Here is a 72,089-nt window from a genome sequence, read left to right as displayed (position 1 = left end):
TACCCAACTAAGCCACAAGTTGGTCTTTTCCATTACAAATTAAACTAAACCCTAACATTAAATATTTGTATAAGCCACAAGTTAGCTGCAACAAAAATCAAATGCATATACATAAATTAAATGCCAAAAGTCAGCTCATTGACAACTCGGGCACTACAGGAACCAAGATCAAACTAAGTGTTGGAGAAACCATGCCGACTGTCAACATTCCACCAAACATAACTGAGTTCCTTCATTGATCAAGCATCAGCATGGGTCGAGTCCTCTAGAAGCAACCAAGCCCCTTCATTGATCGAGTTGCTTGGGAAATACTACTATCAAGCTCCTAGTGCAAATCGAGCTCCCAGTATCTGCCAAGTGACCCAAGCATCACCAAACATATTTGTTAATCGAGACACTTAGTTAACACAACAACCAAACCAACTTAGTATTGACCAAGTCACACTTCATTCTTTGACCGAGTCCTCTAACTCCAAGGTCAAGTCACACCAATGTGAAGGATTTCTAGCCAACCTAGGATGCTCCTGCATCAGAAACCCTAGGTTCAAAAATATGTTCTTAATAGCTGGAAGAACATATTCTTAGATTCAACATATAAATTCTAATTGGTTCTTCACATACATATCCTCCAAGTCCTCAACTTGTACACTCTTTCCCTTGATCTTCTTATGCTTCTTCACATCCATCCTTAGTGTGCTACAGGTATGCTTTCCATGTTGATCTCTAACCTTCTCAAAATCCTTCAACTCAACTCAACTGTTGATGCTTAGGTTCCTTCTATCAAGCTCTTTATTCTACAAAGGAATCAAGGAATGCTTCTTGACACCTTTCCCAATTCAAAACACATTCTTGACACAATCATGCAAAGCCCTGCAATCATACTACTAAGGTCTACCAAGAAACACATGACAAATGTTTATGTTCACAATATCACACAACACTTGATCCTTATAATGCCCAATCTAGAAATAAAAAAGGCATTTCTCCCTCACTTCCAAAGCATGTTCACCTTGCAACCAACCAATCTTATAGGATAAGGATGTCTCATTCTCTTCAAAGCAAGTTTCTGAACCATCTCCTTAGCAACAAGCTTGTCAATACTGCCACCATCTACAATCACATTGCAGACTTTACTGCCATACTTACAATGAGTCCTAAAAAAAACTAGTCCTATAACAAGGTTCCATTGTCCTCTGACCAATCAGTACTCACCAAGCCTATAAATTCTCTCCTTTCTCAGGTTGACTATCTTGGACTTCAACCTCATTCATAACAATATCTCTTCTGTCACCAACCTTGGGATATTCATAAATTCTATGTCCTACTTCTACACATTTGTAGCAAGTACCCATAAACTCACCTCTACATGTCCTTCTCTTCTAATCAACATGTTTTGGTTCATCTTCATCACTCGATTTAGCTTTTGTCGAGCTATCTTGCTTCTCCTTCCCTCTAGAATTACCTTGACTTTTCCTCCTCAACTTATATTTTGCCTTTAGGGCATACTGATAAGCATCCTCAACCGAATCAATCTTCAACATACCAACCTCATATTGGATGTTGAATCTCAAACCATCAATGTACAAAGCTACCTTCTCCTTTGACAATTCTCTATGCCTAGACTGAATAGTCAACTTTTAGAACTCCTCGGTATAATCTTTCATAGTCATATCTTTCTATTTAAAATTCTACAATCTTTTGAACAACTCAGGTTCATAATTAGCAGGAATGAACTTAGCCTTCAACTTAGTTACCATCAACCTCCCTCTAGCGATCTTCATTTCACCTCCTCCTCTCTATCGCTTTGTAGTTCTTTCCACCAAAGAGTAGCATGTCCTTTCAACTTCGTTTGTGCCAACCTTACTCTAAATGGATCCTCCGTATCCTTAAGCTCAAAGTAGTCTTCCAATTCACCAATCAAATCAATCAAGTCTTTAGGAGTCAAAGTACATGAGAAAATTAGAAACCTCCATCTTATGCTTCAATTTCAATTGAGATCTAGGTCTAGCAAACTGACCAACCCTATTTCCCATAGGTCTCTTCACAAGATCAATTCTATCCTCACCACTCAATCTAGCAAATTCAAAGTCTTCAACAACTTCCTTATAACCATCTTCAGTACCCACATGTCGAGGCACACCATCTATGGCACTTATAATTTCAATAATCATGTCACTTTTTATCAATGCCATCTCAGATCTCATTTCTAGTTTAATCTTCACTGAGATCCTTTCCACAACATCAATAAGATCATTAATTTCTCTAGGGTCCAATGTTATTGAAGCCATCTTCTAAGATCCTTTGCAAACCCAAGGTAATAAATCAACAAAATCTAGAAGATTAATAAGCTCCACAAGATCAACCTTCTCTTCCAACCTTCACCCAAGTCCCAGTGCAAACTACCTCAACTTCGGTGCTCAATCTACACACTCAGGAATAACTAAGCTCTGATACCACCTAATGTAGTGACAATCCAAAGGTACCCCTACTAGAAGTAATTTGGATCCCTACAAATAACCACACAGTGGAAACACAACAACAAGATACACAATCTAATACCAAATGCAACTCTTTATTCATAAAAAATAGTTTACATGTAATGTGCCAAGCTGTAAGGCCTTCTAGGTTAGGGCCACATACAAAAAATAATTACAAAATAGTTTTGCAAGATCCCTCAAGATCCAACTCCACACTAATCCCAACTAGTCTAGATCCACACTCTAGTAGGAAACCCCAAGGAAATCTCAACTTGTGCTTGCAAGCCCACCAAGAAATCTCCTGGTTTACCAAGCCTGGGCTTCTAGCCCTTTAAAGTTTTCTCCTACACTTCATCCTCTTCTCCAAGTTGGATGATCTACCTTCTCACTCAAGACTCTATAAAACACCCCTACTAATACCCAACTAAGCCATAAGTCAGCCTAGCCCATTACAAATTAAAATAAACCCTTACATTAAATATTTGCATAACTCACAAGTTGGTTGCAACACAAATTAAATACCTATACGTTAATTAAATGCCAAAAGTTGGCTCACTAACAACTTGGGCACCATAGGAACAAAGACCAAGCTGAGTGTTAGAGAAAATCATGTTGAGTGTTATCATTCCACCAGACATAATTGAGTTCCTTCATTTACCGAGCACTAGCATGTGCCAAGTTCTCTAGAAGCAACCAAGCCCCTTCATTGATCGAGTTGCTCGGGAAACACTATTGTCGAGCTCGCAGTGCAAAATGAGCTCCTAGTATCTACTAAGTGCCCCAAGAATCACTTAACATCTTCATTAATTGAGTCACTCGGTTAACACAACAACCAAACCAACTCAGTATCAACTAAGTCACACTTCATTCTTTGACCAAGTCCTCTAATTGCAAGGTCAAGTCACACCAACATCTAGGATTGCTAGCTAACCTAGGATGCTTCTACATTAGATTTCAAGAGCATATTGTCGAGTTTTGTAAGGAAAAAATCTTCTTTTTGAAAAAACTTGGCTTCCATCTCAAAAATCAAACGCAACTAGGTTGTTTAATGTGATCATATTACACAATTCAAGACTTGAAAGGTTGAAGGGGTCCATTGGAAAGTTAGAGGAAACTTGTAAAGAAGACTTAATAGTTATTTTTATGATTCTATCAATTTTGATGCCTTTAAAAGTGTTCATGAGACAAGTGACTTTTGGTATTCCATTCTTGTCTTATTCATTCAATTTGGGTGCTTAAAAAGGAAGGAAAAAATATAGACTTTAAGAAAAATAATTAATGACTCTTCCATTACCAAAGTCGCACAACTTGGTTTATTATTTTTTTCACTTTCTAAAGGCATCTACAACATAAAGGCATTTGATATGAAGCAATATAACACACATTTTGGAAGAAAACTATATTTTTATTTTATTATTTTTGAAGGAATTTCAAAGGTCATATTATGGGAAATGAAAGAGTAGATTGTTGTCTCTCTTTGTCTCACAAACATTTTAACCTTTGTTAAATGTAGTCTTTCATGGTGTTAAGAAGCAATAACCAATGGCAACAAGGTTGGAGAGAGAAATTGTAGATTTATCTAGTGAGTTTCATAAGGAATAGTGTAGGAAATTAGCTTGTGATGAGAATAGAAATAGAAGAAGAAAAAGTGGTTTGTAATTATGTTGCAAATGTTCAAGACAACCATGAGAGCTGTAGGATAAAGAAAAAAAAATCAAACTTGAAAAGATGATTGAAGTTAGGAAGGTTTGAGGACATTAGGGTTTGAAGACATCCATGCATGAGATGTCTAGAAACCTTTGTATAAATCCTATAGTTTGTTTCTTATGGAAATCCTTAATGTGTGCAATTGTTCTTCAGGTACTGTGTTGTATAAATGTACAAATGAAAGTTTTAATCAAGATACACTTTAGTTTTGTTTTCATATATTGGGTTAAATTATATGTTAAGGCTGCAAGATTTGGTAGTTTGATAAGATACCCCAATCTTGTTTGTGTCATTTAGCATTTGCTCTTATTTGTAGCTCACAATATAATTTTTTAGATTAGAAGCTTCTATATTCACCACATTGAAAGTTTTGGTTCTTAATATTTTTAATCCACTGTATATAGAAGCTCCAAATAGAGAAATGCATAAGATCTGCCTGAGCAAATATATATCTTTTGGTTTGGCAAACACTGTCGGAGTATATTAGGACGTAGGAGCTTGGTTGAATTGCAATTTGTGCTAAGCTAGCAAAGGTTTTAACCTAGGAGTCTCCACACCATAGTCCAAATGATAGTTAAAAGATAATATCAATGCAATTCAATTTATACACTTTTCACTCTAGAAAAGTTGAATTTGGATGATCAAACCATCATAAGATTAAGAAGTTCATATCTGATTAAAAGAGTATCAAGAAATAAAAAATCTCTCTCCAAATATAATCTACAAAAACTTGTGCTATTAATTCATTGTGAAATGATGAAAATTAAAGACCTTGAAAATATGTTGCTAGAAGGCTTTCACATATATTGCCCTTTTTATGATTCTCAACTTTCACAACTTGATGTAGAAACTTGGCACAAAACTTAGACACAACTTTACCTACACAATAACTCATGTTTGAAAAAAGTCCTTCCAAGCAATCTAAATGAAGTCCAATGAGGAAACAATATTAAAAAAGAAGAAAATTTACAAACAATTTTGATATATAGAAGCAACATAATTCTGAAAAAAGAATCAAAATTCTTGTTAATGATTCAAGAACATTTTTCCTGGAACAATAGATTGCTTGATTTTAAAAACATTGTGGAAATTATTAACTACAATAAGAAATACCTAAAATCCTCTCAATGTTGAGGTAACACACCGAGGAAACTAATCCAAGGATTGATTAAGCAACAAAAGAACACACATATGCACAAGATTCTCAAAATAGTTGTTAATATTGGAAATTTTTGAACTTCCATTTGTTGCAATCAATTTTTTTTTGAAAAATATATAGTGTTCCTCAATATGATAATTTTCTATGTAATATAAATGAGCTACTATGCTATTAAGCTTGTATTTTGTCACATGATTTAATTTATATAAATGATGGTAAGTAGTGGTATCGATTACTAATTACTTCGTGTAGGTTCACTCATAAATTTACAATATTTCTATGTAGACATGACTTGTGTAAAATGCTACACACTGAATCTAATGATGTAGTTATGTAGGTGGTTTGTGGGAGAAGCTACTACATTTGATATAAACAAGGTTAATTCTTCCTAGTTAAGAAAACATATTCATTTTAACATAATCTTATGTCTCTATTACATATTATAGTGAGAGAAATTTTCCTCTCATGGAGACTTGAAAGGGTGAGTGCAATACAATTATAGTGTATAGGGGAGCACCTATTTATTCATTTTGTGTATTTGTAGCCATTCTACTTCAGTGACAATACACAAAGGAAAAAGGATTTGTATTGAAGAGGACCCATAACATTTTGGATGTAGTGTCAAATTGAGATTAATCTTATGAAAAGTGGACTATGGGATATTTCCAAAGAGCATGTACTCATCAATGCTAAAGAAATTAATTAAACTTAGTCAACTTCAAATAACACTTTCCTTGGCATCCTAACTTGCATCAAGGATAACTTTGCAGCTAGAGTTTAAATCAAGGTACATTATTTCTTTTTGTGGGTTTGATAGCAGATACAATAAATTTTATGTGTTCTAATGAACAAGCTCTAAAATCTTAAGTTTAAGCATATGTATGGTTTGTAATAATAGCCTAACAATTAACTAAACTTGCTAATGCAAAATTGTAGATGTGAATGAAATCACACCATTGATTTGATAAACTTGTGAGTGCCACTCTGAATTAGGAATGCACATGCATCTACATTCTATATGCATGGACAATAGGTGGAGCTGAAAAAACCCACCATGTTTACTTTTATTTAATAGGTCTATCAAGTTTTTAAAATTATAGACCATTGTGAACATTGGAACTCTAGCTACTATGGACGAGAGAATGTCCTCAACAAGCCAACACGTAGGAAGTCTTGATTTGCTTTCATGATGAGGATATTACCCTTGTCTATAAGAGTCAAAATTACAATGTTTGCGATGGTCTACAACTTAAAATATGTAATTAAAGACCTCTAACAAAAATGCAAACTTGTTGAATTTTTTTAGCTCCACCTGATGTCATATGCATATGAATTAAGATTGCATATTGAACTATGGCCTCCTTCTGCATTACTTAAAACCAAGAGGTTCACACAGTTAGTTGTCATGCAATCACAGGTTAATGTTGAACTTTACTTGGTTTCGAGAATAGTTTAATATTCTCTACTAATCAGGGCCAACCAAGGTGGAAGCTCATTTGCAACCCCCCTCCCCACTGCCACACGCCCCCCCCCCCCCCCCAAAAAAAAAAAAAAAAAAAAAAAAAATCTAAATTCCTTGTTAACATCTAAAATTCATTCATTCTATTAATAATATGTAACATTTATGAATTATCACATGATAACATTCATTAACACATAAGTTCCATTAGAACATTCACATTAACATTAAAACAAAAGATTCACATGAACATTCAATAAAACATCTAGACATAAACATTAGTCATTATCAAATAAGTTACGTAAGTTCACATGAATCATTTTTTTTTCTTTTTTTCCTATATTGTTACAAAGGCATATCCATGTCATCATCGATATTTCTTCTCTCTCGTGGATGTGATCTCAATGTCCTGTGCAAAGGTGGGCCCTCTGCAATAACAAATAAAAGGGTTAAATTTAAAAAAATTGAGACTTTAAAGATTTTAAAGAACATTGTAGCATTATTTAACTTGTCCAACCACATCATCTTGCCCTTCGACTTGGACCTCAACACGCTTATTAGGAACAACCTCTACATCTCCTATAACTACAATACAAGATGTTTTCTTAATCACAACACATATTATAGTTAACTTTGTATTACTACACCAAATTCAATTTAAAATGTTTAATTGTATTAATAATTTAGAAATAAAAAATCAAATAGAAAATATATACCTTCAGTACTACGATCCACATTCGAATCAACGCCTCCATGGTGGTTGACTACTATATCAAGATTGGTAGATTGCAATCCAATGTAAATAATTAGTGCATTTATCAACAATATATACATATAAATACAAGACAAATACTAAGAAATGTTAATCATTCATTTTAATACATATAAATATATTCACTTTAAAGTTTTAAACAAATATATAATCATTGTTTCCTTACTTAAAATAAATATAACGACTTCTATTTTTGGAACTTAATATCAAATACAATAATTGCTAGAGTATTCAATTTAAAATAAAAATCAATTGACTTATTTACTTCATCGATAGATCCAACAGAAGAACCTTGCACACTCATGCTAGGAATCATTCAGGCACAACTGTATAGCCTCGTCTAAAGGCTAATTTCTTGTCCTCTTTAGAAGTTTTTTTTTCTAAACTCCATGGCCTACATTTTTGCTTGGTATCATAATTTTTTTGTTGTAATCAATTCCATCAAAACCAAATTGTTTACAATTTATAAATATTTTCATATAATTTTTCATTTACTTATGCTTACAATTCATGCAACAAGTTTTGAATATCCACCCAAGTTGAGCTTGTGTTGCCCATGCTTCTCTTTTGTTGCTTTGGTTGCCTTTGATGTGTTAGGCAACCTATGTGAAGTTTGAAATATGTTAGATCACATAAGTATCAAGAGTAATTATTACATAATTTCATTCTTAATATTATGACATCATCTCTTGTTTTTTTCTTAGTGGTATCCTTTTAAAGATTCTCCCACTCAATAATAGGAATATAGGGGGGCCACTCATAATAAGGGTTGTTTTTCATTTGGGTCATGTAGTTGTACCTAATATACTTCAAAGCTTGGCTCACTTTCTTAAGGAGCCTAAGTCTTTAAAAGATGTTGGGTCCAAAAATTGTTGTCTTGGCATCAATAAGTTTATCCTTTAACTCTTTAGTTTACAAATTCCACCTTTTAAGAAAAGAAAAAAACCCATTAGATTCATAATTGAATTGAAACTACCTTTTAATTTACTTGAAGAAATTGATCAAAGGTAACATGATCTAGAAATGAAATCAAAATATGATACCTTGTGTGTATGGTTGGCCCAAATATATGCAAACATTCATCATTAAGTTTTTCATAAAATAGATTATTCCCTGCAAAATAAGAATGGGATTAGTAGTTATTGCAAGGGACTACACAGGAGGTTGGTGCATTTGGTTATGAGTATAAGATTATAAAGTAAAAGAAAGGATCAATATTTAAAGTACCTGGAAGTTGGACTACTCTCAGGGGAAGACCATCTTCATTTCTCATGAGCAATTGATCACAATTCTTTAGTGTTCTCGTACATCTAACACGGGTACACCCAAGAATGTCCTCATCTCCTCTTGCATAAAATGAATCCAATATTACAAAATGCCCCCTAAAAATAAATAATTCAAGTGAAATAAATACATGAAAAATGATAGAGAAAAAGAGGAATCTACTTACCAATAGGTGTTGCCACTACATCTATAGCCATGCTACATGTTGAATTTGTAGTCAGTATCACCTCTTTGGTTCTATTCCTTGTAGCAGGTGTCGTAGTGAACATAGGATCAATGGTAGGAGTTGAAAAATGAGATTGTTAGAGCACAATAAAACAAGATTATTAGAGCTATTAAAAAAATAGTATTCGAGCAAAATACAAGTATAGGATAAAACATGCAATGTACTTGAACCACCTGAAATATCATCCTCTGGGGTATCACCCTTGTAACTCCTCAACATCCTCTGCAAAAATAATAGAAATACATTTATTTAATGACATAAATAAAAGAGTATACTATAAAAATTGTGATTGAACTTTTGTTATAATAAAAAACTACATTAATACTTATTATATATGTCTGAACTAGGTGCATCAACTCATCCTTCGTCTGTTGTATTTCAGAAGTCTGAGGTTGAGTTGATGCCAATTGATTTAACCTTCTTGCTAAATCAAGAAGCACCTTTTGCACTGCAGTCACAGGATCAACGACTGATGCAAAATCAATGACAAATTATCTTTCTCATCGTGCAACTCCATGTGGACTACTTTTTCCTTTCCCTTTTCTTGATTAGAACTCGTTTGCAAGAACAATATTATTAGCATTGTATTTAAAATCAATCCAAAATAGTACTGAAGAATAAAACATAATAAAAAATATGCATTAACATATTTCTTGTATCTCATTTGTACAATAATAATGAGTTTTACCTATTAGGAAGAAGAAGTCTCGTGAGAACCATTGTCGTTGTGTGTATCCTATGGCTGTTGATCCATAGTGTAGCCCTATATTTAAAAATAAATCATTGAGACATATTAAAACACATGTTTTATTATTCTAAGTTAGAAAAAAATTAAAATTTAATGGTGTGTTGGATTCATTGATTGGAGTTGATTTTAAATGTGCATAGTACATACCACCTCGCCCATGATAGTGGCTTTGTTTGTATTTATGTGATTTAAATTGGAATCAATAAGAAGCACTTTGCCTCCACATATTGATTTTATCGCAAATACAAATACGCGATTTCCTTCGCATGCCTCAAATATGCAATTGCTTTGCTTCTTAGTTGACACAGGTCGTGTACTATTTATAAAACCTACAATATTCCTTGATGCTTTTGTCCTTCTGTCAATGTATATAGATACTATTTAATTTGTTCACTACCTTTTTGTTGTATCTAATTTGTCACGAGTGCATACCTACACATGCCTTTTTTATATCTAACAATTTGCATCCAACTACTATAATCATAGCAAGGTCCAACATACTCCATTAATTCAACAATCTTTTTGAAAGAGACATTTATGCCATCCATGGAAAATAGGCCCAAATCATGTAATTAGGATGGTGCTATGCAATATATCCTCTCTCCAACACAAAAATCAATGTTTATTGGAGGAAGTTCATCGGTGACACATTATTTCTGTAGATGTTTGTACCTAAAGGGAACATCAAAGTCACTTCACTCTCATCATCATAATAACACGACCCCCCTCGAGTAAGGAAAAATTTCATGTGCTTATTGAATTTATTTATGATATTTTGACCTCGAGTTGATCTCCTTGATTTAGACATACTAAATGTCTCACTTTCTTCTTCCATTCCTACATATTCCTTGCTCAAGGAAGACAAATATGACAAATACCTATTTACTGATACCTACAATTTAGGAAATAAGAGAGATAGGCGGCAATGAGAGAGATATTTTACAAATCATAAAATACATTAATCTCTACGGGGTGTATTAACTTATACCTAATGATCCATGAGACTGTGTGGGATGCTTATGAAAGGGCTTTAGGTTTCTGCATATGTAAATCAATTGTCTTATGTTAGCTAAAAAATTCATCATACATATACTCAAAATTAGATTGAATATTAGCATCACATATGAATTATAAATAGTAAAAGGTACATGACAAGTTAATCAAATTAATCATTGATGTATCAAGAACTCGATATTGAATAGCATAGGAATTGATCACATAACTATACATTTCATTCTTATCATTGATAATCAAACCCCCCCTTCAATGTTAGCTAATCAATACCTCTATAATTGATATTATTCTTCATCCATCTCATCATCAAGATCATTGTCATTGTCGACATCATCACCACCACTATTGTGGTGGTGGTGGTGGTGATCATCATCATCATCATCATCATTGTGATTAGTAGAAGCATCATCATCGTGATTAGTAGAAGCATCATCATCATGATCAGTAGCAGCATCATTTGCATTGGGAGCATCATTAACTAACCCTTGATTGTGTTCCACTTCTTCCTCTTCCTTGGTATCTTCTTCTTCCATCGTATTATACTTTATTGACCTTCCTCTTGGATCATGTGTAACAAAAAATGACCAACCTGGTTTATGTGGAATCTCTGAGTAAAATAAATGTTCACATTGGCTTGGAAGAACATAGGGCTCATCTCCAACTAGCTCAAACAACCTTGTAGTAATCATTAGAAATCCATTCTCATGCTCAACAAAAATTTATGAGGATCATTTTGATTGAGTCATAGTCTATACCATTTGATAGTGAAGAGAGCTAATTTGAAGGAATTAAAGTCATAGTCAAGTATATCAACCAAATGCCATAGTATCTATTTTGAGATTCTTGAGGATGTTAGTCATTTCTAGATGAAATATTGGTCACTTGAAAGACTATGCTTATCCCAGAATCACAAGTTCTCTTCGTGTCATCAAAATATATGATGTGGAATTTATAACCGTTACATAACATAGCTTTGTAGTGTTTCACCTAAAATAATGTCAAACATGTATAAATTATTGCATCACAAGTTTAGAGACATACAGATGATTAAAGAACTTATAAGTACTTGGAGATCTCTTAAACCATATGCTAAATCTATTTCCTTCTGTGTAACATTGGGATATCCATTACAATGTGCTTGTTTAACCAATAAAGACACAAATTTCCATTTTATCTATGACCATAATTTTGACATCATTCAATCCATACCGTTATCCAATCTTGATAGTTTGCAATAAACAAATGCATTGCATTCCACTTTGCAACAACTGTACAAAAGTAAATAGATGACTTAGAACAGATCTATTTTGAAGATTAAGAATGAATTAACTACAATAACATGTCATAATTTATTACCTTTTACTTTCCTATATCTACAGTTCCCCACCAAGTACTCCCCTTCAAATTTTAATGGAGTTGAGATCCCAAATGCAATCTATATGGGTCTTTGCTGTAAGATTAGGAAAATATTGACTAATACACACCATCATCTAGTATACCATATATCCCTCATCATAAAACCCTCGGGACATGCTCTTTTTCAAACTAAGCCCTTCAAAAATTTAAAATGTCTCTCAACCATCCACAGTGACCTAGGTTGTACTGGTCCACACAATTCAATCTCCTCAACTTGGTGTATGAGGTTGTGTTCTTCGCATTGAAATTTTTTTAAGGTAAACACTTTTGCATTTTACACATTAGTAAAAAAATTCTTTTCTTCCAATATTTAATATCTTCTTCATGGATTTATTTTATATATATTACTTGTTTGATATATTGAATAAATATCAATGCTTATCTCATGTATTTTCCAAGATCATATATCACTTGTTTGATATTATTGTCAAAGTTTTTTTTGGGAACGATAGGGGTAGCACATACTACAATAATTTCCAGCTGATCATTTCATTCTCTTCTAACACAATACAATGAAAATTGAATGCAATTTCATAAATATATTGTAAATACAAAAGACCATGACTCACCTTGATGAAGGTATGCCAATCAAGCATTTTCAACCCTGGCCCAAATTCACTTTTCTTTGATATGAGGTTGCTTATATCCGCAACAAATCATATAGGAAATCAATTTTTTCATATGACTTCTTTTATGACATTACTTTGTTGCTCCGTTAATAACCAAGGAAGCGCACTTGCATTGATCCGGTCTCCACTGCTATTTGATTCAATGATTATTTTCATTGCATGGTTGGAATCATGAATGCCACTACAAATTTTGACAAATTATTCTTTGTCATGCCTTCCATCCAATATTTTCCACAATGTCTCTATTACATTCTTTTTAATATGCACAGTATCAAAAGAATGCACAATTTGTAGCTGCTCATAATAGGGCAACCTACTAAATTCTTTTCGATAACATTTTAGTCCATTTGGAAGGTGGTTAGTGATGCCTTGACGACCTTTACGATCATCAATTACATAATTAGCTAACAAAACACAATCAAAATATATAATTTCCAAACATAAACCATTAGGTGGAGCAATACTACCTCAAGTTCTATTAATTCCAACTACCATAGGTGATGTGTTATTCTTTGTGGCTTTGATGTAGTCACTTTTTCCCATTGAAAAGATGTTTTTTGGTAGTTCAAAACTTATGATTTCTGTGGAGGAAGTGTTTATTTTCATCAAACACATGCTTTCTTAAACTTTTGAAATGACAAGATTTCATCTTTGGACCATACATTAGACATGAAAATTTTCCCTTTGTTTGAATACCTACAAGATAACGATACAATTAGATTAAATTTGTTCCTTTTTGGAATTATTATTATCATGTACAACTAGATTTCAACATAACATACCATAGTGTCAACCCTGGGGCATCATGAATTGTCCACACAAGCATTGCATGTAATTGAAATGGTTTTTGTCCAATTGGTCTAGAGATATCATACATAGTGAAACCATTCCATAACACCAACAACTCATCGGTAAGAGGCGCAATATATATATATATATATATATATATATATTCATATCTTTCACTTGGTACTTACCTAGTTGAATGAACAACATCAGATAATTATTGTGGTCATTTCACTCCAAGACTTATAATTACATGTGGATAAAATTAAAATAATAAAATACATAGAACATTTATTGCCAACATAATGTGCTCCCTCTTTATTGACATTCATGGAGGAAGGTTATTGTTGATAACAAAATAGGCTACCAAATGGATTGACACTATCAGTTGCTAGAGAAAGCTTGAGATTTTGAGGTTCTTATTTAAAGTGTGACTACTTTTCCTCTATGTCTATAAATGTTGAACCACCCTCGAGTATTCAAAAAATATCATCTTGACTTCTATTGTGTGCATGGTAATCTATAAATTATGCCAAGCTACTGCACTTGAATAATCATTTAACATGTGGAATAATGGGGATGTAATGAAGAGCCTTGCGAGACACCTTTTTTGTCACTTGATCATCTTGTATCTTCTTGTATGGCTTTCATGGCATTCTATTGCATTTTTGTGTTCTTTATGATAAATAACATGATCTTTAGGACAGACATCTATTGCTCGATACTCCATTCCAATATGTTTCATAGTGGCACATAATTCTCAGTACGAATGAGGGAGAACATTTGATGGTGGTAACAAATAGTCACCTATCAATCTACAACAAAAAATATAAGTCGTGAGTATAAACAGTCTTAATGGTACATATTTCACCTTTTGTAGACTAATGATGTATATGACAAACCTTAGCATATGTGACATTGTTATGTTGGATAAACTGTTCATAACCTTCAAATTCACCAACAACAATACAACAAATAGAAGAGTTGATTGTGACTCTTTGTAAAGGGTCATGTTTTCCTTCTCAAGTAGAGGTATATCATGGATGGTCTCAATGTCATCCTCATCATAATCATGTTCATCATTAGCAATAGTAACATCACCAGTACCAAATGTGTCATGGATCAATGCATTCATATCATCATCTTCAAATGTGTTTTCTGGTGCATGATTGTCATCTTCCATGGGATCATGATCTTCTCCTTCAATACTCACATGTCCATGTTCCTCCATATTCACACCTCCATGTTCCTCCGTATTCACACCTCCATGTTCCTTCAAGATGTGGTGGTCCATATCACATACTACCCTGGGGAGATTGACCTATATAAAAATGATTATAATCAAACCCTCATTCTGTGGTTCATATGTATATTAATTATGAAAAAAATATAACAACCAACTTACTAATGGATGATAACCAAACCCCCCTTCAGTGTGACCATTCTTCCTACAATGTCTCTTAGCTATTTTGGTTTTGATTCTTCTTGTCTTTAAGTCGTTACAACTCTTGCAAGGATAATAACATTTGTCGTCACCTTCTCTTTGAAAGTTATACAAAAATCTAGTGATTATCTCCCTATTTTGATCAAATTCCCTTGTATTATCTAACATGATCCTTTTTTATGAGAATAACTTATTATTGTACCCTTATTGAGTTGGTTGTACTTAATGTTTATATCTACACATGTGGTTTTGAAAGAAAAATTTGGTGTAATTAATGTGTATATCTAAAAATTATTGGACATGTTGTACTTAATGTTTATATCTATACATATGGTTTTGAAAGAAAATTTTGGTGTAATTAATGTGTATATCTACAAAAATATTGGATTATAAGTAAATCATGGAAGAGAAAGGATTATAAGTTATAGTAAAATGCATATGGAACATATTATATCATTATAATTTTCTTACAACCACGTCCATGAAAATGACTCAAGATTTATGCTTTAATTGAAACTAAAATATTTTGTGGTATCTAATGATGTAGTCCTCTATTGGACACATTTTCATGCTGATGTTTCATATAGCCAAATATTCAAAATAAAAATAGAAGATGCATAGTCAATTAAACTTCAAAAGATAATTACAAACAATTGCCTTAACTACTACAAAAATGTTTCCAAAAGATGAAGATTCAACCATCACTCTCCAACTTTATATGTATGGAGCGACACAAATTTCCATGCTGAGAAAAGTCAATATTAAAAGTATCAATTGGAAACATGGATTCTCTAGTTGATGAAAGTTTTCAATCTAGAGAATGAAATTGACGAATCTATTACAAACCTTGATAATCATATGCACTAGTTTTCATTTGGGTGAAATGCGAATGAAGTGAAATGTGAAGACTTGAAATGCATGGATGTTGACAATGGATGTTATATTGGAAATAATAATGACCGTAGAGAATAGGTGAGCATTCATTAATAAAAGTAACCTTGTTATGGGCTACTACCATATTGCTCTCTAGTTAATCTCTTGGCTGGCACAATCATCTGCATGCAAGGCTTAATCTGTCCTCCCTTAGTGTACTTTAGTGAAGGTGATGATTTCCTCTTCCATTTATCACATTGCTTTGAGAATAAAGCTACAACACCTTAGTTTCAGGTTTTCTTAACAATTGAATTGCTAATCTGATTTTATGTTTCCATTATTTTGAATGTCGAACACGTTTCAATTGACATACTAAGAACTAACCATTACACATCAAAGCATAAATTTGAAATGAAAGGGAAAAGGAGAAAACTATCTTTGAAAGAATACAAGAAATAAACTAGCATCGCTAAAATTTTAGTTAATTTTTTTTGTAAATCAAGTTGAAAGATATCTAATTTGAAGATATCTAAAACTCATAAATACTTTATAAAAACACAAGGGGATAGAAAAAGCTGAGTGATGTTAGGTGGAATCAATTTTCAAATAGTTTACAAGTTACACTTCAAAATGTGAGCTTCATTTGTAAGCTTGGAAAAAAGACAAGGAAGATAGAAGAAGCTAAGTAATTTAATGTGGAATAAATTTTCAAATAGATAGATTAGGTGAACTATTTTGATTTTTTGAATTATGTCTTAGGATCTACCATTAGGATGAATGAAAATGCTCTTAGAAAGAAGAAATCAAGAAACATTTAAAAATTAGCTCTAAGATTTTGTACCCATGATAAATCAACAAAATTTAACATTCTGTCCACATCACTAATCAATCTTCATCCAATATGCAAGTTCCCTTGCCCAATACTTCTCAACCATGAGCTATCTCTTTTGTAAAAAACCATTAATACACAACTTGAGGATATATTCTATGCTACAGAAAAACTATTTGCAGGCATTGAAGAGATGCAATATTCTTTGAAATAGATGGAGAACATGAGCTTTTTCTCAAAGTTTGTGACTAGGTATTTCGAGCCAACCTCTGAACCTTGATGCTACACCAACGCCTAGTTTGATAAAAGGTTTGAAGTTCATCAAACAATATACACACTATGGTTTTTCATATGTAAGAAAATATTATAGATCCAAGACAAAATCATGAATTAGGTTCTCTCATTTGAAAATGCAAACAAGTACTATGAGTGATGCTATGCTACACATTTCTACATATCATTCATTGAAAAAGTTGAATCCTATAATTGATAAATTATGGCCTTTTTTCAGCTTCTAGATGATCCAGAAACAATAGAGACTTCACCAAAATTTCTCCTAAGGAATAGCATATGGTTTGGGAAGTCATTTGGAGGTAATAATCATTATTGCTGATTCATTCTCAATCCAAAATATTGCCTGAATTATTTCAACAAAATAGATTTCTTTTGGTTGGTTTATCGCATGCACAAATTTGCATGAATCTCCATCCAATCTGCACAATGACCATTATGGGTGGTGAAACAAATGATTCACCACAACCACGCCTATTCCTCTTTGTGACAATGCAACATGGAAGGGTGCATAATTTTTTTATTGATATTTTTCCTCATTGTTTGGAGTTAGAGCTGCAACATGAATCACTTGTAGACTCATGAAATATCATTACGAGAAAAAAATAGCTACAACACTGGAATTGTGAAAAATGTGGAAAGGTCTCATACACGAACATTATCTTCATTTCTAAATCTAAGTCATTTGCCATCGCTTTCTTTATATGGATGTTGTTACCCTTGGCATTTCCCAACATATGGCATTTCCCAACATACGACACCCATTATATCATACCCTGTTAAAAGTGATGAAACCCAAATGGTTACTCTAGCTACAAAACCACTGATTGTTGGTGGATATTCAAAGCAAGAGGATGAGAGAATGGATCAAGTAATTGCTGCTATAGCTAGCATGGAGTCAAGTGAGGAGGTGCTTAAAAATTAGAACACCCACATAGTGCCCACCCCTGTTGGTAAGCTTTGGTTATTTGTTTTAGCCATTTTAGGATAGACTTTATAAAGATACAACTCCTCAATGGGCATAGTTGGTTTGTTGAATTGTATGATGGGATTGTAGAAAATAGGGTTTGTAAAATGTTACGAGCATGCTTCATTTCTTGGAATAAAATGTTAGAATCCTATGGGGCTCTTTTAATAATTTGCAGTCAAATACTTTGAAATTGAAACAACCATTAATAAAATTAGGAATATAATTAGATCTCTCATTATAGAATTAGAATAGAATGAGGTGAATAACTAATAAACACAAAAAATACCTAATGTAGTAGACAAGGGTACATACATGACAAGTTAATAGTAGAGAAAGACCTTCAAAGGCACAAGTATGGAAAATGGGGCTCCACTCTTCATAGCTCATAGCTCTCCACTCTTCCCAGCTTGTAGCTCTCCACTCTTCATAGCTTGTAGCTCTCCACTCTTTGCAGTCAATAAAATGCATAATGATTTATGTCATGTTTCTTTATTTTTGTCTATAATCATGTGGGCATCATAATTGTGATGCCAACATTGGTATTGAGATGACGTTAGGTAAAATTGCAAAAAAAAAAAGCAAATCAACACAAATTACCCTACTGTCGCAAATTGCCATCTCAATTTAACCCCAAATATTGTAGTGTCTGAAAGACTGATTCACACATTCCCTATCATTACCAATGCATATATGCTTAAACAAAAGACCAAACCACTTCTTCAAAAATGTTGTAAAGATTCAAAATGAATCAAAGACATCAAACTTATACTTCAAAAAGTACACCCATGTACATCTAGAGAAGTCATCTATGAAGGTAAGCACATATTGGGCATTAAAAAAAGACAGAGTGAGGAATGACATAAGATCACTATGTATCAACTCCAAGGGTTCCTTAGCATGTTTGATCTACCTATCAGAAAAGGATCTCTGTGATATTTTCCAAGTGCACAACCTTGACAAACATTGTTTGTACAAGAGATCTATGGTAGCTCAGTTACTAGCTACTATGTACTCATCTTTTGTAGATATCTATAGTTGACATGACCAAAATTCTCATGCCAAAGTTTTCTCATTGTGTCTGCATGAGCAACAAGAGAAACACCTATAGAATTGGAGCTCTCAAAGCCATCAAATTGATATAAGTAAGACTGTAAGAGAACACTCTAGATAGCAACAACCAAATCAGGGTCATATAGGTCTCAAATAACCACATCATGTGGTGAGAACTCAACTATCTTACTAGAGCTAGAATGAAAATCTGATAGATAAATAAGAGGTTCATGGAAATGGATAGAACTAATAGAACATTCTACAAGGAACCACCTTCTAAGGAGATGGTGCTAGAACCTAAAATTGAAAGTTGTGCAGAGTCACTAACTTGAATTTGTGTAGTAACACTTTGAGCAAGTGAGGTAAAAAAATTAGGTGAGTATTTCATATGGTGGGAAGCACTTGAATCAATGATCCAAGTAGAAGAAGAAGATAGAGCTCATGCATAAAGAGAAAATCCTTTCCCTGAAGGAGGAGGTGGTGGCTTAGGAGAAGCAATACTATGCTATTGCATGACCTCCTCTGAAGCCTCAAGACATTTCCAACACTAGGAAATTGGATGTCCTTCCTTGCCACAAAAACTACAAGGACCACCTATAAACTTCTTAGTCGAGGAAGACTCACCAAATTTAAAAGGTCTACCATTCAGAGTGGATTTTTGAGTATTTGATCTAGGAGATGGTTTGGAGGAACTCTCACTACTAGCTAAATTAGTTTTTGAATTTGGTTTAAGCTTTGGATTCCCTATAGATGTCTGAGAAACCAGTGCTTGGTTCTTTGATCCTATTAGAGAGTCCAACTATGTAAGCTTGGCCTACTCTCTAGTCAACCAATCACAAAATACCTCAAAAGTGGGCATGGTAAATATAAGACCCAAAGCATCTGTAGTAGAATGGAAGGTGAAAGAGAAAATCTAAAACTTTCATCAAAGCTTTGAAAAAATTAGGTAAAAAAACTCTGTATTAGTATTGTTCTTCCCACAACTATGTAACAATGATATATGTTATTTAAAATCTCATCAGAAAGTCCTTAATGGAGGGAAAAGAATAAGGTATAAGTGATGTAAGCTCTGCCTCAATCTAAAGTGCTTTGAACTCGTTGAATGTACCAACAAAGTTCTTGAAATTGGCCCACATCTCTTGAGGAATATCACACCCATCAAGACGAAACTATAAGCTATTTGAAACACTCAAAGAAATCAAACCCATGGCCTCATCCATCTTATTCGTGTGCTATAAGGTTTGATAGGTACCTTGAAATACTAACGAAACTTCATCTAAACAAGACCACAAACCCTTTGAATGGAGAAGCCATATCATGATAGTTGCCCATCTGTGATAGTTATGTGGGTTTAGAGGAACTAGACAAGAAGAGGTCTCGACCATTTTTTTAGAAGGTGTTTATTTTGATAGTTTTGGTTTACTGATGTAAATGATAGAAACAAGAAACAAAAAACACAGTCCCCCACAATGTAAAAAACTAAACCCCAGATGCTAGAAGGAATAAGTATATTAGTAAGAGAAAAAAAAACTTTAGTTGAGTATCATGTGTACCTTTGAAAAGTTCTAATGAAAATAATAGAGAATCTGGAAAGAACTCAAAGAGACATTTTCGACACTCCTTCTGAATCAAAAAATGGAGAAAAATTGAGCAAGTAACTCCCCCATAATGCAAAAGGATCATCATACTTCAACAATAAAAATAGGTACCATATTAAAAAAATTAGAAAAAACCTATACTAATGCGTCCATCTCGGAATCGTCTTTTTGATGATATCTCACTTGCCCAAAAATGCCTCTGTATGCTCAAGATATTGCAAAAAAAGCTATAGGTACCTCTAGAAAGAAAAATAAAATTAATAAAACCCCCTTAAGGCTTAAAAATAAACCCCCTGTCCTTTCATATGACCACAAGTAGGCTGAAAAGTCTATTGGCGACAGATAGGTGATGCCCACTGGCGAAGGTTGTGCTTCGGTGGTGATTGGGTGGCGTAGAGGCCTAGTGATGGTGCGATGGCAGAGGCTGGGTGTGGGTGGCAAGCCACAGTAGTGTGGTGGTACGATGGGGTGGTGTAGTCTGTTTAACACTGAGTACAATTTTTAAAAACATATTTTATTTTATTTTTTAATAAAAATCACATCAAAATGTGTGCCAAGGGTCATACAACCCTGTTAGGCAAAAAAAATTGCCTCAAAATTTCCCAAACTCCAAAATTGAAGTGCTTTATATAGCAATAAGGGTTTTGACATGCTCTAAATCCAACTATAATGTTAGTTTGGATTCAAAGTGCTCCAAAATTTAGAGACCCCCTTATTTCCACAAAAGAATACTGAAAAATGCCAAATTTGATCCAACAAACCCTTGTTCCTACTTTCATCAATAAACCTGAATATGCTACAGTAGATCCGACTTTGATACCATGAAGGATTTGAGCAATAAAAATTCACTGATCCAGTAGAACACCTACATGCAAGAGCTTGTCATAGAGAAGCAAAGAAAAGAGAAGGCAAGGGTTTTGCTTTGAAAATATGCAAGATCATATTTATCAACCAAAAGAATAATAGAAAATATACAATGGATCCATCCTTATAGAAGGATGTCGTAAAACTTAAAAAGGAAACCCTAAGAGGTAAAAGATATTTAAAAATTAATATTAAATTATTAAATGGAATGCATGCGCATAAAGTGAAATCTTAAGTAGGGAGTAAAGGTAATTTATTTAATGTAATTAAATTAATCCTTTACTCTAATAGGTACTCTCTCTCCTAGGTATTATTATTATATAAATAATAAAATAATACAAATTTTATATGATTATAAAATAGTAATATAAATAATAATATTATAATACTAATATATACAATATAATATAAATAATAATAATATAATACTAATATATACAATACATTATAGATAATAATGTATTAGTACTAATTTATCATATTTAATAATAAATATAATACTCCCTCTCCCTCCTCTCCCCCCAATCTCTCTCCTAGGTGTACTCTCTCCCCCTCTCTTACTCTCTCTCCTCCCTAATTTCTCTCATAGGTGTACTCTCCCCCTCCTAGTCTCCCTCCCTCCCCTACTCTCTCTCTCTCTCTCTCTCCCCCCCCTCCCTCATGTACTCTCTCTGTCCTAAGTACTCTCATTGTACCTCTCTCTCACTCTCTCCCCTCCCTCTCTCCAAGGTAATGTTATTATACTATAAATAATAATAAATATAATACTAATATCATATTTAATAATTAATATAATTTTAATATTACTAAATATAATATTATACTATAGTTATATAACACTAATTTATACATACTAATGATAATATCATCGTATTAATATTATGAAAAGAGAAATCTATAACACAATTTTTTTTTAAAAATAGTAAAAATTCAAAATTTTAAAATTTGAAATGGAAATTAAAATTGGTGGGTCTAATCAAATATTTGGTATATTATCAAATATTTGAAAATAATTACACAAAAATATGTGTCACATTTAGGCATGACTATACTACTTATATTTAGAATCTAGTGAAAAAAGTCACCATTTGATTCTGATTAAGTTGGTGATACATACACATACTTTCTATCTTTTTCCTCAATTTTTTGTACTATTGCCTTGAAATCTGAATGTTTAACGATTAGAGGTTTTTTTTTTCAAAATAGGATAGTAGTTTAGAAACTGCATTCAATTTGCTACAAATTCTATTCTTATGAACTTTTGAATTATGGTTGATAAGATGTTCAATTTTTTATGTCAAGTTGAGTAACCCTAATTTTTAAATTTTAATTGTAACTTAAGGCCATAACTTAGTATATCGTGATCCTATATATACCCACAAACACATGTATGTATGTATGTATAGTTATATGCATAGGTATACATATATTCAAACATAACTAATTGTCTTTCAACAAATCACATAATTTTAAAATGAAATAAATAGTTCCCAAGATATATACTTTTAATTTGCGACATAAAATGTAACAATCTCATCAATTTCCAAATGCACAGACATAAAAAAATGGACAACCAACAAGTAGGAATTGTTTATATCTATTATTTCATATATATTTCAGATTAAAATATGAAACTCCTTGGAATCCATCTCTTCTACCCTCGTAATTCTTACTTTCAACCTCGGTTTCAAATTGTACAAATCATTGTAGAGAAATTGGAGTAAACATGAAAGTGTTGAGAAAAATCGAGTCAAGATTACATTTGGAGTTGCATCACTTTCAATGTCATCTTGCAGCATGTCACTACCAAAGCAACATTCCATCTACATATTAGATTAAATTTTTTTTTTTTGCATTCAATATTTAGTTTTTAGAAATTGAATATTTTTTGTAGTGTGGAAAATAATTAAATATTAAAATAGTGTGTGGGTGAAATTAAGTTTTATATTTATATCTTTCATATAATTAATTCTTTAAATAATTAATTATGATTGCAATGTGCAAATATTATTGCACACAATCTTCAAAATGCAGGTGAGAGTGAAAATAAACAAAGGGGGAAAGTTTAAAGAGGTGAGACAATTCTTGAAGAGGAGTGTTCAGTAAAAAGAAGTTGAGGTAGTTACCTAACTTCTTCACCTTTTCAATTTCTTTAAAAAGGGAAATTTTAGTTGTAATGAGTTCTCTCCTCTTAGGAAAGAGAAAGCCTATTTCTGTAACCAAGTTAGTATGTAATTGAAATAATTACTTTGTCAGAAGTATTTAGCTTTCCTTATGAATTTGTTTCTTTTAGTAGTTTGTGTGTTATTAAAAGGAAGTAATATGCTTGTCACTAATATGGAAGAGTATTAATAAATTGTGTTTTATCAATATTTCCAAAATATTCATTTGAAGATTTATGGAAATATCGAAAGATTGTGTGCTATCAAGATTTACATATATGTTCATTTATAAGTTACTTATTTCATTTCTCTCATTATTTATACCAATATTATCAATAGTCTTTACGCTATTGATAAATGTTGGTGTTTATAGTGGTTGCAAACATTTATTTCCTGAAGAGGAGGGGTTATTTTTAAGTACAATTTTGAATTTGAGGGAGTTGCTACTTTTTGAAGAAGAGGAAAATCATTCTTTCCGTAATGATTTTTCCAAATGTTGCAAGTATTTGTTGCTTCCATCGGGAAAATCTGTAAAGAAATCACAATGAAAAATTTGTCTGCTAACACGTGCACAACTCCTTAGAAAATATCTTCAATCATTGAGTTGCAATATCATCAAAATCCACAACCCAAAGTGCATTATTGTGATCTTGGAGCATCAATTACTAGTTGTATATGTAGTTATATTTGGAAATTTTCACCCCACAACTACTGCAAAACCATGTACCATTAGGATTATGATGAAACTTGTTTTTTTAATTCTTTTTCATTGACAATCAATGGATATGTTGGATAGAACAAATCATCTTGTTTAACAAAATTCATAGCTGCCTCATTTCTACCTTAAAAGACACCACTATTTTTAAATTACTCTATAAGAGACAAGCAATTAGAATCCCACCCATTGTTTGAATGTGAATTTTTTTGTGAGTAGAATATTTAAAAACTTTATCCAACTCTATGCATTCTTGTTGTGATCAAAATAGGTACTTTGGATTCTCAATGATATCACAACCAAAATGTACTACATCTAAACCCAAACAAATTATGGTCTTGTTCGACATAGTGATTTATAGCTAGTAGAGGCTACATAAAATTGAAAAAAAAAAAAAAAAAAAACTACATATAGTAAATTGAAAATATAAAACCTACCAAGAATCATGGGTGCTTGATCATTTATAAGCCATGAAAAAAATGACTGATCATATCTTGAGTGTGTCAGTAAAGAAGAGAACACTGATTGTTTATGGTAATATGCCCACTTGTAAATAGGCTCCATTAGATAATACAATTTTGAATCACTCAAACTTACTTTCACTTGTTGATAATTTCTTATATTGATAAAATCTGAATCAAGGGCTTAAAAATAATGTCCACCATTTATACATTGAATTGTATTAATAAATAACTTATACTCCATGTTAATGACCAACACAACAAATGTGCACAAAATAACACTGCATAGAAACAACAAACACTAGTTTGAAATACATAATTAATAAGCAAAAGAAATCCATGTAACACATGAAAAAACTGATAAGCCAATAGTTTCCTCATAGACAAGGTATTTTCAATTTAAAGAATGTATGCATTCACAACCCTAATTGTCACTATTACAAGCCAAAGCTATATCCATCATTGTTATGAGATAATCTACCCAAACATGGATTAAAATAAACCACACCAATCAATATAGCAAAAACCATAAACCCCTATTACATAAATTTTTTATGGGTGATACCATTTATTCATGCATGTTACATATCTCTTTGTACTCAACAACCTTTATGTCATACCCTTGGACAACTTTGCAATCTTCACACTCCCTAACTCATACATTTCTAAAGTTTGTAACCTTGGCATGCACTTGAATTTCACCTCATCTCATGAAATATGCTCGATGAACCATACATGTGAACACATGTCTTTTAATAAATATTTCCAATTACAACTTCCAGTCATTTCTCATTAAAAAAAAACCCATCATAACATCATTTTATAAACATTACATTGACACCTTCACTCTACACCCTCAATTTAGAAAATATGATAAATACTTGATATATATAAATACTATACAAACCTTGCAACTATAAAAAATAGTAAACTAGTCCCTTTCGTACCATTCAACAATTAAACAAATAACCATCCACCCAAGCTTGTGACATTTATTACTTTTCAAAATTCATTTAAACATTAACCTATATAACAAAATCTTCAATTTTACCATCAAAAGAAGACAACAGTTCTCAAACCATTTATACAATCTCACATCCTCATAAATACTTATATCATTTTAAATTAAAATTAAAATTCAAAAATAAATAGAAGGGTAATAGAAATAAGAGCTCACAAAATTTATGATCCCAACTCCACCAAAATCACCACAATTATCCTATTCCAAAACAACATCTCAAAATCAATTATCCAAACAAACCACCTTGACAAAAATTACAAATGCATTCACCAGTTAAAATTAAAAATTGAATGTAAGCATTTGCAAATAAAAGCATACAAGATTTCCAACCCATGCGTAGACAAACTCCTTAGGGATCACTTTCACACCTTATGTATTTTGTTGAATTTCCTATTCAACAATTAAATAATCCAATCACATCCATTTTTAATCCAAAAAATGAAACAAGTTACATCGAGCAAAAACAATTCAAACTTATAGTTAAATTATTTCCCCTATTCCTATAAGTAGTGGGAAACATTGAATGCAATTCAATACAATGTCTATATTATTCTATTGTTTAAACACTCTAGATTATTGTTAACTATAAATCTACATTGCTTTGTCAATTCCAAATATTTAATATTGAATAAGATACATTAACTCATAGTATTATTGTTTCCTTGCAAAATTTATAGATGCAAACCCGACTGATGCAGTACCAAATCTTGTACCATCATAATATATATAAACTTAAATTATGAAACATTACACACAATATTTCCTTTCAATCAGTGCACCTACATAAAGAGCATATAAGTACACCAAAACACACAATAATTTAGAGAAGACAACAATGACACCAATACCCAAAAAATAAATGAATACACTCTAAATACAAACACCAAGATTGAACCTATAAACACCTTCACAACAAATAATCCAAGAACTACAACATTTACACTTACTATTTGTCTAAAATTTTGCAATAGATCTAGCTACGAATTGAAACAAAACATGAAGGAAAAAATACTAAAGAAATACAAAGCTGCCAAGAATTTTTTTATTTTTATTTTTATTTTTTGCATTGAGCACATTGTATTCAATTATAATTAAATTACACACATGCTTGATGATTTATACAATTCTAAACCAACGTTATAATAGAAAATTACAGTAAATGATTTGCAGCTAACAAGAGTTAACTTAGTTGGACTTATAACATGAATGCAACAATCCTTTATTAATGCAGATTGAATTTTAGTTAAACCTAGTTGAAGGATAAATCAATAGATCAAACTGTAGATAACAGATCTAAACTAAAACATAACTCCAACACCCTGACTTAAGGCTAACTAAGAAGATCACAAAATTAATGAAAGAAAATATGTAGTTAAAAATCAAAAGATATTGCCATAGTGATGAATGAAGAACCTTCTTTGAGATTGAGATGATGATCAAGATCAATCTGCATGAGTGTCCCCAACAACACTACTCGAACAATGAGCAGATGGAAAACAAAAGGAAAACATCTACCAATCAAGATACAATAGACAATAATCTATATAGCTCCCTCAAACAAAGAATAGATGACAAATATAGGCAAAACATCTATCATTCAAGGATGCAACTAACACATGATTCTGTATGAGTAACCCTAATGAAACTACTCAACATGCAAGAATATGATGTTGGTTGAAAATATAGGTATCAATTGTCTATTAATCCAATCAACTATGGAAGCAAAGGAAGCATTTGCACTAGGAGGCATGATAGATACACAAAAGCAGTGCATTACTAGAGAGAAAAAATGACAAGATCCATGCGAAGAGAGCATGATCTTGACCTATCTCTAATCTAGAATCAAGTCCAACCTTTGATAATGTGACATTTTGATATAAGTCTCTACCTGTAGGCCTAAGCAACATAGGTAGCTTCTGTTCAAAATAACTGAATGGCATAAGAAAGACAAATGCTGAAAACTCCATTCTTGAAGGCTTGATCTTCAATACCTACAAACAAAAAAATGCATTTCTTTTCCTAATAACCTTAGCTCTAATACCATGTAAAATTTTTCAATAGATCTAGCTAGGAATTGAAAAAAAACATGTAGGAAAAAATACTAAAGAAATACAGAGCTGCCAAGAATAAAAAAAATGTACTGATCAAATTGTATTCAATAATAATTAAATCATGCACATGGTTGATGATTTATACAATTCTAAACCATCATTTACAACAGAAAATTATAGTGAAAGATTTACAACTAGCAAGAGTTAACTTAGTTAGACTTACAACATGAATGTAGCAATCCTTTATTAATGCAGACTGAACTTCAGTTAAACATAGTTGAAGGATAAATCAATAGATCAAACTATATTTAATAGATCTAAACTAAAATATAACTCCAACAATTTCCATACACACACCCCCATAATTGATGTCTTATCTAAAATAATCACTCATTACATAATACCCACAAACAAAAAATATCATACTAATGTACTATAGTTGGCAATAAATTAAACATATGAACCATCACTATTAAGAAAGAAAAGCACAATTCAATAAATAACTTGATATTATTCTTCACACTAACTTTTCCTAACAAAAAACTACGTACTCTCGATAAATTGACACCATCAAATTCAAGTCGATGATACCAACTAATTTTCATGCAAAAAAAAGAGTACACACAACCCAAGGATATGAGTATAAACTAATTATCTATTCTAGCTTGGATGCCCTAGCTCTCCAACCCCTCTAAAGAACCCAAACATCTACATACATATTCTTTCTCTGCATGGAAATAATATTAATAAAAACTTAAAACAACTAGAAACTTAAATCAAAACAACTTCCTGCACCAGAATGCAAATCCACATATTTTGTAAAATTTTACTTCTACCCACCAACCTATATACAAACATAAGAAACAATTAAAATTGTGAAGGAGAACAAAGAAATGAACAAAATAATTTTTTTTAGCATTCAATCACCAATGATTAACTAATAAAATTTAAAAATACACAGTTCAACAATGATCCATCAAAATAATTTCTCTAACCCTAATTAAATATATCTGGTGTGAATATTCGTGCAACTAAAATGTACCAATAATAATTACATAATAATACTAATCAATACCACACTTGAAATAGATGACTCAATGACACAATAAAAACTCAATTCAATTGCATGTCATTTCCAACTCCACCCCATCTACCTTGTTCCACTTACCAAGAAAGCCTTTACTATTTATTGCACATGTCTTTTAATTAAATCTTACCTACCATGTAGGATATTAAATTACACTTCATTTCATATTGCACCAAACCTCTTGTTTTGATAAGGAGAAAGAAAGAATTCAACTATCTTCTAGGATCAAGTTGATCTAAGCAATCTTTACAACATAGTCATCATTATTTTCAAAATATTAGAGGCATGTTCAATCACTAAAATACATAGCTTTCCATCTATTTAACTTATCCACAATAGATTAGTCCTGATAAACAAAAGCCATTTAATAATCATATTGGTCTCTCTCCTTCATATGTTATTGTCCACAATTTGCCATGTTGAACAAAATCAACCAAACAGTATCCTTTCATTTAAATAACTCTTATTTTGATATCTCGAATCCATGTCATTAGTCCTAATTTATGCCTACAATAGTTATAATCCATTAGAGATAATCATCTTAATGTTAGATCACCGTCCTTATATTCTAATTCTATAATATCTTCTTTATTGTCATTGCCTACATCCAACATAAAACTATGTTCATACAATCAATAAATATTGCTACAACAATAAAGCATGAACTCTTATCAACATTCCATGATCATTACTTACAATATAATATCACATTTGGAGTTTACAATATCTAGACTTTCAATATCAAATGAAATTAGTAAACAAAATTTCTTCACATTAATGTCATTGTCATTTTGAGGACAAATTTATAGATCTACACTCAGACATCTATAACTTCTATGCTTGATCATATTTTCTCAATCTCTTTAGTAAGAATGTAGATAACTTGGAAAAAAAAATGTCCAAAATTTAGAAAAATCCAATGGTACATTTACAAGTTATGCCCCTTGTACTGAAGTCGCTTTAATTGTCATAAAAGCTAGAAGAAGTGTACATATAAATCTATCTAGGGGATCAGACATCTTCCACAAAAAAAAAAGGCCATATGTCATCAAATGAAATCCATCTTGAAGCTTGTTGAATCTACATACAAATTCTAGAATATCATTAATTTTCAATGCTTACTTTTCAATATATTTGTAAACTTTTATCATTTACTTTGTATTTGAGGGTTTAATGACAAATTTTGGAAACTTCATTAGATTTTTTCCCATACTCCACGATTGAAGTTTATAACTAGGTTCAAGAAAAAGACAACTCACCATAATTAATTTCCATCATAACTTGAGTGGTTGTTCAATTCATTTGCATACAAAAAAATGCTAAAAAAAGATTGATAACGTGACTGAGATAGTAAAGGAATGTGAAACTTGAACACGACAACACACTTATTCATTTAATCTATCAAACCAAATACATACAATTATTCCTTGTGGAATTGTCTTCCTTCACTCACATTGGTTGACCATTACATATAAAATAACAAACAAAATCTTATATAAAATCCATGTCTATCCTCAAATATGTAGAATAAAAGAAACATACCTAGGTATAGAATGAATAACTTTGTGAACTCCCATACAACTTTCCCTCTACCCTAAACATAACCATTCTTGGCTTCTTATAGAGTTTTTAATAGTTTAAAACTACTCAACTTCCCCCATGACCATTAAACTTCCATCTTTGCAACTTCTTGTACAACTTTACAAAATTGTGTTCTGCAATGTTGCACTTTTGTAACTTTTGCATTTTTAATACAAATGACTACAATCTTTGTAAAACCCTTCAAAATACACCTTTTACATCATTTTTTTTATTTCATTATATTTTTAATGCAAATTCGACAAAATCATGATTTAACTAAATTGCTTTCAATAAAAGAGGCAAATTGCTTTCAACTTTGTGTTGATTCAAGGTGTTATGTGAAGATATTTTCTGGATACTGATTGTGAGTTTTGGAGCTTCTCTTAAGAGGGATTTAAATTTAATTGTGCAGAATTTGAGCTGCCCTATTACATTAAGAGCCAATTTGAACTTTTGAAGACTTTGTGCTACATGAGGATAAATCATAACATATAGTAGTGACTTTGGGCTTTAGTCGTAAGTGTTTCTATTGAATTTGAGGGCATCCATTAAGAGACTTTGTGCCTTACTAGTTATTCTGCTTGAATCCTCATTCGAGACAAGTGTAGGAGACTTTGGGTTCATACTTTTGTTTCATAAAATATAAAAAAGTAAATTTATGCCCTTGATGTTGTTCTTACATCAATTGCAAGGTTGCCAATATTATCTTAGTAATAAGGCACTTTTTTGTTAAGTTGGAAAGTTGTAGTTATATGTGAATCATTGCTGAAAAAGAGGAGTTGATTAAGAGAATCATCCTTTTTGTAATTTCAGTTATGTTCCTATTGAAGCCACCTACAATAAGAAGGGAGCCTCCACTATTACTTTGGGGAGAGAGAAATCTCATCATTTTTTTTTTTCTAAAGTCACAATTTTCTAAGTCGTAGTCAATAACGTACAAAATTTTTAGCCAATAGTTTTTGGCAAATCTGCTAGGGATCAAACACACATTCAAAAGCCTCACACTTTCGTTTAAGAATACTTGTGTCCTTTTTCATTGTAATTTATTTTTTGTAGTTGTTTCAAGCTTTTACCAAGGACATATAAATGGCTCAAGGTTCTTGGGGAAATGCTTTTGGTCCACTAAATCTAGCTCTACTTCTACATTCTCTTCTTGATGAATCATAGAAGAATTTTGCCAAGTTCTTTGGTGACAGACAACAACATCCCAACTAATAATTGTTTCTTTCTACATTACACACAATGTTCATGGTGTTGGATATGAGGACATGCTTGTAGGGTTGTTCATGGAAACTCTCCAAGTTGTGGCAACTGACTAGTTTTACCATTTACCACTTGTATTAGTACAAGTTGGGATATGTAGTATTTTCTCAACTCATTCAGCTGAAATAGGCATCTCACATGCCTATGCATGATTTTTTTATATATTTCAACAAATTGACGCAACGAATTCCAATTATTGCTCAACCTACAGTTACAAATTTGAAGTGTTTCTTTGTCGATGCTCAAGTTCCTGAAGTCATTTTTTTATATTAAGAAGAGCAACCTCATATACTCTTAGAGCTACACATACATTGGTGATTGAAATTGAAGATGATCTTGTTCCTATTGGGAAGATAAGTATTGAGGCAAGTGAGTTTGAGAAAAACTATTTTCCTTCTATTTCATTTTCTTCCATCACAAGGACAAATCAAAGGTTAGTGAATGGGTTGCTTGCCCTCAAAAAGAAAATAACTCAATGCTGTTCTTTGTTCCTCACAAATATTTACCAAGGACACCTCTTCCTAATGTTGCTCATAATCTTGTTGGTGAGAATCAACAAAAAGTTAGTTTTATCACCCAAAAAGCTTGTAGTTGAGGTACCATTAGTAAAGGTAGCAACACAACATAGTTTATATGAAGCTAGTGATCTTGTTATTCTCTTCCATGAAAAATAAGAAGACATAGTTGATGACTCTCATATATGGTTCACACACTCTTAGAGGGTTGATGATCAAAAGTTGATGAAGGAAATTATTTATTCCAATGTTCAAGATAATCATGTCATAAAAGAGGATATGTAAGAAAGTCTTTGTCAAGCTAGACATGATGTACTTGTGCCTCGAGGTCATGAACTTGGGTGCACTTTGCATGAATTCCCTACCCCATAGGTTAAAAAAGAACTTCCCATAAATAATTAAGACTTTCCAAGTCTAGAGTTTGTAAGCAACATGTTGAGGTATGTAGTTTGGTCATATCGTTACTAGAAATACATGAGCAAGGTTTTCCCAATCAGTTTGAGGTACAAGTGATTGATTAACTATTTAAGCAAGTTATAGTTGGCAAGAAGAGTCTAGAATTTGTTCGATCAAGGGGATGTTCAATCCAACATCTAGCTTGGTTGGAGGCTAGTGAAATTCTAGACATTCCACATGTACCTGAACATGGAAATATAATTGAAGAAGAAGCCAAAGAAGTATGTTTGATTCAACATGAGCACTTTAAATTCATGGACCTATCTCAGAGAAGCAGTACATATGATTCATCTCAAAAAGGTGATTTTTTATTATCTCTTTCAAGAGGTGTTACATAAAGCATTGGCATAATTGCTCTAGTTCTCCATGTTCCATCTATATGAAGTGGTTGTGAACATGCTAGGTACTGCAAGTTGCTAAAAAAAGGTACCTATTTTGTTGGGCTAGTAAATGGTTTCATATGAAATGTTGCATTGTTGGCTACTTTTAATTAGGTAAGTTTTTCTTTGCTTTTAATAAGTGTACTTGCATAAGTTTGTTTTAAACTAGGTTTTCTTTGTGTTAGTCACATTTGAGTCTTTTTTATTTTTGGTCACCCAACTCTATATCCTAATGGAGTAAATAAAGGCACTTAGAGGTGTGGATTCTACATCCCTAATTATTTCTAAGAACAAACAACGTAGGTTCCCTAGTTAGGTCCAGTTGTTGTCCTCAATTGACTTCATAAAATTGAAAGTTTCCCTCAATTGTTCTCCATGTTGCTCTATCTTTGCGTTCTTATGAAGGTTTCCCTCAAGTTAAATCCCAAATTGTTTGCTAGTAAGAGTTTTTCTTCTCTGACTAAGAACACTCAATTTTTGGCAAACTCGTATCTTTTTTTCATTTTTCTTTGTGTTGTAAATAGTGTTTAGTCTTGTTTTTGTCTTAGGTGAATAGCCCTTGGAAGTTCACTTTTTAAAAGCTAACTTATGTTGAAATCGAAGTTGTTTAGCTCAAGTTATAAAGGAAAAAGTGTGGGTTTTCAAGACAACTACATATCTCGATTTAAAAACCTCATAAAAGTGGGTTTTTTATTAGTAAAAGCATAATTTAAAATTTGATTTGATATTTAAAGTGGATTTTGTGGTCCATTTTCAAATTTCAACTCATTTTGAGTTGATTTGATCATAGTTTTTAATGTTTGTGAAATTAGCCTATTTCAAATCTATTTTTCATGTTACTTTATTGAAAACTATAGTTAAATATTTAATTTAATTATATAAGACATTCGTCATGACCCATTTTGAGTGGCTCCAACTATGTAGGATGAAATTGACACTTGTAATGTTCACTTGGATTTAGGATTCAACTTATGTCGAAATGCTACGGTTTTCTATGTTATCTACTAACTAGTCGTCATTGATAGTTTTTTTGAATTTTGTCGTTATGAGATGTTAATATGCTAGATATTTCCTCTTGTTCAAGTATATGAGTAGGATAGATCATGCTAAGCTAAATTTGCACATGTTATGTATTTCCTTATGGATAAGGGTATTTTTGGGGATATTGAGTCATTGATATGTTTTAAGTGTGCAAGTCTATACTGTTTGAAGGTGAGAGTGTGGCTGAGGTAGGGGAGGCTAACTCCTCGATAGGGTTGGTATGTGATCATCTAGTGTACTCATACACACTATAGTTTCTTTAGGTTTATTAGTTGTATACGGCTTTTGTTTCTAATCTCAACTTCCGAATTGACTTTGTGATTATTTAAAATAGATGGATACACAATTTATCTACCATATTTTTCAAAGAAATAAATGTTTAATCTTACTTGTGTTTGATTCTTTTAGAGGAAAATTTATAGTGTAGAAGAAACAAATTAGATTAGTTAATTATGATAACTCCTTATAGAACTAAATTTACCAATCTAATAAAATTAAGGAGCCATTTAAATAATTGCTAACCAAAACACAAACTTTTTTTCTCATATAAATGGGAAGTCTAATAAATATTATAATAATGGATATTTATTTGTCACTACATCAATTGGAGAAAATGTGCGGGCTCTAGGAGATTGGGGAGTTGAATTTAAGAAAAAACACCTTCATCAATGATGACATGAAGCATTGGGGATTGGAAACCATTTTTAGCACACACACACACACAAAAGAAAAAAAGAAAAAGAAAAAGACAAAGGAATCATAGGCTCTATTTTTTGGCCAACCTTAAACATCACACATTAAGGAGAAAATTAAGCTTCGGAAAAATAAGTCAACTTTGACTATTTACACTTTTAGTCTTGGAATGAAGCTTAATGTATGATGTTTAAGCCGTCGACTATTTTCTTTGGTGGGATGAGAGGAAACCTCTAAGAATAGAGGAGTTTGGGTCTTTGGAAAAGGCATTGTGGAAAAGAATAAACTTGGACAGTGCGAGGAACTCAAAGGAGTTACACACTCAAGTGTTTGAACTTTGCAGAGAAATCAGATTCTTTTGTACAAACTAGTTTATTTTCTTGCCTCTCAAAGTAATAATGAAATAAAGATATAGTGAAAATAAAAATTTCATTGATAGTTCAAATTCTTTTAGCTTCTAAAGTCTCTGTGAAAAATTAACTATGGATGTGTGCTTATTATCTGCAACTATATTGTTGGAATGAAAATCTTTGCATTTTTTTTTGGACACTTAAACATCACACACTAAGGCTTAATTCTTAGGCTAAAAGTGTTAAGTAGTCAAAGTTGACTTATTTTTCCAAACTTAATTTCCTCCTCGGGTATGATTCTTAAGAGTGGGCCCTCAATAGCTTGCTATTGTATATTATTCATCACTTTTTCCTTGAAGTGAAACTAAATTACTTTTATATAGAGCTGGAAAATACTTCTCTTGATGGACATAATGTTTTTTAGTTGGAGATGTTTTTCCCACATCTACTTTTGCCCGGTGTTGAGATGAACGTTTGTGGTAGACGTTATTCCCACATCTTCATTTTTCTGCCCAATGTTTTAAAATGGAAGTCTGAAGCCATTGATTTAGTGTTGAACTGAAGTGCAAATGCTTGCGTAAAGTTTTCATGCGAGTACATTCTTATAAACCGTAATTTTCCTCCCTCTGAAACTAATTGTAAAACATTAAGACTACAATATAGGAACTCAAATATGTTTCATTTTATTTAGTTTATGTGTTGAAAATTTAAGATATATTTCAGCTTGGAGAACGTTGGTTGAATAATTTAGGACTGTCTGCTTGTTTAGCATAAGCAGATGGGATGAAAATTGGTTTTATTCTGGTAATAATAGTGGATGAATAGTCTACTTTAGTGTCGCTTTTCATCTTTTTTTGGTGTGGACTAATAAACATTGTCTATTTGCTTGATAAATAACATAATAGTGTTTTTTTTAGTCCTTCACAACTATAGGTTTGGTTTTTGCCTTTTTTTTCTTATTTTTTACCCTTTTTTATAAACAAGATTTTTGCATGTTAAATAAAAATATGTTGTGTTTGTATTCTCTTATGCTATTTAAAATAATGTTAGAAATTATCTACAACAAAATTGGGTTTAAGATACACATTTTGCTCATAAAATTTATCAACACAAAGATTATAATTCTTTTGAATTGGAGAATAAGTTTTATTCATTATTTTCCTTTTAAATTTTTCCTCCAAAATATCATTTCATATTTTTCTTTAAATTTCAATTCTCACTTATTCTCTTTATGAACTTCCTTGGAATTAGAATGACAAGTTTAATCAATAGACTTGCCAACAAAATAAATTCAAAATTTTTTATCCCAAAGAACATTAGTTTTTATTAGTTTTTTTAAATGGTAAAAGTTTTCATTCTAAGAATAAAAAAGAAATTGAAAAAAGCTTATATTTGTAAAATTAAAAATAATTTAAACTATTGTAATGTAATTATGATTTATAATTATAGAATACTTATTGAATTGATAATGAGATAATTTCAGCTTTGTCCTTTTATCTATTAAAAAAATATATTTAATAATTTAAATTCTAGAAATAATTGACAAATTCTTATTACACTACGAAAAATAAAAATGTATTTAAATGTAAATAAAAATTAATTTGAAATATCTATATATTAGATAAATATTGATTTCATTAATTATAGATATATATTGAATCAAAGAATATATATTGAATAATTTTTTTAATTCTATTTATTTATTTATTATTTTTCAATTAAATTCATTTGAGAATCATCAAACATGCTTATAGAATAAGTTTAAATATCTTTAGCTTCCAATTCATAAGGTAATAAATAACTTTTAGAATTTTACAATCATTAAAGAAAAAAATATAGTTATTTATTTTCAAAAAAGAAAAAGAAAAGTGTATGTTAAAAATAATAATAAATATATTATATTTCAAAATTAAATTCGTTTTAAATAGTAAAAATAATTGTTGAAGTTACAAGAGAGAAAATTTAGTGATTTTTTTTTTTAAAATTAAAAAATTATGATTTATAATTTAATACTATATTGATTTAAATTGTCAAATAATTTGTATTGTGCTATAGAACTATTTATAAATAGCTTCATAATTATTTATTTATTTCAAGACTCTAGATGAAATGCCTATTAAAATTTTAAGAAACTTAAATAAAATGATATAAAAAATTAAGATTACTTATGAACTAAAAATTATATTTGATAATTTACATTATTCAAATGATTGACATATTCTTATTGTACTAATAGTATGAAGATTTATTGAAATGTATATAATGTGCATATTAGACTAAATATAGAAAATCATGATTAAAATATATACAAAATAATTTAGAAGAAAACCATGAATTTGAATATTTTCAACACTTTTTATTCCTTTGAGGGATGAAATGGTAATGCAATTAATTCTCAACAAATGGCTATGAACCATACACAAAGAACATGCTATTGAAAAGTAAGATAATCGATACATAATCAATTGATACACCACAATTGCAATGCATTTAGTACAATAGTTCTTGTTAAGAGGACAAATCCCTATTTGTAGACCTTGAACCCTTGCAAAATAGGGACAATGTGATGTGTTGTCCCACTAGTGAAGCTAACATGAATGGTGTCCCACTAGTGAAGATTAAATTGGGACAATAATATAATGCTTCTAGATGTATATGGCTTTACGATGCAATGTACTTACATAGATGAATGATAGTTGTTAGACAATCAACAAAAGAAATTGCGAGATAGGATAACATGCAAGGCTAACCTTGCCACATGGAAGAGCCTAACTAGTTTCACCATTTTGCTAGGAGCATAAAAGGAACCTAGTAAAATAGAGAAAATAGATAACACAACATATTAATTGTCAATTGTGTGTGTTAACCCACCTATGACATATAAGGAAGGAAGCTTTGTGGAATAGTGAAAAACTTCGCTATTTCACAAAGGAAAGGAAGGAAGCTTTGCAAAATAGCGAAATTTTTCTTTTTTGCAAAGGGCATGAAAGTGGCACTTTGAAATAGCAAAAACAGACAATCCGACATGTTAACCACCAATTATGTGCGTAACCCACCTATCACATATAAGGAAGGAAGCTTTGGTGAAATAATGAAACTTCTCTATTTTGCAAAGGCAAGGAAGGAAGCTTCACAAAAAAGGAATTTTTTTCTATTTCACAAAGGGCATCAAAGTGGCACTACAAAATAGAAAAAATGGACATCACGTAATGTTGACCACCCATTATGTGTGTTAACCCACCTATAACATATAACATCCCATTGAAAATATCTCAGATTGATTACAATCCTAGGTTACATCCACAAAATAGAGATCTTTTGGGCTTGTGGTTTACCCAATCTTAGGCTTGTGATTAGACTCTTTTTGGAAGGTCCACTTGATCTCTCATGTCTCTCATGTCTCTATCCACCCTCTTTCTAGTTCTCTCTCACTAGGTTTATTTGGACTCTCGATCTACCCCCTCTATATCCCTTTCCATATCCCCTTGTGTCCTTCGATTTCACAATATTTTAATATAATATAATAAACATATAATATAATAGTACGGGGTTGTAGTAATCAACTTCTCTCTTTCTTTTCTTCACCTTAATCCTTAACACTAAGACAACATGAGGGAGGGGGGGGGGGGGGGGGGGGAGGGTGGGGGGCGAGGTGGAGAGAGTAAGAATGAAGAGAGGGGAAGGAGAAGGGAAGAAATGTAGATGGGAGAGAGAGGGAGTGGGTGGTTAAAGGGAAAAACTACTCTTTTGTATCAAATAATGAATTTAATAATTGCATGGGGAAAGAGTGAGAGAAGGGAAAATATGCAGTGCCTGCCCCTAGATCGCATTTATGTATCATTGTCAAATTCCTTAGGCTGATTTTATTCATTGATTAGTTTTAGAGATACTGGATTTACAATATTATGATATTATTTCATGTCTTGAATTACAAATATATCGATTATAATTGTTTAGTTGATTTCATTTCACATGACGTTTATGATGTTTTGATGATTCCTAGTTAGTAAATGTGGTTTCTTTTATAAAAATGTTAACATGATGTCTTTAATGATGATTATGTTGTATTGATAGAGATGCATTATTATATGTACGCATTTGATGTTAGACTTGTGATTTTTACAATACTTACCCCATACTTGCATGTGTATGGTGTGCGTGTTTATTTTATCTTTCTGTCTGATGTGTTTGATGTGGTTAAGGGAGGGAGTCGTAGTCACCTGCTAGTCGGGATCTACACGATGAACCACTCCCCGCAATTGTCTGTTTAGTTTAGATATATTATATACATGTACATGCTCGTCTTTTATGCAGGATGTAGGTACCGAGAATTGACTTCCCTGAATTGCCAGGATGAGCGTGCCCTATTACAAATACTCAAATGGTGAGAATGGGAAGATAATGATCAGGTCCAATCCTAGCCATAAGCCTATAATACTTGTCCTGCAAGGAGGACTCGTAACAGACTGTTTACCTTTTTTTAAACTCGTGAGTATTTTGTGCGTATGTTGTTTTGTGAGTCTTTGACGAATTTCTATTAATTAAGTCTAATTAATAGATTAAATTAATAATTTAATTTAATGAAAATTATTATGATATTATGAATATTTAATTAATTGAGAAATTAATTAAATATAAAGAATTAAATTGAAGATAAGAGTTTTAAGATTAAATTTAGAATGTGATAATATTTATTTAATTTAATAATAATATATTTAGAGTTCATTTTTAAATAAATGCTAAATATTATTGTTATTTAAGTTAATAAATATTTATCAAATTAAATGTTCAAAAATATATTAAAAGGAGAAAGATATTAAATTATGAAAAAGATTTAAGTTCGCATGAATGAGTTTAAAATATAAGAGATTAATTTAAAAGATAAAATATGTGAACTTGATTAAGATATTTTATTATAGTGCGCATGAGATTAAAGTTAATAAATTAATTTAAAGTAAAGTAAAGTGGAAAGTTAAATAAAGTAATTTAACAATTCACTTAAAGTGCATGAAGGAATAATAAAAGAATATTTTAATTTAAAAAGAAAATTAATTGTGCATGAATGAATGAATTAAATAAAATAATTATAATTTTTGAGTTGTGGAGATAGAAATCCTAAAGGGTAATTAGATTCTTTATTAGAGGGTTTGGGGTCATTATTGCACACACAGATTTCAGGGCACACACAGGTTTATGGAGAGCAATTCGAAGGGTTTGGAAAGAAAAGAATTTTACGTGGCTTGAAAGATTTTTGCTTGTGGTAGGATATTGCATCTAATTGTCCGAGGTTAGCATTAGATCCAGGTAGGAACACGTGGTTTAATTGTATAGTAGTTTTGCTCTTCAAATTTCTGTTTGCTCCGTGTCTTTTGCATGTGTTATTTTTCTGGTATGCAATATTGTTCTTGATTGAGAAAAATCTCTACATGGCTTAGATGGATACTTCATTGGGTTTATTTTAGAAAATTGTATTTGAATATGAAATTAATTAAATACGTGAATCTATTGAACATTGAAATCAAACTTGAGATTTAAAAGATAAACGTCCTCTTTCAATAGATTTTAAGAACGAAAATTAATTTGGGAAAAAGTTTGAAAAGAAAAGAAAATTTTGAATTAGGATATTGAATGGTTAAATTTGGTTTTTCCTATCAGAATAATAATGTATATGTTATTTTAAAAAAGAAAAGAAAAGAAAAAAAAATTAAAAAAAAATAAAAAATAAAATAAAATAAAATTATATATATATATATATATATATATATATATATATATATATATTATCATGAAGTTAACTGAAATGAATATCATTAATTTTAATAAAATAAAAATTATAAAATTACAAACTACTTTTAAATATCTTATGTAATAATTTTAAAACATATATAATTAACTGTATTAAATTTTAAATGAAATTAAAATTTAAAAAAAATAAATAAATATTAAAAATTGGGGAGGGGCGGGTTTTACCCCACCCCCTACCCCCTTACCTTTTTGGTAGGTGGCGTAGCTGCTGCCGCAGCAGGGACTGCGGCAGCAGCCTGCTACGACAGAGTTGCCGCTGGCTCAGCAAAGGCTGCGGCCAGTTTTGAAAAGTCGGTGGGCTTTAAACATTTTTTTAATTTATGCATTTTTTTAAATTGTAATTTAATTATAATTTAATAAATTTAAATTGTGTTAATTTTTTTTAAGTTATTAAATTTAAATTATATAAAACTTTAATTATTAAATTTTAAAATTATATTATCATTAATTTTTATTAATAACTAAATTAATTATTAATAACTGAAAGATGTTTAAAAAAAAAAATTAATAATTGACTTAATTAAATTGGATCTAATTAAGGATTATTAATATCAAGAGCTATTGAACGAATGTGTAAACTTATTTATTATTGTTAATGATCATGATTTGATTAAAATTAGTTAAGTGTTACTTTTATAACTTGAAGATATAAATGGGCACACTCAGACTATTCTTTTAGGAAAATTGACTTTTATCATGAGCATAACTTTATATATTTGAGTCGAATAGTTGAATGGGTTATTGGGCGGGATAAACTGAGAATCTTATACACTTAAACGTTCATTGAAATGCAAATTGAAAATGTTATTTTTGACTCTATTTTGTCTTTTCAAATCAAACCCAACTATGAACTGTATTGTTTGTTTGTAATATCTATGCATTCAGATTTTGGAGTCGAGTAGGTGTTGACCAGTCTAGGATGTACACTAGAGGTTTTGTGAAATTTCTTGTATACTATTTATGAGACTAGATGTTGTGATGTGTTTTGTGATTCATATTGGAGATTATATTTATGAGGTTTATCTTGTGGAGTATTTATGTATACTTGGATGGGAGAACCATCTTGTTATCAGGTTGCCTGTTAAGGAACCGAGTTTGATCTTTATCGGTGTTGTGTTATGGGAAACAACTGTGTTTTTATGTGCTTAGGAGAGGTTGTTTAGGTACATGACTTTGGGAGTGGCTTGCATAGGGGTCCGGGACCCAAAGTGGTCAGTGCCAGGGTAACCTAATGCAAGTTATGTAATAAGTGATAATCTAGTAATTAAAACTTTTGGGGGGAAAACACACTAAAAAGATAAGTTAGAGATTTTTGATCTACCCATGCCTTGAGTGCTTGTATAGACTAAGGATGGGAATGAGATGAGTGCCTCGTCTTCTTGAGAGGGCTTTCTAGTTTCCATATGTGTGATGTTGAGGGTCCGAGGTTCAGAGTAACCAGTCTAGGGTAACTCAACGCTTGAGGGTCTGGGGTCTATTAAGAGATCAGTCCAGGGTAACTCAAGCAGCCATGTGATGACACTCCCTAGTATGTAGCCTGAGTCTCCTCTGTAGATTTTGTGTACCTCTGGTGGTGTATTTATTGTTGGATATGTTTATTATGGTTATTACTTTCATTGAGGATGATTGGTGATTCATGGATGATGTACTTTTGACATGTGGTTATTGACTTGAGGAGGATTATCTTTCGTTGACTTTATCTTATAATCTTGGTATTTGGTTTATACTTGGTTTGTGTATGATGTTTGGTTATGTGGTGTCAGTATTGGATTGAGTGTTCTTACTTTTGGATTATTTTATCTTCTTGAGTAGTATGTGTTACCTTTGAGGTAGTTTTGGCTATTAGGGGTACCTTGCCTAGGAATGTTTTATGTTTGATAGCTGTATGTGGATCGTTCATTATCTTCCTTGCACAGTGGGAGTGGAAGCTTGACTAGGTAACCACGCGGTCGGGAGGTAGTGCCTTCTTACCATTTGGGTTCCCCTTCACATTGCCAGCTATTGGATGTTCGTTGCAGAAGATGTACCTTTATCATTCTTATTTCTTATCTTGGAGACTTCTTTTCAGATGATGTATATATGTTATCATGTATTCTGATGTATTATATCTATTTTCACATACCCTGTGACATGTGCAGTGGATGTTATTTAGTGGATGTACTTTCATTGTATTATTTATATTTATGCATTTGCTTATGCGATCATGTATTTGTTATTCCTTTATGATCTTGAGACATTGTACTTGGAACTTAAACTAATTAATTTAAAATTATTAAATGTGACTCAACGTAAAGGAACCCTTGAGGAATTGAAACTATATCTGTTATTGCAAATGTGTATTTGATGTGTATGTTCATGTTGCTTCCGCAGTAATGTTATCTTGATGTTGTTTAAACTTAAAAAAAAAAAAAAGTTCAGTAAACATTGTAACATGTTAGGTTTAATTCTCTTGGGTTCCCGAGAGGGGCGTTAAAAAATATAGTATATATGAAGCTTGCTAGAAAGAGAGAATGTGTGTATTTTAGAGTTATGTAGGAGAGAGGGGGAGAGAAGCAGATAGTGATAAAGTGACAAGATAGGGGAAATGGAGCTGTGTGTGTGTGTGTGTGTGTGTGTGTGTGTGTGTGTGTGAGAGAGAGAGAGAGAGAGAGAGAGAGAGAGAGAGAGAGAGAGATAACTCAATATATTGGAAAGGAGATGTAGGGTGAAAGAGAGAGGATGATATAAAAAGATAGAAAAGTATACTAAAGAGATAAAGATATATATGGAGCAATAGAGAGATATAGGAAAAGAGATTTAGATAAATAGAAATACAAATAAATAGAGGGAAAGATAATAATGGAGAGATGATAAATACAAAGAGATCAAGTTAAACACATTGGTTGAAAGTGCCGAAGAAGAGAAATCCCCAAATCACTAGGATATCTCAAATTAAAGGTTAGGGAGGGAAAAAAAATGGTAAAGGTACCCCCAAGGAAAGAGTGAGTATAGGGTAGGATGATGGGGGTGAAAGTGAGAGATGGGTAAAGAAAGAGGGGAAAGGGATCATTAAAGAAAGAGAGAGTGTATGGTAGGGTGATGGGGAAAGAGGGAGAGAGGTTAGGAAGAGGAAGAGAGGGAGAGAGTTGTAGATATCGAGATAGATAAAAGGAAAGGGAAAATATTATATAGTGAGAAATAAGATTCCTCCCACCTTATTCCTCTCCCCCTATATATCTTCCCCACCCTCCTTACCTCTCTTTCTCTAATCCATATGGAAAGATTGATGATACAACTAGCAGAGATAGAAAATAAAGTAGTAAGGAAATGGGGGAGAGAGTGAGAGAGTGATAAGGAGATGAGATAGATAGAAAGAGAGTGTAATATGGTTATTGTATCCATAACCATAATCTTAGTTGTCTCTCCCTTGGTCTCTCACCTATCCTTCAATATCTTCTTACTCCTTTATTAATATTTGGTCCTTTTTCTCTTATCTTCTCCTTCCTTTCATATCTATCTTTCTTCCCCCCTTTAAGCTCTCTCCATATCGATCTCTCATGCCCTTGTTGATAGTGTTACAAAAAAAAGGTTAATTTAATTTCATTAATTAAATTACCTTTTCTCCCTTCTTAAGATTTTTCTTTATGCACTTTTTACATTCTCTTTTTAATAATTAATTAGTAATAATTAAATAGCTTCTACCTTTTAGGTTACCCATTGTAACTTATTAGGTTACCCTTTTTGGGTTTTGATCTCCTTTTATAAGGATTGATCTCTTTGTAATTCTTTATCTTTCCTTATCTGAGAATATAATTTGCATGTTTTTAGAGCAAACCCTTTCCTTTTCTTGTCTTTTTCATCTCTATAATAGGTTTTCTACATTCAGGTATTTGAGGGCATCATGGATTTGATTTGCATATTTTCTCAAGTCCCTCATGGTATCAGAGCAAGATCTACTGTAGCTTGTTCAGAATTTGGAGAAAAAGGAGAACGAGGGTTTGACTTATCAAATCTAGAAATTTTGTAGGAATTCTCGAGAAAACAGGGGAACCACTAATTTTGGAGTAGTTTGAGCCAAACATACATCACGAATGGATCCAAAAGGCATCAAAACCCCTATTTCCATATAAAGTTTATCCATTTTGGACAATGTTGATCCAGGAGGCAAAATTTTTTGCCCAGAAGGTTGTATGGTTTCTTGCACGCATCTCGATGCAATTTTTTCATTAAAAAATTCAAAAAAATTAAAAAGGGGCTGCAGGCCTATTTCCAGCTTGTAGCCACCCTTTTTTGATGTAGAGAGCTTTTCCTAGTGCAAATGCCATTTTCAGTGCTGTTTCTTGCCAGTTTCTGGCCTGCCGAAGGTTCTTCACCATCGTGGCCTTTTCTGGTGGTCTTCCTTCGGCATCAGTCCAATCACCACCACCACCTGTGGTTGCTACTTTGATGTTGCCAAGACCTCCACCATCACTCTACCGACACTTGCCACCTCTGCCTTTGCCTGGCCTCCTCCCTGCCCACATGGCAACATTGGCACCTGCCACATGTCAGGGGCCATGTCAGCACCTACCACATGTCAGGTGCCATGTCATCATTCCTTGGGCCCACTGCCACATGGATGCCATGTGGTAATCTTATTTTGTTGCGATAGATAATAGGTCATTATTTTTAAGATAATGAAATGCCAACATCAGTATGGCATCAACACTGCATCATGTCTCATGCATGCCCTTCAAGTCCTTTTTTGACCTACTGTCAGTTTTTTTGCCGTAACTTGAGCATATAGATGTCTTTTTTTGATCCAAAAGAAGTGCTAGAAAGCTAGTTCCGAGACAGAGATAGTGGTGTAAGAGTTTTCTAGTTCTGATGTAGTTTGATTGCCTGTTTGGGTAGTCAAAGCTGGGTGTTTTGTTTTTCACTCTGGAGGGTGTATCTTGAGTGTTCCATCTCCATTTTTTGAAAACATTATATTTTTGGAAAGCTGGTTTAGTCCTCTTTTCAAAAATGCTAGTTTTTCTTCTAGATTCTACTCCATGCTCTTTCTATCATAATTTTTTTTTCTTTATTGCAGTATGGTGGATATCTTGGATGTTTTAGGTTTGAGGATCATTTTTGTGGCATGGAATCTCTTTTTTTGGGCTGTACTATCTATTGTATCAACTCTTTTCCCTTTATGATCATTGTTGATATCATTTATAAGCATATTTATGCAAACACACTGAGATAAAGTGCCACTCCTTGCATTTTTGGGATCTTTTTCATTATTGTGAATTATTTGTACTCGCACTACATTATAAAGTGCCATGGGGGGATAGTTGTTTTCCATTTAGTACCCCATTCCTTTGTCAAGTGAGTTTCCCTTCCATCACATTAGCCTCATTTTATAGGTGTCTATACCTCTTTCTCACTCTTGATGTTCTTGGTTTTTTCTATTTTGTGGGAGATATTGGCCCACTTTCTCAGTTGCCTATCACCTCACCCTTTTTTGCATTAGGGGGGTTCTTCTGTTATTTTTTATCCTTCCTTAGTTCGATTGATAAACTCTTTAGGCATTGGTGTTTCATGCCATCTATATTTTCAAGTTCAGTTGTTTGCCTTTGTTCGCCTCTTAATTTGATGCAAATTACAGTCTTCTCTACCTTGTCAAGTTCTATTTTAGAGGAAGTTCTACAGATTAGCAATTTTTTTTGACAAAGTTTGCAACTTCTACATGCTTCAGTGGTTTTCTTCATGATTCCTCTTGTTCCTATCTTCTGGAACAATTCCTCTACTTGGAGACTTTTGTAGTCCTTCACTAAGTTTTCAGCTATCTCTTTTTGGAGTAGAGTTTTTCCCACTGTGTTTTCTCTATTTCTCTGTTTCATAGAGATTTTATTGTGATTGGTACCTCATCAGGCCTTGTTGTTGGGACCCAAGTTTACTTTTAGCATTGCATTGTAGTTTCCTTGCTCTTTTTGCATTGTTGCTCATCTTAAGGTGGGGTGTTAGAGAAAAAGGTTAATTTAATTTCATTAATTAAATTGCCTTTTCTTCCTTCTTAAGATTTTTCTTTATGAACTTTTTTCATTCTCTATTTAATAATTAATTAGTAATTATTAAATAGATTTTACCTTTTAGGTTACCCTTTGTAACTTATTAGGTTACCCTTTTTAGGTTTCAATCTCCTTCTATAAGGATTGATCTCTTTGTAATTATCTATCTTTTCTTTATTTGAGTATACAATTTGCATGCTTTTAGAGCAAACCCTTGCCTCTTCTTGTCTTTTTCTTCTTTGTGATAGGTTTTCTACATGTAGGTATTCGAGGGCTTCTTGGATTTGATTTGCGTATTTGCTCAAATCCTTCAGATAGTAGAATTAATAAAGATAAAAATGAAGTGAGGGATATGGGAGAGATAGTGAGAGGGGGGTAAGAGAGATAGTGTTATGGAGATGAGAAAGATAATATTTTTTAATATTTTATATTCATCATTTTATTTTTTTTCTTTCTTTATTTTTACTCCTTTATTTATCTTTGTTTGCTTGTCTCTCCTCTTCTCCCTCCCTTCCATATCCAAGTTTCTTCCTCCCTTATTCATCTCTATTTAGGCTAATATTGATGGTATAATTAGCAGAGGTATAAAATAGAGAGAGAGAGAGAGAGAGAGAGAGAGAGAGTCTCCCCCAATTTCCTCTCACTTTATCTTTCCTCTACTCTCTATTTTATGTCTCACCCCTCTTTCCACTCATTTCATAGATCATTTCTTTGGTTTTCTTAATCAATTTCTTGATCTTAGATCCTACAAGACCGTCCTAAGGAATAATTCTTCAAGATTAGAGTGGTTAGGTTAATAGAAACACTCTCTAGTAGAGTTCCTAAATGAATTTATAAGCTTTCTCAATCCTATCTACAAATTCATCCTTACAAGCTTGTCAAATAAACACCAATTTATTTCAAGTCTATCATGTAGGAGTGTAAAGGCTTCAAAATCTACACAAAAACCTTGGATCCAATCCAAAATTACAAAGTCTTATTAATATTTCCTTATCAATCTCCTAGTTAATTCTTTAAAGTCCTATTATCCTTTTAGGACACGAATTAAATTCAAAATTTTCCAAAGGACCCCATCAAAAAATTACCATTCTAAGTACCCTTTTGGAAGACCTAAAATATTTTTTAGGTCTTGGGTCTCCAACCCTCTGTATAGTACCAAACCCTAAATTGAGTCCTTTTAATCTTGGGTCTCCCTCTTCCTTACATATTTCTCTTTCCCTAATCCCTAAACCCTATAACTATAATCCCTAAACCCTAAATACATTCTCCCTTTCCATATTTATTTCCCTCTCTCACTCTCTCCCTCTTCTCCACCTCCCCCCGCCCTCTGTAAACCTGTTACCAATTTAACATGCCTTTTAAATTGTTATGTTTTACGCTAAATTGATTATGTTTTAAACTGTTCAATGAATGTGTTTAGTCATTGAGAGTATATAGTACAGAACAAAAAGAATGCAACAAACAAAGTACAATAAGCATAAGAAAGAGAATTGATCACTTTTTCAGGATACGAGTACCAAAAAAATAATACTTTTACTCAAGTATTCAATATAATTTTACAAAGTGTTCATATTTACACAATACTTGAATACAATGCATTCAGATATTGTCTCAGTGCTCTTAGCTCCTAACATAAATATTTGAATTAAACACATTGTACAAACAGAAAAGTACTGAAAAAGAGATAGAAAAGAAAGGCATCCATTGCTTGAATGGAAAGTTGTTGCATTGAACGCTAGAGGGCTGATCCCACATCTCCATCTGGGAGTAAAACCTACAAAAAATGAGTAAAGAAATGGATCAGTTCATACGAACTGAGCAATGGAAGACTTTCCTATCATCTATATTCTGCTGTTTATACAACATGGTTATCCAGATAACTATGCTAAAAGGCAAGAAGGCAAGAACAATCTGAAGAAGATAAAACATGTTTTTATTAATGAGTTTGTTCCATGTGCAGAAACAGGTATGAAGATTAGAGGCTATAGAAGGATCATGCGTAAGTTACATGCATGAAGCCTTTTGGCTGAGATTATTCGGGCAAAGACATAAGATATTGGGGAGGCTGTTGAGGGGGCATACATAAATTAAAAGTATGGGACCTTCCAGTTGAACCAATGAAGCTGATTGAAGACTTTGAGGAGATCATTGAAGGAACACGCATACATTACAGGCATGGAACCTTTTGGTTGAATCATGTAGCGGCAAAGGACGAGAGGAGGCCGTCGAGGGGGCATACATAAATTTAGGTATGGGACCTTTCAATCAAATCATGGAGGATGTGTATAGTTTCAAAGTCTGAAGATAAAGGAATTTTAAGTATCTCTTAGTACATTTTAGCATATGTCAAAGAAAGTACAGATGCAATCAGTTACAAGAACAATAAGAAATAATTATCATTGCCAAATCAATAGGAAAAGAAAGGACATCCACTACAGGAAAATATAATACAGATAAATAGGAGTATTAACATTCATGCTGCATTTCTTTGTTAATACATGATATATCAAATTGCTATGATCAGAGACAAGGATTATGGTATTCATCTTATTCACATTTTGCATGATCGTCAAGTAATAATCAACTTTATAGAGGAACGAAGCAGTAACTAATATTCAGCTGTGACAGTTAAGAAATCAAGGTTTGAATGTGAAGGAAGATAACATTTAATGCAAATGGCATATTCAGGCACAACAACATATGGAAGGAGAGCCACTTTCAGATACGCTACAACAGTTCATACAATGAAGTAAAGAGTATCAACAAGTTGAATTTCACATAAGAATCTGATCACGAAAGATCACTTGTACATAATAGCATATTCAAGAAAAAGACAAAGAAGTATGAGGATTAAATGATTTACATGTTCATTACACTTATTCAAGTCTAAAAATGCAGGTACAAATTAAACTTCACACCCAATGTAAGTGCCAGAATCATAAATTATAGCAGAACCATTTCCACGAGAAGTAAATTCAAGATCACAGCTGTAGCCAAAGGTGCAATGGTTTAAAGGAACATCAATTATATTGGAACATTATAATTGCAGAGGTAACTTGCTATGTTTAAACTCAAACAAAAGCTCCATAGCTGGAAGCATTGAATGTATCAAATCATGGAGATTCAGCGGCATGTGTTATCCCGCCAAACAGAATTTAAAGATAAGCCGTTACATAATGGAGGTTTTAGCAGGGTTTACAAGAATACAACATACTGGATATAAAAGAAAATCATTTTCTTTTTTACATTTTTTTTTAATACCCATGACACGAATCCAGTTGTTTTCCAGCTTAACCAGCATTTTCAGTTATTCATAGCATGAGAAAGGAAATACAACAAACAGTATGAGTGCTATTACCAAGCCCAGATGTTCATGGTGATTATTTCATATTTATTTGTTGGTAAATGCATAAAACGAATTTATAAAAAATTCTACTATATACTCATAGCTTGTGCATGAAGAAGACCCATAATGGCTCATTTCCAACAGTCAAACAGTGATGCCGTTCACACATGATTCCACGTGCAAAAGAAATGGTGTGCACAAAAGAAACCTCGACCAAAACCCACATGAACCCTCAGCACATAGTAAATGCCCAGATCATATCTTAAAGTATGGCGTCCAAAATTGCCTTCATGCGTAAATAATGAGAAGAAGAAAATGGCACATTCAAACCTAAAAACATTGCCCAAAGAAAAAATGGTGTCTCAGCTCGATATACGGGCGTCTAGCAAGAAATATGGTGCAGATCAATCATCAATAAAACCCACATAACTCAAGACAAAATGCCATCCAAGCTCACGTATAGGAGAAGATCTCTGTAGCCATCCAACATTTTTACCTCCAACAAGCATAAAATGGCGTCCATAAGCAAAATATGGAACCTCACAGCAAGGTAAATGCACCTAGCAAGTATAATATGGTGTCCATCAGCACATAGCAAAACACAAATACACCCAGATGCAAATAATGGCACCCAAATCTGCAGACATTCATCCACGGTGGCTAGGGTTTGTAGGAAACTCTTCATCTCTTCCTCTCACGTGAATGAGCAAACATTGAAACAAGACTAATGCCTTCCAAAGTTGCCTTTCATACATTGAACTAATATTTCGCCTTTGCTATTTTTAATAAGATTTCGGGTCCATTACTCCATAATGGAGTTCAGTTTTTATAAACTCTATTTTTATTAATTGAATATGTATACAATGAAAGATATTTTATATAAATCATTTTATACATATTCAACTAATAAAAAATATTACTCCATTATTTTCTTTTATACTAATATTAATACGTTTTAAAATTAACAAAGAACACGTTAATTATTAAAACATATTAGTATTAATATTAAAGAAAATAATAAAAGAATAGTTTCCATTATAATATTAATATTAACGTGTTCATTTTTATAAATAAAAATAAAAATGATTAAAATAAACACGATAATATTAAATTAATATAATGAGCTTAAATTGTAAAATTGATATGTCAAGTGGTCGTAATTATAAGGCCATTGATTTTATTAATTATTCAATGGAAATTATAAGAGTTTTAAATGTTTTACTACCTAAATGCAAGGAGAGGAAATAGGAAGGCTAATTTGGAGGGATATTTTTAGAAGGAACATTCAGTTAACAACAGGTATTATAAGGCCAGGATCAGTTCCAGTTACATATGCAGGTTTGTGAGTTATTGGATGATATTTTTAGCATACTATGGGGCAGTTAAAATCAGTTATCCAGAAGTTGGGCAGATGGTTGAGTACAGTTTTCAGAGGCTCTTTCATTATTTTCATCATTTTGGTGAATTTTCCTAGGCATGATTTTGGAACCCAAGTTAGGGTTACTCTTCTATATATTGTACTTTCACCTCATTATGAGGGACCTTTTTTTTTGGATTCAAATTTTTGCAGATTGCAAATTTTGAGTTGATTGTAAGGGCACTTGTGATAGAGATTTTTTCAGCATTGATTATAGAGATACAACTGTTCCTTATCATAGATTCTTGTGCGATTTTGTGAATTTCTTGCTTTAATGTTGTGTTCGCCTTCATTATAGTTACATTCCTAGTTGTAGATTTGAATCGTGATACATGTGATTGTAGGTCTATGTTTGTGATTATTGTTTCCTTGCAGAAAATTGGTGAAACTTAGGTATCCCTTTCAAAGCAGGAGATCTCGATCCTTATATAGAAACACTTTTGTGATTACATGATTGTCTGATATTATGAATCAATTGTCTTTTTTCATAGTTTGTGCTGAAGTAATCAAAATTACATTCATAAACATTGGTGTGTCACCTCACTTAGATTAGTTTTAATCGTTCATTCTTTCATTTCTTACCCTCATCTCAAGTACAATTTAGGATTAGGTGATTACAACTTAGGAACCGGCCTAGCTTTCGGAGATTCTTCTCTCGTTTTAGGATAACCCACCACCCGAGAGAGTTTTCCCTGTTTCACAAGATAGCTTGATTCTACATCTCGCTAAAGGCGCAAATCCTACGTGACAACAAAACCCTAAAATCCAAGACCTAATCCATAGGTCATGCAATCTATAACCAATAGATCTCTCTCTCTCTCTCTCTCTCTCTCTATTCATCATCTCCTTTCTAGTCTTTCTCCTCCCCCTCTCTCCTTTCTCCCACATCTCCCTAATTGAACTTCAATCTTAAGGTTCAACACAATTGAACACTATAATAAGTCAAAGCCATACCTAAACCTAATTCAACACTAAACACAATCCAATCATGATTATTACTAATATACAATTAATATTTTAATCCCCATCCTCAATCTCTATTTATGTCTAACAAAACCCCTACCACTAAAAAGATATAAAATAACAAAATTAAACCAAACCAAACTGTTATCCTAATACTAAATCAAACTAAACATTAATCTAAACAATATTTACCCCTACACCAACCCAACTAAACACTAAACTAGAACAAATCCTTTGTCCTTAAACTAAACTAAATTGAACTCTCAAGCTAAATAAGAATTCAACGAGCATCATAACACTAAATCAAATTCATCCTTTACCATAATTCTGAATAAGACAATAAAATTAGATGTCAACCTTAGGTTTATTAAATTTTCTAATTAGTTTAAGACTTCAATTAAGATTATGTATCAACCAAGTCCATTTTTAATTAGGGTTCAACTTAAGTTAGAGCTTAAAAAGGTTACAACTATAATTTTAATATAAAGCTACTATTATATTAAGGCTTTAGTTGTGATAAAATTAGGATTATACTTTAATAATGGTTATATTTCAATTTTTTGTTTTCATTTAATAAGAGAATTCTTAAAATTTCTTATATACTAAAACACATTTAACTATTAAAATAATAATGATTTAAATTTTTATAAAAATAATTATTAGAAATAAATTATTGAACTTAAAATTTAAAATTTAATGTTAATATCATTATTAGTATAAATACACAATTCTAAATATACATTTCATATTCAAAAAATTAATGGTGATTCTAAATTTAATTTGAATAGTGCCTTCAATAATTGTTTGTTAATGTTTTTGAAATAAAAAGTGACCAAAACAAGGGGGTCAACCCTTACAACCAAAAAGTTGTTAACCAACACATTACCGACAAAACCAACATATAGCAGTCACAAACAACAACTGACCACAACTATTAACCAAAAACACCGCTAACAGAGAACTACTAACTAGAACATAAACTATAGTACTAAGCATACTATGATTGTTCAAAACATGAACTATTGGCACAAACAAAACCAACCCAGTCCAAAACCATCACACTATCATTTACATCTATCAACATAATCTATACTAATCTAAAGACTAAAGTACCAAACATACTATTAAAGTTCAATTTTTTAAAATTTATTGGCATAAACAAGCCAACCCAAGTCAGTGAATAGGTTGTAAACTAGCAAACTAGGTAGCAATAGAAACCAATAAACAACTAGGGCTAAAAAAACCCAAGAACCACCATATTATTTTTCATCTTTATCTTTTCCTTTCCCAACCAGAAGCACTCTAGCCCAATCCTCAGCCAGGAACTTATACAAGAGCTTGTTGTCCTCCATTTCCAACCCTGACTTGTCCTTCTCCTTCACTAATAATTGAAGGGTGGTAGCAGCATCATGGGTAACCTTCAAGGAAAATTTAGAGGAGTAAAACCCATCCTCTAAGGATTTGACCCGTCTCTCTATCTATGCATTCTTCTCATTCTGCTCCTCCTCTTTCTCCATGTTTCCTCTTTCAACATTCTTATGCACCTCCTTAGTCTTTGCCAATGGTTGGTTTTCATCCTGCAAAACCTAGGGGTTAGTAAAAATATTGGTTTTTTCCTTAGCCAAGGAAGAGATGGTAATGAGGGAGGCATCCACTTTATTGTTGTCTTCACAGAAGGTAATAGGTTGCAAGGTAAAGCTAGCCGACACATGCGTCATTTTAGTAGTATTGGCATTACCAGTAGACACTTAGGTGTTATCTACAGAATTTTCACTTTTTTCTTTCTCCTCATTCCCCCTTTCTCTCTTGGAGTCAGAGAGTTTCTCCTCCTCCATTTCTCTTTCATTATTTTTAGAATTCTCCTCTTCCACCTCCTCAACCCTAAATCTATTAGCCTTTTGTTTATATCTTGCTTGTGTTTTGGCTAACCTACCCAACCTTCTTCTACCATTTTTTCTCTCCTCTTCCTTTGACTCCCCAATGTCCACCTCAATAGGCTTTTCAATTTTGATTTTTTCACTACCCTTTTGTTCAACTGACGGGTCTGGGTTTTTCTTTTTCTTATTATCTCTACTAGGGGAAGGGTGCAGTGTGTGAATTCTGGTTCCAATGCTAGTACTTAGAGGGGAATTCTGGTGGTGGCATTGATTATCAACAACAACAACCCTAGGGGAATAGAGGGAAAGATGAAACTGGTAAATTTGAAAGATCAGACCCTGGTGAATGATAGTGAAATTATGACCCTTAATTATTTTCTCCCTCACATCACTTATCATGTCCTCAAGAGAGTGTAACAGAAAGAATGAGATATAAATAAAATCTCTATTTCTAAAATGGTTCAATATGGGGAAGTGATAATAATAGTAAAATCCAAACCCACCTTCGAGCGTGAGGTAGTTCATGATCACCAAGCAAACATCATCCCAAGGAGCCAATAGCTTATCCCTTCGAAAGCCTCCCCTGTAACGAACAGGTTCCTCATCCTAAAAAAAAAAGCTATTCATGCTGGCTTCGTCCGTCATTTTTGTGACCTTCTTCCATTTTTCCCTTTCAAGAACAACCTAGTGGCCATCACAATGACCTCCTCATTCACTTGAAATGTCATACCATTTATAGTAACTCTATGGTCATTCCATCCATTCACAAACTGAAGAGCACAATTTTCATCATACTCTGCCATTACCTGCATATATGACAGAAATCCCCCTTCTTTCAATAGGAACTAGGTTGCCATTCTATCCTTAAAATTTTCAATCTTTGTTGGCTCTAGTCGATTCAAGTCTCTACCCATTTCTTCCTCCCTATCTCATGTCCCCCTAACCTCAGTAATTTTCATCTAAACCTTCTTACCCTCAAGTTTGCTAATAGCGAAGATATTTTTCATTAATGGAAGCACAATGATTTTGAAAATAACCTCTCTAGGGATTTTAATCATCCTATAAGCAATTTTTTGAGGCTCTTCGAAATCCCATCCCTTTCCATTATGGGATTCGTGCATGCTTTGCATCACGTAGGCATATTTTTAGTACCTCTATTTCAAAACTTCAAATATTTGGTTGTCTTGGTCGGTTTTCCCATAAGTTGCCTAAAATTTCTTTAAACATGATGTTGTAAAAGATGAAGATCATAATCTTGAGATGCAGATATAAAAGTTTTATGCCTCAGATTGAGAAGTTCAAATGTCAGAGTTCAGATCCAAGGTTCAAGTTCAGATTGATGCTCCAAGTTCCCAAGTGTAGGCTCGGTTCAATGGCATGGCTCCTTGTCCAAAGTGCATAATCCTTGATGCTTAGAGAATGAATGTGATATCTCTTGTGAAGAAAAACCATTATAGAGAATGATGCTAGTAGCTCGAGTATGCAAGGGTTATGTGGTTTGAAAGTCATGACTTCATTATTGATAATCTCACAGGTTTCTATCTCTCAATCACAATTCCCTTATTCCCAATTTCACTGTGAAGGCACTCATTGAAAATTGGTTCAAGTCTCACACAGTTCCACTTCTCGAGCCTAAAAAAATAAATAAATCATATTCCATGCTCCACTGCTAAGGGAACCATCTCAGTTTGTTCCAAAGAAACAGGACTCAGATGATAGTATATCTATGAAACTAAGTGCAAATGAGCATGAAGATGATTTAGAAAAGGGAAGTGAGAGCTTTTCTACAGAAATAACACAAGATGAAAGTACATTAAGCCCATAAGGTGTTCTGTTAACTGATGGTGAGCAAGAAGTGGCAATGGGGAATAAAGTTAACCTCCAAAGAACTCAAGCATCATCTCAAGCTCTAGGTGCTACAAGTTTTACTTTGTCTTTAGATTGCTTCCAAAAGTTTTACTTCGTCTTTAGATTGCTTCCAAAATGCTCTATCTGCTACAAGTTTTACTTCCTCTATAGATGGCATACAACAAATGATGATAGAAGATGCTAATATTCTTGGGAGAATTAACATGGTAAGATATTGCATGCCATCTTGCAATATTTCTTCTAGAGAGACAACATTAAATATTGCAACTATAGATTATCGATATAGCACGACAGAAATAGAATAAATAGGATCACCCGTCAAAGATTACAGATCTTCTTAGAATTCTCAGTTTATTACAAGAACTCAGTGGTTGGTGGTACATCTTCAATGTCAGATATAGGAGACAACAAATTATCCTTTAGGCTACAACTCAAGAAGCTTGTAGAAAACCTACAAGTTAACTCAATTGAAGTGCAAAGAGAAGTTCTAGAAGAGTTGTGGTTCAATTCAAAAAATGATTTAGGAAGTAGGACCACGATTACAAATTATGGGGCTATCAGACCTTTGGTTGAAATTTTGCATTCTCGTAATCTGACCATCCAAGAAAATTTTGTTACAACTTTGTTGAACTTGTCCCTAATTGAGAATAATCAAAAGATGATTCCTGCTGTGGGGGCTATTAATTCACTTCTATATTAATGAAGTCCAATGGCATTTCCACTGATGAAGTTCTAAATGGCGAGAAAATTAAAAAAAAAAGGGAAACAAAAGGTAAATTATATGGGGATCACAGCGTATAGATTTTCGAGAACTCAACAGAGTTCAATATTTGTCTTCTATATGTTGTAGAATATGATTTTGAAATACTCTGCTTTATTTTCTCTATATTCAATGCCTCCTGTAGTAGTTAGTGAATCGAGACAGTTATGAAAATTATAATACATGGCAAGTTAAAGATAAGCCAAAATCAGATTTGATGTAAAGTCGGGAGTGGTGGGAGAAATTATGGCAAGAGTAGTGTATATCAGATTATGAATTACAAGCCGAATATAGGGAAGCGACGTTAGAAGAGAAAATAGATATCCAGAATTATGTCACCTTTTTAGTTCAGTTCACATTTACATCTACACCAACAAGGATAATGGTTACATTAGAAGATCCCTCAATCTAAATCTTAGATGATTGTGGTACAGGTCTTGGGTTTGAAAGGAAATATGAAAATCCCAGCAGACATAGTAGAATTGTTTACTAAATTTCATCCAATGCTTTTCCCATAGTGTGCCCTATGATGGGGATACTGTGCACACATCTTTTGTTGTAATAAAGTAGTCACTGCATGGCATTATGAGGATTATGGCGTAGACCTCATGGTGAAAGCTCCTTTCGGTGAGCAAGTTCATGATTCACGTGACAAGTCAGAGGATAAGTTTGAGTTTGTGGTGCACAATCAAGGACTTTATCAGTTCTATTTTACTAACAAATCTCCTTACCATGAAACTATTGATTTTGATATACATGTTGGCCATATTCCATACTATGAGGAGCATGTGAAAGATGATCACTTTAATCCTTTGATGCAACAAATTGCCAAATTAGAAGAAGCCCTCTATATGGTACAATTTGAGCAGCATTGGATTGAGGCTCGAACTAAATGTCAAGCAATCATAAATGAGACCATGAGTAGAAGGGCCATTCATAAAGCATTCTTTGAATTAGTGGCTCTTATAGGTGTTAGCCTTCTCCAAGTGTACCTCCTATGACGCCTATTTGAACGAAAGCTTGGAAGCGCAAGAGTATAGTGTATTGAGAATTTTTCATCAATGTACTGTTGTAGATGTCCGAAGAAGGCTGCTACTATTATTGCTCACAACAAAGGTACCATGCTGACTTGCACCTGCATGAAAGAAAGAGCAGAGCTGGCCGAATCAAAAATCACATCATCACAATTGATACACAGAGTGAAACCTAGATCAAATCCAAAATAATCCCAAATGGTTAGAATTGAGTGCAATTATTGTATGCTATGTGGTTGTAGTTGATAGCACCACTTAGATGGATGACATATATAAATCGCTTCCAGATATCTATGGCCTTGAGCTATGCGAAGAGGAGTGGATATCTACAATGGTAACTTGTCATTACTAGAGACACTCTTATCATTTGAGTGCGATTATGGAAGATATGTTAAAGAGAAAAGGAGTATTGAAGAAGGGATTTCGGGTAAAGGTGAAGAGTGGAGTGTTCATTTCCTCTACCAATATTGCATCGACTCAATATGAAAGGTCACCATGAAAACTGAAAAGTCACGAGAAGAGGTGAACCAAACAGTTATGGAAGAATTAGAATAGTCATGAGAGGCCATTATTTATTGTCAAAACCTTTTCAATAGAGGGTTTTTTTTTTTTTTTTTTTTCCTCTTTTTTTTTTTTTTTCTACATATACTTAGAGTGCTAGAGTAGAGGAGAGGACATATTAGTTTTCATTGCATATAGAGAGGGGCAGATGGTTGGCATAAAGAGAGGTTGCAGAGACAATCATATTGAGTGTCAATTCTTTATTGTCCATGCGCTTCCCTTTTCTGCATATAGTCAGAGAGCTGGAGTAGAGGAGAGGGCATGTTAGTTTAGGTTTTTCATTTTCATTGCATATAGGGATTGAAAAATTTGAGGTGTGAAGCTGGTTGCAAAGACAATCAAGTCTAGTGCCATTTATTTTCTATCCAACTATATCTGGTGTTATTTCATTGTGTTGAATTGGGAATGATAAATAAATAGAGTTTTGTTCCATTATTTTCAATTTAACCAATTAGTAGGATAATCAAAGAATTATAACTGGCTATGCAATTGCATCAGCTACTTCATTTGCATTTCGTAACTTGCATAACCATTCTTTAATTGCATTTCATAATTTGCATCTTTCACAATTGCTTCATTGGGAAATTCATAAGATTGTGAAGGTCACAACATAGCATCTTTGCATTTAAATCTTGCTTGAGATTTCACTTGCCTGGGTGGAACTGAGTTTCCTCTATTGTTCTCCAGTTAAGAACATACCCCACAATAGGGATTAGAGATAAAACATAATTCATTGAATATCATTTACATAGGGAGCTGTACCTCAATTCAGAGGGAAACTAGATATTCTTAGAAACGGTTTCGCAACTGTTGTGTAAAGTTGTTCTTCATTATAAGTTTGGGCACATAAAAAGAGGAAAAGAAGAAGGACAATTTGTTTACCAACACACCATAACTCCAATGTCCTTGAAATCTCTGACAATATCTGTAATGATATTATTTGTACTTTCAAAAAGAAAATATTTAAACTTTTGCATTATGTTACCATTATTGCTAGATAACTCTTGCCTCAAATTGCATCTATTTATTATCTGACCTGTACTATAGTGTTTCATCATCTTTCTTTTGCAATTATTATTAAAATTGGCAAGCTTCACCTTCCTAATTATGATATTGCAAAATTTGGCATTGATCCTTATTTGCCTAGCCATGCTTAGTTTTTGTTCCCCCCCCCTCTCCTTGCAAATCAGGGTCTTAATTTCCTCGTTAAGGATATCCATGCTTCACCAACACATCCTTTCCTTTAAATCAAACCCCATGGCAGCAGCAACATCTGCCACCATATTACCTTTCCTGTATATGTGCTGTAACTGGACTTTTTCCATCCCATTTAGGATATGTTTAATGTCTGTGATAATATTTTGGATATTCCAACCTGGCTAAGAGATTCCTTTCACCATATCAATTATTAATTTAGAATTACCTTCTATAGTTATTTCCTTAATTTGCATATCCCTAACCAATTGTAGGCCCCAAAGAAGAGCCATTGCTTCTTCCATGTTATTATTTCCTCCACCAACATTCCCAGAATATACCAACAATGCTTCATCATTTCCATTTCTCAACACTCTACCCACAACCTCAACACCCTTCCTTGCAGCACCATCAACATTTAACTTAAGTTGTGTTATTGTAGGCAATTTTCATCTTGTTTGCTGCCTCCTTATTACATTAGAGTTATCAAAATGATTAAAGTTCCAGTGAATACCCCATCTTTCTGCTATTTGGCATTCTTTCCTTCCTAGTTCTTCCTTTGGTACCTTACATTTGGTAATCTTTATATTTTCTTTTAGCAGATTCTCCATAATTCTCATAGCAACCTCCACATGCCTTTCCTCTTCTCGAAAGATTCTATTGTTTCTTTCCTTCCATATGTACCAGTAAATGTATGATGGGACAATTCTCCATAGGAATACCAGCCTAGGGTGATAAAAGGGGCAATCCCAATTTTCCACAAATTGACTCATATTTTCCTTCATCACCCAACATAGTTCAAATTTCTTCCACACTAGTGACCATATCTTTAGGGTATATGGACATTATAGGAAGAGGTGAGAGATACTCTCCTCCTTTTCCTTACAGAGATAACATCTGTTTGTGATAAAAAAACCCCTTTTTTTCAGCTTGTCCAATGATAGAATCTTATCGTGTTGAATAGTCAACCAGAAGAAGTTGATTTTAGGTAGAAGATTACTAATCCAAACTTTATGCCATGTTGTGGGATGCAGGTCCTTACAAAAGAGGAGTTTGTAAGAAAATTTGACAGTATAATGGCCACTAGACATTATCTCCCACACCATTTTATCCTCCTGTATTAACATTGGAATTCTTTGAGCTTCTATCAACTCCTCCAGTTCTATAAGTAGTTGAATATCCTCCTAGAGATATCTTTTTGAAATTTCTTCCATTTCCTTCTAGGGTCAATATAATCCACAACTTTCATCCCCACCTCTGTCTTCAATGTTTCCATTAGTCCTCTAAATTTGCTGTAAACCAACAATTCCCCCCCCCCCCGACCCAATTATCCTCCCAGAATCTGATGTTTTTCCCATTCCCCATAATCCACCTCACTCCTTCCCTCTATAAACTTTTTCTTTTAACAATATTCATCCATAATTTTGATCCTCTCGAGAGCTCATTATTAAAAAGATTATGAGTAAATGAGGAGTTAGATAGATATTTGGCTTTCATTATATTTCTCTAATCCGTTCTGTTTTCTCCCAACCTCCATCCAATTTTAGCAAGAAGGACTTTATTCAAATCTCTGAGTCTTCTTACTCCCAATCCCCCCCTCTCTTTTGGTTTGCAAACATCCTCCCAGTTGACTAGATTCAATTTGTTCTTTTCCTCCGTTCCTGACTAAAGAAAGTTCCTCTGTATTCTCTCAATTCTGTCTGCTATGTTTTGGTTTATTTAAAAAAGGGATAGAAAGTAAATTGGAATACTCTATAGAGCTGCTGAGAGTAGCTGCAACTTTCTAGAATTACTGAGAATTTTCCCTTTCCATCCTGCTAGTTTATTTGCTGACCTGAGCTGTCTTCATAGTTTTTAAGGATACTCTTCCATGCTCGAGCTTCCATGATAAAGGATTCTCCAAAAAGAAAGGTCTCATCAACAAGTTGCTATAACACTTTAGTTCCTATAGTAGTAGCAGGTTTAATACCTTTAACACATCTCGTGCTTACCAATTTAGAGAATGATCTCCTCAACACATATGCCACCATAATGAAGAGGTAGGGAGATAGCGAGTCTCCTTGCCTTAGTCCTCTCCCCACTTCAAAATTACCCCAAGGAGAGCCATTTAGGAGGAGCACATACTGGAAAATACTCATCCTTATGAGGTTTATGACCTTTTCATTAAACCCCACTCTTTCAAGAACATCATACAGAAAGTCCCACCTTACCTTATCATATGCCTTAGAGATATCTAGTTTGGAGGCCATATTAGGTATTTTATTTTTCTCCATTGAATGTATGATCTCATGGGTGGTTATCGTAGCATCAAAGATTTGTCTTCCCAACACAAACCCCTTTTGTGGTGTTCCTATGATGTTCTCAAGAAAGGGCTTAATCTTGTTGACCATTACTTTAGCAAAAAACCTTATAAATAGTGTTACAAAGGCTTATAGGTCTAAAATCAAGGAGACTCGTGGGTGATGGAGTCTTAGGGACCAAGGCAATTTAAGTCTTATTTATCCTTTTTAGCATCTTCCCTCTTTTAAAGAGATCCCTGGTTGCCCAAACAGTTCATTTTTAATAACCTCCCAAAATTGTTGGAAAAATGCTAGGGGAAACCATATGGTCCTGGGGCTTTGTAAGCTTTCATAGAAAACACAACCCTTTTCACTTCCTCCTTCCTGATGTTGCCTAGAATTCTATTATTTTCCACCTCTCCTAGCACTTGTGGGATCGTTCTTATCAAGCATTTTCTTATTACCTAATTTCCTAGTCTATTCTCCTTTTTGTATGCCTTGCTAAAGTATTCCACATCATGTCTTCCCATCTCCTCTTGATCCTTATATTCTCCTCCTCCTTCTCCTTCCATCCTATTGATATCCTTCTAACTTGTTGATCTCGTTTCTTCTATTATGGTTCGAGGCTAAACTATGGAAAAAGGTAGTGTTTCTATCACCTTTAGTTAACCATTGTACTCTTGATCTTTGCATCCAAAATATTTCCTCTCTCAAAATTATATCCTTCCATTTTTTCCTATACTCTTCTTCTTGTGTAGCTTCTTATAAATTATTACCCTTAGCAATTTCCCCTTGCAATTTTTAAAGTTTCTCTTCTACTTCTTGATTTTGAATAGATCTCCAAAGGAACTCTTAGCCCAACCCTTGACATTTCTCCTTATATTATCTTATTTTTGTACCATCTATCCTTATATTCCACCATTCTTGTATTCTATCCTTGAATTCTGAGTGGGATTCCCACATTATTTCATACCTAAAGGTTTTTGGACCTCCTTTCATACCATCTTCCCAGTGAAAGATTAAAGGGGAATGGTCATAAGTAGTTCTTGTAAGGTTCTCCAGAATGGAATCACTCAGCCGATTCCAATTCCTCATCACCATCAATCTATCCAATCTTACTTGGATGAGATCACTTTCTTTTCTATTGTTAGTCTAGGCGAATGGGTTCCCTCGCAAGTCTACATCAATTAAATCCATTTTTCCCATAAAGTCATGAAGATCTTGCAAGCTTTCAAGACACTCTATATTTCCCCCTAACTTTTCTAAATTTTAGAGGGGGGTATTAAAATTTCCCATATGCATTATCTATTTTTCCTTGATAGTGTCCATTATCTTGTCCAGCTTTCTATAGGTTTCTTTTCTTCCTATCTTATTATCAGAAGCATATATATTGATAGTCCCCCATCTTTGATTACTAGTTTGGAACTTAATTATTAGATTTTTTTTGTCTTTCCATAACTCAAATCCAATCATAGAGCATAGGTTCCACATGGTAGTAATACACCCTAAGGCTCTGTCAGCATCCACATGCGTGAAGGCAGCCCTAGGCCAAACATGACCCACTAGTCTACCAAAATTAACACTAGACATTTTGGTTTCTTGGATTAATACACAGTCAACCTTTTCCTAGAATATACACTGCTTGAAAGCATATTATTTATGAGGGTTATTCAACCACCTTAAGTTCCAAGAGAGAAATTTCATTTCTTACCTCTTGTTACAGTCTCTAGTGTAAGTTGTTTACCACTGGCCATGTCCCTTGCTACTTGTTTTGTCCTAGTTGCTTTGCTACTTGGTCTTCCACCTGTACCACAGGTTCCTACATCTAGTTTTTTGCCCCCCCTCTTTTCTTCTTTTTCTGAACCTCCCATTCCTCATTATCATCCACCTGTAGGGAAGTGGGACTTAGTTCCTTTTTAGCTTCCACTTTATCTAAGCTTTCCATCACTTTTGTTGCTATCTCCACTGGAGAGGCTTTCATGATTCATATAGGTGCGCATACCCTCTCCTCAGTAACATAGTCTATAGACTTTTGTTCCTGTAATCCCTTATTTCTCAAACTTTCTCAATAACTAGGAGGGGAATGTTGTGCCACTATTTCACCTTCCTCCATCATCTCTCCTTCCTTAGGTCCTCCCAAAGGTGACCTTAATAACTCCACTAGCTCTTGTCTAAATGGATACTCTTCCATTTTCTTCTTTTCATCCAAAGTCTCCTCCACTCCAGGTTCACTTAGCCCCCCCTCCCCAATTACAGGGATATCTAGCCTCTTGCTAACAACTAGGTATTGAGTGCCAACTATAGTCTGCTCTAGTTGAGGAGCTTCTAAAGATTCCCCAATGGTTTCTTTTACAATTCTCGGGGATCCCTCTTTTTGTTTCTCCTTCTACAACTGGACTTTACAGTCCACTATGACATGCCCAAATTGTCCACACTTCTGCCAGAAAAGTCTTGTATTCTCACACTCTATAGGTTGATATTTCTCGCCCCATTTAGTTTTTAGAGTGACCATAGTTGGGAGGGCCCTATTTAATGCCACATTCACACAAAATCTGGCATACACCAGCCTAGTTTTTTTCATTGTCATTGTGTCCGCAATGACAAAATGATTGAAGGAATTCTCTATCCATCTTAGAATCTTCTCATCCTAGAATTCAAGTGGTAATCTAGGTAGTTGTACCTAGTTCTACCTTTGCATCAAAGCTCGAATGCCACCTTGTTAAGGCAAGGCAATGCTTTCCATAATACCAAGTTCCTGAGAGTATTAAATTAATATCCTCCTCTGCAATGAATTTAAAACAAAAAAGGCCACTTGGCATTGCATAGCTACCAACACTTCCCTTAATCTTCCATTTTTGGCCTACCCACTTTCAAACCATCTCTATCGTGGGTCTGAAAGCAACAAATTTCCCAATAACACATAGTTTAAGACCAGAAGTGATGCTATCCACCAACGTATCCAGAAGAGAGATCACTGGCCCATTAACATTGTGCGCAATCTTGGGATCCTCCATTAAATTACTAGCCCCATTGGAACCCACTAGTGCATTCTTCCACCTAGTGGGGGTCCCAGTCAATAGCATTTTTCCACCTTCCACTGGATCACCAACAGGTTTTTCACTTCCCAAGGAGGTAGGGCTAGGGGTTTTCTTCATCTTCATTTCTACGACCCCACACCACTCTATCACGATGTCCAGATCCCTATGTAGGGCTAACACCATCTGCAAGTTCGAGCATGGTGGAGGGCTCCAGAGGCTTAGGGCCTACCATGAAGAAAGATTATCCCAAATTTAACTAATTTTGTGTACTTATCTTCTCTATAATTATCACAACTCATTTTTGCTCTAAATTAATTTAATAAACTATAATTAAAAATAGTATTTATTTATAAGTTACGATCCAACAACAAACCACCTTGAACTATAGTATAATTTTTAAAAACATAATAACTTTCATATATTTAACTCCTAAAATAAAAAACAAATAAATTGTATTATTTAAACTCACTAAAACTTTGATATATAAATAAATAAATAAATCTTTTTTTATTAATTATAATTAAACATACATTATAAGAATTTAATATTAAGTCTTAAAAACACCATTTTAATTATGTTGAAAGTACAAAATAATTTAAAAAAATTAATGTTCAATGAGTGTTATATTGGATGGTCTATTTACTTGTTAACAATTTAGATGTAGATAAGTAGATAATTGATAGGAATATAAATCATTAAGAATTAAACATGGCACTCTGACAAAATTTATAATTCATATTTTATTTACTATCAAACTTATATTAAAAATATAAAGAAAGATTTTGAAATATAAAAAATTAAGATTGTAAAAAAATATTCTATTTACCATTCTAAATATACAATTAAAATTTGTTTATATACTTATCAAAAAAAAAAAAAAAAAAAAAAAAAAAAAAAAAAAAAATATATATATATATATATATATATATATATATACACATCTTATTATAATTAAAAATATATTTAATTATAATTACAATATCAATATACATATTATTGTTGGAAATGATTGAAAAGATCATGAGGGAGATTGTTGGAAATGATTGAAGAGATCATACATAAAAAGTAATGGAACTGGTAAAGAATGTTCTCAATCATTATTTTGTCATTGATGTCAAACTTGCTACTTCCAGGAATGACAATTGCTTTAGTGATCCAAATACTATCAATTGGTTGATTGACAAGAAGGAGGTAATCAATAAGATGTAACTAGAACACTGAGAGAAAGGTTGAAGTTATGATGTTGCAATGAAGTACAAAGATTAGCTAAGCCATTGATGAAATAGTGTATTGATGACATACTCTAAGACACAGAGAATGGGCACACTAAAACACATCAAAGATGTAAGGTTTTAGCTAAGTCATTTGTAAAGCTTAACTAAGTTTATTAGAGAGAGAGCTGAGCAAGCTAGTTAGTAATGAACAGATTCCTAGTTGAAGCTGAGCAAGTTCAACTTTAGTGTGTGCCGAGTAAAGAAACAAGTGCCGAGTCAAGAAACAAGTGCCAAGTCAAGAAAGTGCCGAGTGAAGATCAGATGCCGAGCAGGATTCAAGTGCCGAGTAACACAAAAGGTGCTGAGCATCAGTAAACCAATAATGCCGAGTTGTTGCATTATTTCAAAGATCGAAGATTCACCAGATCTAAGCCGACAAGGTTGTTATCTAGAATTTTGTGAATCAAATAGAAGATAAGAGTAATGAGCTGGTGGCACAAAACACCATGTAAAACATTTTTGGAGAATACAACTAGACTTTAGATGAAGTCTCTAGATAAGCGCAAGATATGGGGTGGATACATTGTATCCTACCTAATTATTTGAAACCCTAAAGTTGGAGAGGGAGAATCGAGCAGGTAAGGCAATCCAGATTTCTATTTAAGGAGTCATAAGGCTATGAAGCAAAGAGAGGAGGAGGTCAAGCATGAAAGCATAAAGTACTAAAAGAGGTGCTAAGGAGTAAGAGAGCATAGTTACTCTACTTCAATAGATGACCACAGATATGGTTGCATTGGTATGATGAGTAAGAAGACTCAATGAGACAAAGCTTGAGATGACAAGCTGTCAGAGCTGAAGTGATTAAAAGCTAAGCAAAGGATTAAACTGAAGTGTGATCTAAAATTTGCAAGATATGTTGTAAGTTGTATCATATCAAAAAGCTATTATTGTTACTCTCTAGCAATTTTAACAATTAGTTTAAATCCTATGGAATTAGGTTGGTTTAATAGCCATGCTGTAAATCCTTTAACAAGGTGACATTCCAAGAGAATGTCCTAAAGTCCTTTGACCAGGCCCATTCCTAACAGTATGGTGAAATCCTCTAACAAGGTCACATTTAACAGTGTGTTGTAAGCCTTTAATAGGGCAGGCTTTTAATAGGGCATCGCTTTAGAAGAGTGAGAATTAAGTAGCATGTTACTGGTGGTTTTTCCCAAATTGGATTTCCATGTAAATCATTGTATCATGTGTTGATCTTGCATATTTTATCCCTGCATGTTGATTTTCTGTAACTTGCTAAGATGATTGATTTAAGCTTGGATGGATGAAAAGTTTATGTGCTCACTATAATTTGAGAAAAAGTATTATTAGGGCATTTAGACCTTGGATAACTGATTCACCACACACCCCCCCCCCCCACCTCAGTTATTCTAAAGAATTCTAACAATTATACATATTTGGGACACTCTCAAGAAGGGAGCCCAACTTTTAAGGTGGGTCCCTTCTGGATTTGTAACAGAGGCTCAGATGCTCTGTTTTGGCAGGACACTTGGGATGGACACCCCCCCATTCTCTCTAGCTTTCCCTAGCATCAGCCTTTTTGCCATTCTTTTACTAATGCTAGATGGTTTAAGGTGGAGCATTTTAACATTGTCAAGTGTTTGGGCCAGGTTAAGGTGACTTGCTAGAAGGATCCTCAAGAGTGGCCTATGGATGGCCTTGAGGAGGATCGTGCCCTACTTTCTAAAGCTTTAGAGAATAGGTTTTGTAGCTCCCTTAATGGAAGGGACATTTTGGCATAGATTCCTAGCCAAAAGGTAAATTTATTGTGGCTCAAGGCAATGCTATACTTGACAGGAACTTACATGGTCTAACTAAAGTGCACTTGTGGAAGAAGGTTTGGTGCAACTTTTCTTGGCCCAAATGTACTTTTTTCTTATGGTTGCTGGCTCAGAAGAAATTTCTCACTTGGGAGAATCTTCGTAAACAAGGTTTTCAAGGACCTTCTATTTGCTTCCTTTGTTCACACAATGAGGATTGTATCTCCCACTTATTTTTTCTTTTCTCTTTTTTTAGAGAGATCTAGCATAGATGGTGGGAGGCTTGGTGTCATGGTTGTATTCACGCTACCTCTCTAATTGATTTTTGGGAAAGCTTGGGTAGACCTCCAATGAAGACTTCTTTCTTGCAGATTGCCTAGACGGTTAGGCCGATCTTCATTCTCTGGAACCTCTGGTGGGAAAGGAATTGTAGAATTTTTTGTGAATCCAAATTAGGTAGCTCTTAGTTGTGGAAGATGATTCTTAGTAATCTTTAGGAGACTATTTTTTCTAAGTGTGATATGTCTAAAAATATAGATCCTGGTGATCAAGTTATTGCGAGGAATCTAAACCTAGGAGATTACGACCTGGCCATGGTAAGCAATGGGTTTTTTAGGATGGGAGGTGGACTCCTCCCCCAGATGTGATCTTGAAGATTAATACAGATGGTTCTTCTTGGGGGAACCCTACTCATGCTGGTATTGGGGCTATAGCTAGAGGTAATGATGGCGGTGCAATTTTTCTCTTCTCTATTTACAAGGGCAAACATCCTAATAATTTGATGGAGGCCCTTGCTATTAAGATTGCTATTGAGAGAGGATGCTCTCTAGGATGAAAGAAGATCATTTTTGAGTCTAATTCTTAGATTTTTGTGGATATGCTGAATAATCAGAGTTTGGAGGATGTTAGTTGGCAACTTGCCTCTCTGACCAGACAAATTCTAAGTCTTTGTAGTTCCTTGGACTCTGTCTCCTTTTGTCATATCCCTTGTGAATGGAATAGAGTGGCAGATTGTTTGGCTAAGTGGGCTTCAGAGAACATGGTTAGGTGGTATATTAGTGGTAGGGACGAGTTACCTTCTGAGTATTGTGAGATTATTGAGCAGTTGATATTGGAAGATAGGAATATGTAGTGTTGCTGTGGGCCTTTGGCCTGTGCTTTGTAATTTACATTTGATGGAATAAAGTTTTACCCCCTTTTTCCAAAAAATATCATATTATACAAATTTTTCTTTAATTGAAATTATTTTATTTATTTTCTTAAATGATCAATTTGTTATTATTTTATCATTTAATTTATGTTTATACTCTAAAATTCTAATTTTTAAAATATAATTGAAAAAAACATACAAATATTTTATATTATTAATACTATATTATAACACAATATAATTTTGATATATAATATTAATACATATTAAATAACATATAATATTTATTATATATATATATTTGTATATATTAAAAGTTAAAAAACTATTTAAATATTATTTTTTATAAATCATAAAATATTTTATAGAATTAAAAATAAAATAGAAGATGTTAAATAGACAATAAAATTTTAATTAAACTCACATTTAGATTTTTTTAAAATAGAGTAAAAGATAAGTGAGCGACAAAGATTTTTAAAAAATAGTCTTCTCTGTCAGTGAAAAGTACAAAGTATGACAAATTGTCATTGTTGACAAAGTGATTTAATCCATTTACAATGGATGGAATGAATGGCATGATCTTTTTGCTGCACAAAATGCATTTTTATGTATGCATCATGTGATTTTTTGCCTCTACCATGCTGCTTTTTGCGTCAGGATAGACAACTCCTTTATAAAGTTGGTTTTATTTTGAAATCTTTATTGCTGCAAACAAAAGTTGTTCATAAATCCATTAATGGTAGTCAAATTTCTTAATTTTTAACAAAGGAACTAGATAAGGGATTTCATGTCTTTACTATTGGGTATGAAGCCATTTTTTTTGGTATTAAGTAGTAGGAAAGTTAACAACTATGAACATTTCTTTCTTATGATTAGAGGAAAGATTATATTCTAAATATTTAGTGCCTTGCATTGTGCAAATGTATTGGTTATTTTCTAGTACTAGATCTTGTGTACTCTTGATTAGACAGTAATGTATTCATTTTCTTAAAAATTTGAACTAAGAAAACTATAATGGTGAAGAAACCATGTTATTCAGTTGATTGCTTTGACTTTGAATTCTAAAGCTATTATTTTGTTGTAAATAGCAATAGTGCAGGAAGTTTATATAGAATTTTAGGAATCACTATTGAGTGGCTATTTGCTTCTTGTGATTACATCGACACCATTTATTGCTTGTCAACGATTTTCTCTAAAAGTTTTGAATTAGATGGTAGAAGGTTTTGAATAAAAATTTTGATCACATGTTGATAGGAAATATCACTTCATGAGGAAATTGTTTTGAAGCACCATATCTAGAGCACCATTGATCACATATCTAGAAGAAATTTGATCATATCCAGAGCACCATTGGGTGAAGCAGGGTTGCCCACTCTTACACACCTTGTTCGAGATTTACATTGATGAGCTCGAGACCTTTCTAAGTGACTTCTCTTCCCTGAGTGGCAGCTGCAATCTACACCAAGTACTAATCTCTGTCCTTTTTGCTAATGATGTGGATCTTTTAGCTTCTTCTCTTGAGGGGCTTCAAAGGCTCCTTGATAGATTTGCATCTTTTTGTGATTTGAGACAGTTGGTTGTGAACTTGGAGAAGACCTTTGTTATGGTCTTCAATGGTTTGAAGACCTCACATCTCCATTTCCACCTCCAGGGTTGGGAATTTGAGATTGCTTCATCTTACACACCTTGGGGTTAAGTTCTTTGGGCCCCACTTTAGCTTGCGACCAACCATTTAGCCTCAGATTTACAAAGCATTGGGTTCCCTTGCCATGCTTGAGAGATAATGCTTTACACATCACTTCTAGGACACCTAGACTAAGTTATCCCTCCTTGGTTAGACCCAAGTGCTCTATGGTTCGGTGGTATGGGGACCTTCCCTTTTGGACTCAGATTGGGCCTTGATTGAGCGTATCTAAATTTTTCTCCTCCGTTGTATTATTAGATGCTAGAGATCCACCCTCCACATTGTTATTTTGGTTGAGTTTGGTGCCCACCCTTTCAGACTGGCAACTATTTTCAACCTGATCTAGTTCCTCCATTGCCTTCGTGGCTTTGTAGACTCTATTAAAGGCTAACATAGATACCTTCACTTGGCATAGTGCTCTTTAATTGCTATTACAAACTCTGATCCCGCATCTATGGCCTGCTATTGGTACACTCAAGCTACTATCCTATTGAGATTGGTTAGGATAGACAACAATTATCTCCCTCCCTACCAGTTTTCATTGGACACTCCAACTCACCTCCTTCCCTCTCAACATGAGCTGAATAGATAGATCAAACTTGACATCTACATATAATATATTATCTAGACTTGGGTCGATCCTCCCAGGGGGTTTATGCCTGAGGATGACATTCTATGCTGAACACTTCTTGGGT

General features: G+C 33.0%; 1 pseudogene; it reads left to right on the top strand.

The window, feature by feature from the left end:
- The first annotated feature begins 45,305 nt into the window (after positions 1–45,305).
- LOC149565128 (transmembrane emp24 domain-containing protein p24beta2 pseudogene) lies at positions 45,306–58,460 on the top strand (annotated as a pseudogene).
- The last annotated feature ends 13,629 nt before the right edge of the window (positions 58,461–72,089 follow it).

This window comes from Cupressus sempervirens, chromosome 3, assembly GCF_028749045.1.
Source record: "Cupressus sempervirens isolate cs-2001-9-10 chromosome 3, ASM2874904v1, whole genome shotgun sequence".
Lineage (NCBI taxonomy): Eukaryota > Viridiplantae > Streptophyta > Pinopsida > Cupressales > Cupressaceae > Cupressus > Cupressus sempervirens.
Note: the sequence above shows the minus strand (reverse complement) of the source record. Positions and strands in the feature narration are given on the sequence as shown.